Source organism: Tenrec ecaudatus, chromosome 1, assembly GCF_050624435.1.
Source record: "Tenrec ecaudatus isolate mTenEca1 chromosome 1, mTenEca1.hap1, whole genome shotgun sequence".
Classification (NCBI taxonomy): domain Eukaryota; kingdom Metazoa; phylum Chordata; class Mammalia; order Afrosoricida; family Tenrecidae; genus Tenrec; species Tenrec ecaudatus.
Genome location: NC_134530.1, coordinates 308,685,319 through 308,738,361, shown reverse-complemented (window position 1 = coordinate 308,738,361; position 53,043 = coordinate 308,685,319). Strand labels below are relative to the sequence as shown.

General features: G+C 44.8%; 2 protein-coding genes and 1 pseudogene across 4 annotated transcripts; 1 reads left to right on the top strand and 2 right to left on the bottom strand.

The window, feature by feature from the left end:
* The first annotated feature begins 1,734 nt into the window (after positions 1 to 1,734).
* Positions 1,735 to 16,991, top strand: LOC142427532 (uncharacterized). Of its 3 annotated transcripts, none has more exons than XM_075532769.1 (5): positions 1,735 to 1,939; positions 7,894 to 7,933; positions 8,808 to 8,934; positions 10,643 to 10,762; positions 13,606 to 16,991. In XM_075532769.1, exons 2-5 carry the CDS (start codon positions 7,901 to 7,903, stop codon positions 14,697 to 14,699), a joined length of 1,374 nt encoding a protein of 457 aa, XP_075388884.1. In that variant the 5' UTR covers positions 1,735 to 1,939; positions 7,894 to 7,900; the 3' UTR covers positions 14,700 to 16,991. The 3 variants fall into 3 exon arrangements, with proteins under 3 accessions (XP_075388884.1, XP_075388888.1, XP_075388879.1); XM_075532773.1 differs by lacking the exon at positions 1,735 to 1,939 and adding an exon at positions 6,781 to 7,248; XM_075532764.1 differs by lacking the exon at positions 1,735 to 1,939 and adding an exon at positions 6,781 to 7,282.
* A 17,363-nt stretch (positions 16,992 to 34,354) lies between these two features.
* On the bottom strand, positions 34,355 to 35,293 carry LOC142437587 (olfactory receptor 14J1-like). The gene has a single exon (XM_075540688.1). It carries the CDS (start codon positions 35,291 to 35,293, stop codon positions 34,355 to 34,357), a length of 939 nt encoding a protein of 312 aa, XP_075396803.1.
* A 1,554-nt stretch (positions 35,294 to 36,847) lies between these two features.
* Positions 36,848 to 37,331, bottom strand: LOC142437586 (transcription factor BTF3 homolog 4 pseudogene; annotated as a pseudogene).
* Positions 37,332 to 53,043: the final 15,712 nt, after the last annotated feature.

Sequence of the window (53,043 nt, the reverse complement as noted above, 5' to 3'; positions counted from 1 at the left end):
TGCAGTGCACGTAATACATAACGCTATTCAAAAAGCTGCTGATTTGTTGCCTGTAGATGTGGAAAATATTGTTATTAAAATATATTCATATTTCTATATATATACTGTGCGTGTTGAAATGCTTAAGGGATTTTGTGAAACTGCGGAAGTTGAATAGCAGAAAATACTTGAATACAGTAAAATGCGCTGGTTAGCTCTTTTGCCAGCTGTCGAAAGAATTTTGGAAATATACGATCCTTTAAAATCCTACTTTGTATCACAGGATAAATGTCCTAGAATTTTAGAAGAGTTTTTGAAAAAGAATCTTCAAAAATTTGGCTACAGTTTGTACACAATCAAGCAGCTCTTTTTCCAAATGCTATAAAACTTATTGAAGGTGACAAAATTTCAGTAATCTAAGTAGCAAATGAAGTTAATAATTTAAAATTTCAGTGTCAAGAGCAGTTAGAAAACTAGTTTCTTCCGTTAACTACCCGCAATAGTATAAGCCAGCTAGAAGAACAAGGTGCAATAAATCGTGCAGATATCATGAATCACGTTAAAAAGTTCAATAGTAACTGCATAGATTATTTAGAAGAGTGGACGGTATATTACAATGATATTGAACATTTTCATTGGGTTACATTAAAACAAGAACTTAATTGGAATGATGTGCAAAAATCATTCAATCATATTACTCAAAATTTCCCATATTGTAATATTTCCAAAAATGATCTTTTTAATGAGGTATCATTATTTTAAAAGTATACTGATAAGGAAAAGGCTAAATCTTGGGCATCAGCAAAAATCACAATAGAGAACAAATGGTTGGAAATATTTCATCATTTTGAAACAAACTATGTTCCATACAATAATACACTAAAAATTGTGGAATACGCGTTGTCCTTACCAGGAACTATGCTGCGACTGATCGCGTTTTTTCCTACGGTAAATAAAGTGTGGACATCAGAAAAATAAACAATGAAGTGTTGAGACTTTGAAAGGCATTTTATGTGTGAAATATAATTTAACAAATTCTTGTGAAAAAGTTCATCACCTTTTAAACGACAGCAATCTACTAAAAAAAGTCACGCTAATGCGAATTATGCCAAAGAATAAAATAATACTATACATAATGTTTTAATGTATTATATTTGTAAATTGTACTTATGTTGAAATTAAAAAAATATTACGATACTATTTTTGCGTTCTATGAAAATTTTTGTTGCTCCATATAGACCAAATTTTGAATCAAGCCACTCCCACCCCCCCAACCCCCAATCAATGGTGTCCTGCTTTACCAATGCTAAAATCTGGCCACCTTCCTGTAGATGAATCCATTGCTCTGAATCATTGACTCATCACGTGGACGACAGTGGAGAGGAGACAGAGCATTACACACAGAGGCTTTGTAATTTTTAGCGGGAGTCCAGAGCAGCCACAGAAGGAAAGCGTGCATCATCACCGCATCCCTGGCCTTCCGTTTTGGCCCCGCCCTCTCAGCGTTCATCTGGGTTGCGATTTTGACCCGCGCACTGACAACCCGCGGCGGCTCCTAAAAGGATAGTGGGAGAAAAGGGGTTAAGACCACCAAGGCTGGGACTCCTGCTGGTCCTAGAGCGGTCCTCGCCGCCGCCTGCAAACCGGAAGTGCGGAGGGAGGGGCGGGGTCTGGGCGTCTCCATGGCAGCGATGACGCATTCACGCCGGGCGCCGGCCCGCCCTTCACTTCCCCGCGCTAGGCGTTCTACTGGCCCCGAGGGTCCGAGCGTAGATTGGCGGGCCCTAGGAATGGGTGTGGTTTCTTGATTTTTATTAGCGACCTTTGTTGTTGTGCTTCATGGCTCTTCCCGGTGCTGTCACTTCCTGTGTTTTTGTGGCAGAAGAGCATGCTGCAGCAGCTCCGCTCTCTTGGCGAGAAAGCTGAGCCCCACAAGGCGCGCTTGCTTCCAGGGGCAGCGGTAAGGATGGGGGCTGTATTTCGTGCATGTGTGTGCATGTGCTGGAAAAGGACATCAAGGTGTGAGGAAATCAGAACGTAAGAAAAAAAAATCCACTGGGAGAGAAGGATACGTCCGTCCGTCCCCTCCCCCCGCCCCCCCTGGGTGATTTGAGTAATTTTTAAAGCATTTGACATTTTGGAATGCTTTATGTTGGGATTAGGGAATTTTGGTAATTCGGAGGGGAAGACGTGCAAGAATGTCCTTCAGTGTAGGGTTGTGGAGAGATACTTGCAAGTGTGTTAAGGAAGATGTAGGAGAGTAGGAATACTTCAAGGGGAGTTTGGCGTGGGAGTTGATTGGGTGATAGGGGAATTACAGGAGCAAAGGCGGTCATTAGAATATAGGACGGAAGCCATAGGAAGTAGGAGTCAACTGATTTCAGGCTTCAAAATATCTAGTATGACTTTGAGGAGGACCTTCCAATCTCGGTGTCCACGAGGAAGCGAGGCAAAGAAAAACTGGAAGCCCTGAAAAGAACAGACACATGTGAATTGTGGTGTTGGCGAAGAATGTGGACTGTACCATGGATGGCGTAGGGGTTACGTGTTGGGCCGCAAACCCCAAAGTCCATGCTTCAAAACCACCAGCTGCTCTTTGAGAGAAGGGTGAGGCTTTCTACTCCTAAGAATTATAGCCTTAGAGATCCACAGGGGGCCATTCTACTCTGCCCCATAAGGCTGCTTTGAGCCACAATTGAGTAGCTGGTAGTGAGTTTTGAGTTATCAGATGAACAGAAAATCAGTCTTGTAGGAAGTTTAGTCAGAATGTGCCTTAGAAGCAAGAATGGAGAGGCTTTGTTCTTGCCTACTTTGGACATGCCATTGGGAGGGACCAGTTGCTGGACAAGGACACCATACTTGGTACGGGAGAGAGGGGAACCCTGGTGGCAGAGTGGTTACGTGTTGTGCTGCTAACTGCAAGGTCAGTAGTTTGAAACCGCCAGCCTCCTCCAGGGACAAAGATGAGGCTTCCTATTCCTATACAGAGTACAGGTTTGGAAAGTTACAGGGGGAGTTCTACACTGTCCTGTAGGGGTTACTATGAGTCAGAATCGACTTGATGGTAGTGACGCCTTGAAGGAAAATCCGTCACCTTCCTTTTAGGCATCATCCTGCACGAGCGGGGATTTCTGAGTTCTGCCTTAAAAAAAAATATATCAACATGGGTGCTTCCCTTTGCTGAACTTCCTGGGCAAAAGGACAACCAGTGTGGCCCCACAGTTATCTCAGGAGAGTCGTACAGACAGTAGCAAAGGAGGGCATCTAAGACCCTAGTTAGCTCTTTCAGTCTTGATCTGGGTTTGCCACACCAACTCCTTTAAAAAAAATGTCATGTTGGCCACTTTTTGGTCTCTTTTGGGTGTCAACAGAATGAATGCTGCAGACTGGACAAAGAACAGAAAAGGGAATTGTGACTGATTCTCTTCCTGTAGAAAACAAGCGAGGGAAAGTCAGGCAATGCCAAGAAAATGAGTCCAATGTTGGGGAGGAATTGAGGAAGAGTCCCTGGGAAGACCCAGCCCCTCAGCCTGGAAGCAGGAAGACTAAAATCCTCACTGTATTTATAGCAAACGCCCGACTGCCTTTGTCTTAATATTTATTTCCTTGTTAGGTTCGATCTTTACAAAATACAGGAGGATAACCACAATGGCCCTGCTTTATTACCAGTTTAACTTAGTGGTGGTTCCCCCAAAGCTGGGGCCCGAGTCCCCATATACCCATTCAGGGTGAACCTTTGGATTGATCTTGAGCCCCCTTTAGTTAATCTCCACACCCTGACTGGCTCACGTTCTTAAAGTGGCTAGAGTCTGTCCCACGCTTTGGTGAGTGCAGCTTTCTGCTTGAGGTCCACAAAACAGAACTGTCCACGGAAACCCCGTGTTTTCAGACTGCTCCTTCCCAGGGAGCCGTGTAACATGAAAGCGGTCATGCCCCAGGTGCACATTACTGTTGGCCCCACTGCAAACATGCTGCGTATGATCGTCAGGGCACTGCTTTAGAACGGTTTCCGAACACGACAGGGCCATCTGTTGTGGTTCTGTACCATCAAGCGTTTCCATTTGAGATGAGACTGTGTAGGGTTTACAGGGTGATGGGCCACATGCCTGTATAAAGAGGGAGTTCATCCCAGGTAACGATGGACTAGACTAGACTAGACCCAGTTGAACCACCTTCTGAGACCAGGTAAGAAAACCACTCACAGGAATGGTATGAACTGAAAAACAACAAAGATGGGCAACATTGGTCTGGGTGCTAAGATCCAGCTGTGTGGTGGAAAGTGAGTACTTAGCTTATTCTTGGATTTTTTGTGTTTTGGGCTCCCAGCAACTAGCTGTTGCCTTGCTGTGTCGTGTTCTGATGAGGTTGGCTCTTGTTTTTGTGGATGGCCCCTTCGGAACGGAAAGGGGGTACAAAGCTTAGCTGGCATTAGGAGATGCCAGGCCACAGCTGCTGCTTCCTTAGGCCCAAGGCTATACGCAAGATAGCTCAGCCAGTGTCTGACCTGGCCCGCCTCCAAGGAGAGGCTTCACTTGGAGCTCTGCGCCTGGGCTCTTGCCTCTGGGCCTCTGAGGGAAGCCTCAAGATCTGTGGTTGAATAACATTCGTCTGTGGCTCCGGAGCTGCCTTCAGTGATGGTAAAAACAAATGGCTTTCCTCTCTGTACCACCATCAGGTGACATGGTGCCAGGCTACTGATGGGGGATGTAATTGATAGCCACAGGCCGCGGGACAGGGAAATGCACCTCAAATGCAAGTCAGCCACCTTATGGGGAGGGTTGATATGTGAAGCGAACAATCTCAAGGGCCCAGGACAGTGTGGGCACCCCCCTCCCCTAATGACCCCAGCTTGCAGTAGTGCCAGGCAGGCGGGCCCTGGCCATTGGGAGTGGGTGGGGGGAGGCAGGAAGTGCAGACAAGGAAAAGCTACTGCATATGGAAGTTGTACTCCTCCCCCTCCCTCCGACTGAAATCCACATAGTCTTCTGTTAAGATGGATGGGAGCGGGGAGCTCCTGGCTCCAGTTCAACTCCATGGTAGTGTTGAAAGCGCTCTGCTGTCCTGGGACTCTTGGTTTATGGAACTGAAGAATGGACTCATGCACCACAAATGGACAAGCAGAAAGCAGGGTTTATTTGGAAAGCAAAGACAAACACCTGACGCAGCAGGTGGGGACTACAGTGAGTTGCAGCTGAATGAACTGTGCCTGCAGGCTTTTATCAGGTGTTGGGTACTTGGCCTCTCTGTGTCTCTGGGTTATGAACAGACCCATCCCGGGTCTGGTCTTATTTCTTAGGTCCAGTCATAACCTGGTCATGCTCTCCCCATGGCTGGGTCTTGGACATGGGAGTAAGCAAGCAATGGGTCAGCAGAAAGTCTTGGGTTTGCTGACTTTGGAGTTTAGAATCAGCCTAGGGCAGGTGTCCTCAAACTACAGCCCACTGAGGACATTTATCCGGCCCGCCGGGTGTTTTGGCCCCATTTGTTTTTTTAACTTCAAAATAAGATATGTGCAGTGTGCATAGGAATTTGTTCATAGTTTTTTTTTTTTAAACTATAGTCCTGCCCTCCAATGGGTCTGAGGGACAGTGAACTGGCCCCCTGTATAAAAAGTTTGAGGACCCCTGGCCTAGGACTCTTAAGCCTATAGGCTTCAGATTTAAATTGTCCTCCAAAACAACCCAATCATCGCCATCAAGTCAATGTTGACTCATAATGAGCCCCTCCAAAGATTGTTAACAGTTCACAGGAGTAGAAAGCCCCGACTATGGAGGCTTTCTACTCCTGCAGCTCACAGCCCAACCAGTAAACTCCATTCCACCGGGGCTTCTCCGAATTGTCCCAGGCTGTTGAAACCATCCCTCCGGACAGCCTGCTGCTCTTCTTGCTTCCGCAGCCTGGCCTCTTCCCTCCTGCTGCCTGCAGCTCTCCATCTCTGTCTGTCAGCAGGGTCCCTGCTGGACCCAGGCCAGCAGAGGATGCTAAGTAAGGAACACCGGGAGTTCCAATTCCCAAACCACTTACTACGTCTCCCTTCTCCCACAGGTTGGAGGACGATAGAATGTACTAGATCGTGAGGGCAGTTTAGTGTAAGGTTGCTGTGGGGCATTTATAAAGATGAGTGTGAGTGAAAAATGATCGCTACAGAATAGAAACTTTCATTAAACCCAGTGATCAAAACATGAAGCCCTTGTTTCCGATGTAGCCTTTATCTGGACCTACCCAACTGGGGTGGTGTGGTGTGATGTGGTGTGGTGTGTGTGTGTGTGTGTGTGTGGTGTGTGGTGTGGTATGTGTGTGTGTGTGTGTGTGTTGTGTGTGTGTGTTAGTCCGTAACTGCTCCCTGGGGGGTTCTGTGAGCCTTTGTTTACACATGTCAGAATGGCCCATTCAATTTCCCAGTTTGGGGAACAGAGAGAAGCTGTAGGGTAGATGGGTTGAGGCTTCCCAACGAAATTCCCATGGGGTCAGCCCTTGCTGCCCTCCATGGATGTCGTGATGGGAAGAATTCCCAGACACAGCTTTGCTGGCCTCTTTCTAACTCACACAGTTTCCACTGTTCAGAACTCTTCTGGATGAGCCTGTGCCTCCCCAGAGAATCAGGCAAGGTCACCCCATTGGAATCCCCAGAAACAGTCATCACACCTTCTGGGCTTTCTGTCTGGATTGTACCTGGCCAATCAATCTTCCCTGAGACCACTGCTTTCATTGGGCTTCCCCCACCCCCACCCCCAGGCATGTTAATGAGCCTAGAAGTTGTCCCCAGCTATGGGCCCAGGGAGCTCAGAGACGTGCCCAAACGCATCTTGTTTGGAATCCACTGGTGCATGTAGGAACTGGAATCCTAGTTAGTGATGTGTCTGCCGAGCGGAGATTTGAAGAAGGGGTTGGGAGCTAGCCAGCAGAGAGGAGGTTGCAGAGGGGAGCAGCTCTGAGGCCTGAACTCTGCACAGAGACCCGGAGACCCCTACCATGTTTTGCTTCAGCCCTCTTCTCTTCCCCCGCTCCCCCCTCCCTGCCTTTCAGCAATCTTGTTTCTCGGCCAGGGTACCCCCTCCCCTTTCCCCCTTCCACCCAATCCAGACTGGGACGAGTTAAAACTAGTGAGAACACACCCCGCAGAGAGGCAGAGAGGCAGCCAAAGGGCCGGCAGCTGCCACTTCCGTTTCCTGGACCGAGTGTGAGTCTTTGTCTCCATTCAGCATCCACTCCCACGTCTCTGGCAAGATCTTCACTTGCTGGGCTGGACAGTCCCTTCCTGAGACACCAGTGGGTGAAGCCCTGGGTGCCCAGGGGAAGTGAGGTGAGGAGGGGGGACTCTGATGAGGGGATCATGGTGAGTGCAGCTTGGGGAAGCCCTTGTGTGTGGGCTGGCTGGCTGCCCCCAGCTCCAAAGAGAGGCTGGCCCAGGGAGCTCGCAATGTGATGTGTGCTCCTCTGGGGTTTTCTGTTCTCTGCCCAGAACCTCAACCTACCCCTGCCAACTGCTCCAACTTTCAGTCTTCCCTGTTCTCCTCCCCCAACTGCTTGGCTTTCTTAGGTTACCTTCTACTTCTGTTCTGCTCTGGGTGGGGGTGGGAGGGTGGCCTTTCTTAGGTTACCTTCTACTTCTGTTCTGCTCTGGGTGGGGGTGGGAGGGTGGCCTGTGAGGGCCTAGGAGGCCACCTCTGGGAGTAGATACTCTGAGGGGCACGCTGTAGAGAGCGGGTCCTCTGAGGGTGGGAGCAGTTAAGGGACTGAGGGTTAGCAGAGAGAAGGTGGAGAGGGAGGGGCGTATGGGGATTTAAGGAGCGGGAACCAGTGGGGTTTGCTGAGGGCCTTGGCTAGGAGACAGTTTGTGTCTATCAGGCTCAGGGGGGTAGAAATGGAGGGGAGGGCTTACCTCCTAACATGTCCTTGTGTTTTTGCCCACAGACTAGTCATGGCATCCGTGGGCTCGGGAGCAGGGGCTCAGGTGAGCACATGGACCCCGGCCCGACACTCTGTGCCTTTCCCTCTCTGGTGTGTGGGTGTGTTTCTTTGCCATTCTGCTCTTGGGCCTGTCCTTCCTCACCGCCTCGCCCAGGCTCAGCCCTTTTCTTTCTCATGCCGGGCACAGCATGCTGCACCTGAATCCTGGTGCTGGTGAAGACTATTGGCCGCACCAGGGTCTGCCAAAAGAACAAGTTGAGCTGCCTCAGAAGTGCCGCTGGAATGCTCCTGAGAAGCAAGGATGGCGAGACTTCATCTCATGACCTTTGGCGGACAATCTCCAGTCCCTGGAGAAGGACATCGTGCTTCCCATGGAGAAGGGCCACGTAGAGTGTCCATGGAAGAGAGGAGGACCCTCTGTAAGATGGATTGGTACAGTGGCAGCAATTGGGGACCAAGCGCAGCAGCAAACGTGCAGAACCGGGGGACTTCCTGTGTTTGTGCTTCGGGTCTCTGTGAGTCGGAGCTGGTTTCCGGGCACCAGCAGCACCAGAAGCACCAGTGATCCTAGCTCACGAGGAAGCTGCGTGTTCCTTCACCACGAGTGCAGTGGTCAGAGGACTTGGCTAGACCCCAGGAGACCCGAGTTCTCCTTCCAGCTCTGCCATGAAGTCGCCGTGTCGCCGTGCCCACCGTGGGCAGACTTTCAGTTCTTGTGGGTCTCTGGTTTTCTTCCTCAAGATGACGGCGCTGGACCAGAAGATGTGATACTTCTGTTTCTCTCTAGGTCATTTCTAACGCCACCTGCTCCTCACGCCACCCTCCTCTTCCTGTCCGAGTATCTGTCCGCCCCACCATGACAGTGTGTCCCTCTGTGCTTCCCAGTCCCTTGGGGTCTCACTCCCATGCCATTCCAGGGGCTGATGACATTTGAAGAGGTGGCGGTGAGCTTCTCTCAGGAAGAGTGGAGGCGCCTTGACTCTGCCCAGCGGGCGCTCTACAGGGACGTCATGTGGGAGAACTACAGAAACCTGGCTTCTGTGGGTGAGACTTCCTTCTGTTCCCCTCTCCAGAACCCCCACCCCGCGAGCACCCAGCTGCTCGCAGCCTCAGCTGCTGCTGTTGCTGCTCATGTTCACCCCCAGGTCCCCCATCGAGATACCCAGCAGGGGTTCATTGATGCTGAGGGTCTGAGAATGCAGTGAGTTTGGGGGTCACTGTCCTTCGCAAAGAACATTCTGGAAAGCGCAGGTATTTGTTTATCGAAGGCACAGTGAATTAGAGCTCCCTATGTTCTTCTAGCTGCCTCTACTCCTTTGAAACAGTTATGCTTCTGGATCTGCTGAGGGTGTGGAGAAAGCCCTGCCAGCAGGGTCCCTGTAGCAAAAGTCACGGAGAGACTTTCTCTGGTCTGTCCCTCAGACCAGAGCCCACAGACTCAGGAGCAGTTGCCAGCTGATGCGCTACCAGACAGGGCGCATTGATGTTCACTTGTATTTCCCTTTTTTAAAAGAAACCGCCTCTTTCATTCGTGTTGTGTCTCTGCTCTCCTCACTCTCACTGTTCGTTTCTTCCACCCTCTTTCTTCATTTCCACATTTTTAAAATTCCCCCCTGAGCCAGACGCCTTTCAAACTATATTCCCACCCGGCTGCTTGCACGCACGCCCACATTTTCCCTATCACATTTTTATTACGAAGACTAAACATTTTGTTTCCCGAGCAGTCCCATGAAATGTGATGGGGAACCCAGTCTTTTCTTTCTGCTAGCAGCATCAGGAGTGTATCAGAGGGGTGCAGTTAAGGTTCAGCACGCTTTCTTCACTTCGAAACCTAGACTTCTCCGATAGTCTTTAGCTCATGAAGCACACTACAGGTTTTTGGTGAGGTGGTCACAGATTAGTGAGACAAGGTCTCTCTCTGCCTGTCGGGAAGCTACCTTCTGGCTGACGAGACTAGAGGGCCATGCTGAAAAATGACCCACTACGCACAGGAGGCTGACCATGCTCCATGCCAGCTTGGTGTTTCAGAGCAGGGCAAAGGATGGTCTGTGGACCAAGTCCAGCAGCCTCAATGGTTTGTTACATTTGTGAAGAGATGACTCCTAGTGGGTTTGGAAAAAAATTACTCAACCTCCCCCTCCTCCCGGCGATTGAAAGACTTTTGTCCTAAGGCCAGTTATCCAGGCTGACGTGTGGCATCTGCTCTGCAGCCCTGTAGTCTTGCCCACTCTGGGCAGCGCTGGTCCAGGGAATGAGGGCTGTGGGAATTGAAGTGGCCACGGGTCACTGCTTAGACCTGTGGAACTGGAAAGATGGACAGAAGGAATTCCTGTCCTTGTGAGCATTCCATGTGAGCGTCCCAGGCAGGGAGAAAGGTGGGAGTGAAGGGTCAGAGGAAGAGGCATCACCAGACCAGCCTTTCTGATTCGGTCAGGGTGATATGAGAGGGTGGGGGTGGTTACAGAGATGGAGCTAGACGAGTCTAACGGACTATGTTTCTGGCTTCACCATCCATGACGCTGTTCTGTGGTGGCTTCGGGTGGCCATTCTGGAATGTCGGGTGTAAACTGGGCTGCTGCATGTGCAGGAAGTAGACACAAGACAGGCTGGTGGGAGGGGCAGTCATTGAGAATATGGAGCTAGACATTGGACTAAAGATGGCTGTCCAGATCTCATCTCTTGGAGTGTCAGAGGATAAAGGGGAATATACTCGTGGACCACTCAGACATTGTTGATCTGATTATCCCAACAGGATTCCTGTTTCCTAAGCCTGAACTGATCTTCCAACTAGAGCAAGGTGAGGAGCCGTGGGTTCCTGAAGGCCCGAGACCTCCTGATCCTGATCTCGGACTAATTTCCAACCTTTGTGCAGGTGAGAGGGTGGGGCTCCAGTTCAGTTCTTGGGGAAAGTAGTGAGCGGGGAGGGGGAAATACGATGTACTCTTTTAGTTTTCTTCTTTGGTCATGTGTCCTCTTACCAAGGTTCTCATCCAGCTGCTAATGTCGGAGCAATCCCACAGTGCCTATCCCCCGTCCCTACCTTCGTCTCTTGTTTTCTGTTACAAGTGTGTCCTTTCTCCAGAAGGCATTTGCCATGCATCCCTCCTCAGCCTGCAGTAGTGTCCTGCCTCGGTTCCCATGGCGCTGCACATGACTTCTCATCTGCAGGTCTCTTGTGCACCCCACACCTGCCCCTGAGCCCTCCAAAAGAGACCTCACACTGGGGGCAGCTACATCTCCTGTCTCCTGGTGTTCTGATCCCGTCTGTTTGTCCATTGAGCATGCATTATAGAAGGAACCCTGGCGGCATAGTGGTTACACCTTGGACCGCCATCCTCTAGGTCAGCAGTTTGAAACCATCAGCTGCTTTGTGGCAACAAGGCAGGGCTTTCCCTTCCTGGAGAACGACAGTATTGGAAACCTGCAGGGGCAGTTCCACCCTGCCTCATGGGGTTGCATGAGTCAGACTGACTGGTTGGCAAGGAGTTACAGAATGCTGAGGGCTGGAGCCAGGGGCTTCCTGCGCTCATCTTCCTGCTGCCCCGAGGAAGAACTGTGTCACTTGGGGTGAGAAACATACCTGGATTTGTTCCAGGGGTATTGTGGGGTGCAGAGTTTTCTGCTTTCCCTTCCTGGCAGCTTCAAAAATGTTTGAATGGGACACCTGTTCACAACAAATGCAGAAAGTGTAAAGAGAGGTGACAGGTGTCTACCACTGTCCTGCCCAGTTTCTCTCAGTGTGGGGTATCCCTCACTGCAGTCAGCGGGGAGGTGAGGAAGGCCGGGGCGGACCTGCTCTGACTGCCCTGCTGCTGTAAATCAGGGACCAGCCACGTCTCACACACCATCCTCCTTTACTTATTCTCACACTGCTTCAGCGCATCAGAGCGTATTTTACCTCAACATGTCTAGAATCAGAATTGTAGCTGTACAGGTTACTGTAGGCACTATAAACTACTACGTTCGAAGGCTGTCGGTAAAATTTTCATGTCACTTCTGTCCTTTTTAATTCCAGAGTTCCATTTGGTCTCTCGCTCTTTCTTCAATTGTAATTTTTATCTCTTTTTTGGTAATCTGTACTTGATGAGCCAACTCATTAGACGTAAAACGTTCCCCTTTATTCCCTCTTGTTTTGTGAAAGTATTCACAATAGCTGCTTTGAAGCCTGTGCGTGGTGCGTATCACATCGAACTCCCTGAGAGAAACCCACTATTAGAGTTTTTTTTCTTGTATTGGGGTCATACTTTCTTTTCTTATTAGTGGATATTTAGATAATGTAGCAAGCATGGATTTGGACCCTCTCCTGCCCTTGGCATCGTTGCTTCTGCTCTTGCTTGTTCTGACTGTGTGGTGTCTGTTTCCTCATCGTGAATGGCCACTGATGCTTCTGCTCAGTTAAAAAAAATCTAGTCCTCAGTTTTCATTTCCAGCTGTAACCTTGTGCCTCAACAGTGTGTTGATTGGCCTGTGCCTGGTCAGAAAGTATGTGTAACCACCTCGGGCCAGTCTTTACTACCCATCGTGTGCCCTCGAGATACGTGTGCCCTCGAGAATGGACCCCGAGGTCAGGCAGCTTGCCAGTTTGTCATGGCTTTTACTACTGGCGATGTCTGCGAGGCTCAGTCACCACGAGGCTAATGCTTGCCAGGATGGGAACGGAGCACATGCAGCCATCTGGACCAGCAAAGCAGGACCTCCCTATTTATGGATCAAGGGTCGTTTGGTGTGTCTTGTTCTCCCAGTCTTCCCGTTCTTCTCTGGCTGTATTATACTGTTGCCACCTTTTCCCATCCACTTGGAGATCTCAGGCCAGTGGGAGTTGCTGGGCTTTCCTGATTACTTGCCACTGAGCTCACGTTGTTTTTGACAACTGACCCAATTACAGAATGTGTCTGCAGGCAGAATGTTGGAATCCTTGAACTGAATGCTGATGCCCCCCCACCAAGTTAAAACACTGCAGGATTCTGGTCAAAGTCTAGAGCCCTTGCTTGGCTGATTTTGATAGTAACTGGCCTCCCCCTGACCCCCCCCCCATTGTAATTATGAGCCAAATAGAAATAGGGAAGTTTAAATCTGTTTAAACCGCATAGCTTGTTTGAGTTTCTGGTGAGGAGGCAGATCAAGGAGCTTGAATTCACCGTGGACACCTTGAAGGTGTGCATCTCTACTCTTTGAACGGTTCCATTTCGCAAACATTTATTAAAAAACAAACTCACTGCCAGTTCTAACACGTAGGTAGTGACCCTACAGGACAGGGTAGACCTGCCCGTATAGGTTTCTGGGACTAACTCTTTACAGGAGTAGACAGCCTGTCTTGAGCCTGTGGAGCAGCTGCTAGTTTCAAACAGCTGACCTTGTGTTCATAGAGTAATAGGTAGTGGTTAGTGTTGGGCTGGTCACTACAAGATCAGCAGTTCAAAACCACCCTCTGCTCTGAAGGAGAACTACCAGGCTGTCTAGACTTCCATCAAGAGTCACAGTCTCAGAAACTCAGTGGGCAATCCTGCCCTGCCCTGTTGGGTCACTGAATTGGATCAACTCCATGGCGGTGAGTTTTGTTTTTTTTAAGAACACACTTATTAAGTATTTCCTGTGCCCTTCAGTTTACTTAGGGACGAGGAAAGGGATTTAGAGATGCTGAGCTGGGCCAGCCTTGACAAAGAGCACCTGGTCAGTTCTTCCCCACTTCTAACCCTGGCCTCCTCTCCTCCGAAGGTGACACACCTGAAGCCCCGCGCGTGCTGAACGAGCGCCATGAGGCGGGTGCCGTCCCGAGACTCCTGCCCAGTGGGGCCGAGGCTGCCAGGGGGCCGCTGGACAAGGTTCTGTACTGGCGCACGTCAGAGGGCAAGGAGCTGATCCGCTGCCCGGCCGCCGCCTGCCCGTGGCCACCGCTTCCTGCCCCGGAGCCGCCCAAGCCGTACCAGTGTCCGCAGTGCGGCAAGGGCTTCAACCACAGCTCCAACTTCCACCGCCACCGGCGCAGCCACAGCGTGGAGAAGCCCTTCCAGTGCCCGCAGTGCAACCAGCGGCTGAGCTGGAGCTCCGACCTGGCGCGCCACCTGCGCACGCACAGCGGCGAGCGGCCCTTCCGCTGCGCGCTGTGTGGGAAGGGCTTCGGCCTGAGCTCCGACTACGCGCGCCACCAGCGCACGCACACGGGCGAGCGGCCCTTCGCGTGCCCCCAGTGCGCGCGCAGCTTCAGCCGCAGCTCGGACCTGGCCACGCACCAGCGCGTGCACACGGGCGAGCGGCCCTTCCGCTGTGCCGACTGCGGCCGCGGCTTCAGCCGCAGCTGGTCGCTGCTCACGCACCAGCGCGTGCACACGGGCGAGCGGCCCTACCGCTGCGGGGACTGCGGCAAGTGCTTCCGCATCGGGCAGGACCTGGTCAAGCACCGGCGCACCCACACCGGCGAGCGGCCCTACAAGTGCCTGGACTGCACCAAGTGCTTCAGCCACAGCGCCAACCTCATCACGCACCGGCGCGTGCACACCGGCGAGAAGCCCTACAAGTGCCCCGCGTGCGACAAGAGCTTCAGCCAGAGCTCCCACCTCATCATCCACCAGCGAGCGCACACGGGCGAGCGCCCCTACCACTGCGCCGACTGCAACAAGAGCTTCAGCAGCCGCTCCTACCTGCTGAAGCACTGCCGCGCCCACAACGGCGAGAAGCCCTACGGCTGCTCCGTGTGCGGGAAGCGCTTCAGCCACAAAAACAACCTCATGACGCACCAGAAAGTGCACCGGGCCGACCGGCAGCCGGGGGCCGCCCCGCGGGGCCTGGCTGAGCCTGGGCCGGGACCCTGAGTCTCTTCTCTGATGTAGGGGGAGAGCAGGGGCGGCCCCCTGCTAGGCGCTTGGGCTGGGACTTTAATCCCCCCTCCCCCACCATGGGACTTGTCAAGGCAAATTTGGAGGCCCGCAGTAGAAGGGGGTGGGGTTAGGGAGCTCAAATGGGGTTCCTCTAGTTGCCATTTCTGGGGCTCCACCTGCCCAGCTGTAGGTACCCTGGGTTGCATGGTGGCTAACTGGGCTCTCGGCCCCAGGGGGCTGCTGGTCTTGCCTCAGCATATTCTCAGCAGTGTGGGTTCCCTAGAGAGGACTAAGCAGGAAATCCTCAGGTGGTTGTGCCCCAGGGGATTATCAGGGTGCACAAGATAGGAACCAGAGGGTAGCAGGTTACATGCTGCAAAGACCAATTCTGAGGGTCTCTTCCCTTCTTGGATTTAGTCTCTGCCTGTTGTTTTCACCTGTCATGGCCATGCCATGGCCCTGGTCTACCGCATGAATGACGTATGGAGGGAGGAGGTGGTCTACCCTGGAGGCCTTTGATTTACACCCCCCCCCCTCCACCCCTTCTGAGCTGTGCGGCTCAGATGCCTTCCTCCGAATCAGTTATATCAACCTGCTCTCTCTGTCTACCCAAATCTTCAGCTCTCTCCCATTGGTGGTGCAGTGCAGGAGTTTCCATGCCAATTGCACCCCGTCCTTCCCCAGCTGGTGGGAGGAATTACCCGCCCAGGTTCCCGCCCAGGTTCCCCCTGGAGTGGGCACGGTCATTAGGAAAGAAAACAAAAGCCCCAAACCAAAGGGAATGGAGGGTCCAAGTCAGAGACAAGCAGTGTAGCCTTTCAGCCTTCTGTCAGCAAGCACTGTGATGTACCTAGTGGAAGAGTTACCGGAAGTGGGTGGAAAGTTCCTCCTCCACCTCCCACCCCCCACCCCCCTCACCCTCATCCTCACCCTCACCCTCACCCTCCTGCCTGCAGATTTTCCACTGGTGGAAGTTATACCCCAGTGCCACGGCCCACCTGGAGAGGGCTTGCCCACCGGTAACCACTCCCTGCATTGACAAGCTGCCTTTCTGCTGGAAGAGAACCAGTTTCAAGCGCGCGGGCATTCGGCTGAGGCCAGTGATTTTGGAAGTTAGTTGGATGCTATTGTTTACAGGTGATTTTATCTCGGTTTTCTGATTGTCCTGAACTCTCCAGGAGCTACCAATTAGGAGGCAGAACCCTTTTCCTTTTAGAGTGCTCAGAGTCGTCCTGCCATCGTGTGGCCAAAATGGGAAACTGCATGATCCTTGAAAGGAGCGGTGTCTCCTTGGATGAGGACTCATCCATTTGACTCAGTGGCAACAGGTTTGGTTTCTCCCCCCCCCCCCGCCCCCCTAATTCCCTATTCAAGAGGCTTGGCGTAGGGCTTGAGACGTTGTGCTTCTAAGTTCTCAGGCCGTTGGACTGCTTTGAAAATGCTGGCTAATAGTTTTGAGCTCCCAACTCCACCACCAGCAGTTCTCAACCACCCTTGGAATACACATTGGCCAAGCGGTTCCAGTCCGTGTAAGCTGTGGGCAAGAGGCCTAGTGGTGTGTGCCTTGTTTTCTAGCCGCCAGGGGCACACTGTAAAAGGGCCCGTTGCCTCCCCCACAGCAATTGGGGAAAGCTCAGAAAAGTGTAAGGAAACAAGTGGAGTGGAGGTCTTGCTTACCAATGAGGGAACATAGTTTTCATTGGGGCAAAGTGACATGGGCAAACTTGGCCTTGCCCTCGCTACCACCTGCTGGGATTCCATCTTCCACTGGGTGGCTTGCCTATTTTCTGCCCCATTCAGATCCAACTCCTGCATAAGCTTGTCCCTAGACCTCCGCTCCCAGCCTGCCTTAAGCTGAAAATCGCAAAAGATTCAAATAGCATGCCTTCTCAGAGATACCTGACATGAGAAAGGAACCTGCGGCTCAGGCAGGTTGCTGACAACTCTCCCTGAGGCGCTACAACTTTAGACAGGGTTTTTAGACTAGATACCGCCTGCATGGACTGCATACAGGTAGAGTGAGCGTTCTCCAGAAAGAAAGGTGGGCGTGGGGAACAGGTGTCGTCTAATCTCTTGGTCCTTCAACATTTGGGGAGGTAGGTCATGTCCCCCTCCCTGAGGTTCCATCAACAAGCTACTCTTCCACGTGTTTTCCTCTTCCCTGATGAGCACATGTCTGCCTTCTCTGCTGTGGATAACAAGCCTGTAGTTCTGGATCTAAAGCTTGGCTGCTTGTTCTGACTGCTGTTTCCTATGTCTACCAAATAAACGCCAGAGTTAATGCCATTCGGATGTTTTTGAGTGCTAGTGGTTCCGCCCACCAAGAGGTACCATGGAAGAATGACCTGGTGCCCCCTGAAAGGCCGTATGCTGTGGGGTGTGGCTCTCCTTTGCAACACTTGGAGTGGTCGTAGGTGGGAGTCGGCTGCACTGGGACTGGGATGCAGTTCAAGGGGTCTTTCTAGGGACCACAACAAAGGCACCATCCCCATGGTCTTCAGTTCTTTGTAAGAAAACCAGCCACAAAGAGCCCTTGGGGAGTCAGCACTGGATGGCAGAACTGGAAGCCGACACAGAGCTTACTCATTTGGTCCAGACCTTCTGTTTCCAGGTGATGAGGATGCAAGGGATTTGCTCTAGGTTGCATGAAGCCTGTACCCACAGAGCTGAGATGGGATGAGGCATCTTCCAGGGTGCTATAATCAACCTGGGGCTCTTGTCATTTACTGATGTGATTCATCCGCCCCCCCCCAAAAAAAACAAACATGGTTGATTCTTACTCCTTGTTCCTGGAAGACTTCAATGTGCCTTACATAAATGTACAAAAAAGAAGTGTAAGAGAAGCTGGATGAAGGACAATAGGTGAAACCAGAGGCTAAGAGATCATTGCTCCAAAACACTGAGAAAGCGCGCCTCTTGTGGAGGCTACTTACGGAGCTTTCTGTAACCTCCGCAACGGAGATGCTAAGAGGAACAAGAGGTCACTTAGCTTCTTAAAAATGTAATGGCTTTAAATACTATGTAGGTATTGACCATATTACAGTTTTTTGGAGTTTTTTTTGCATGTGTGTTTCTGTGTGTGTGTGGTGTCTTTGTTCTCTCACACTTTAGGAAGCTAGAATTCCAAGTTTAGGGCACCAGCATTGGGGGGATTCTTTCTCTGTTGGTTGTAGAGGAAGGACCTTGTCTTGACACCCTGAGAGGTCAGCATGCTTTGGAGGTTGCCAGCTTGTGCCTTGGTAGCAGTCTTTACCTGGGTCTAGGAGGTTCTCAGCAGGGATCCATACCTCACCCCGGCTTGTTTTTTCTTGGTGGAATCACAACCCTCCTGTTTGCTTCTCCTGCCTTTTACTGGCAAGATAAAGGGTGATGCCGGCCCTGCCTCCTGCCACTACCTCATCCCCCTGGGAAATTCATTAACTGCACACTGGATGAGGCATGTGAGCTGAGTAATGCCATCACATCCCACCCAATCCCCGATCTCCTTACTACTGTTGGTTGGTCATATCCGATCCCATCATGGGAATGGCTACATTACTACATAACTGCCAAACCACTGAGATTCATGGCTCAGCAAAGTTCACACACTTACACTTAGCCCTTGACCACGAGGAACCCTCAGGGGACCTGAAGCTGGTTCATAGGAAGAAACCAGCCCTCAAATCTGGCCTTGGAACTGCTGCCAACTAAGCCGCGATTTTTGCTCCAACCTGCTGCCCCTGATCAAGCCGAAGGCCTTGGAAAGTCTTTACAGGGCCTCGGCTTACTTGTTCGCAGGCTGTGGAGGCACCCAGATATGTGTTCAAAAGTGTTTATAGCTTTAATGAAAATGGAACATCCCAAACGCCCACTGGTCAATGGGTAAATCGTGTTACCCAATGGAATACCACTCAGAATGAATGAGTTCGTGATACACACTATGGATGGTGTTTCTACTCAGGCTGGATTAAAGACATCCCACCCAAAAGAGTACCCATCACAGTTTCATTTATGTAGAAATCAGAAACCAACTACAGCACTGGGGCAGAAAGAGGTAGTTGAGAATGGGGGTTCAGGGAGGGATGAAAGGGAAAGATTATCATGGGGTATAAGTATAATTTGGGGGCTATGGTCACGATTGTGATGGCTTCTGGATTTTATAAACATAGATTCAGCAAATTCCACACTTCATGTGGAATTTATTATGTGCCAATCATACATCCAGGAGCCTGTTAGACAAAGTTTTTGTTCATACGCTAGGAGACTATTTATTTTCAGTCACTTAGACGTGGGAGAAAATTTTCCTCAGAGGTTCATCCTGTTTCTTGTAATCTTCCTCAAAGTGAAACTGACAGACTGTCAAGACACCATTTGCTGAGAATAATTTCCTATGTGATGTTGGGGTGGATAGAGAAAAGGAGGTGGGAAATGCCTTGGGGATTTGCAGCTCTCTGCCGATCTGCTTTTAGCCTGGGGTCAAGTAAAAGGTTACAGTAAAAGCTGCATTTCAACACTTTGGGCAGTGCTGCTGCATTAAAAAAATCATGTTATTGGAGGCTCATACAACTTTTATCACAATCCATACATCCATCCATTGTGTCAAGCACATTTGTACATTCGTTGCCCTCATCATTCTCAAAACACTTGCTCTCCACTTAAGCCCCTGACATCAGCTCCTCATTTCCTCCTTCCCTCCCTGCTCACCCTTCCCTCATGAACCCTTTATAACTTATAAATTATTATTTTGTCATATCTTACACTATCCGATGTCTCCCTTCACCACTTTTCTGTTGTCCATCCCCCAGGGAGGAGGTTATATGTACATCCTTGTAATCGGTTCCCCCTTTCCACCCCACTCTCCCTCCACCCTCCTGGCATCGCCACCCTCACCACTGGTATTGAAGGGATCATCTGTCCTGGATTCCCTGTGTTTCCAGTTCCTATCTGTACCAGTGTCCATCCTCTGGTCTAGCCAGATTTGTAAGGTAGAATTGGGATCATGATAGTGGTGGGAGGAGGGGTGTGCATGGTGGGGAGGAAGCATTTAGGAACTAGAGGAAAGTTGTATGTTTCATCATTGCTACACAGGCAGTGCTTCTTAAATACTGTTCCTTCCCGTTGAGGTTTCAAAAGCACCGAGGAGCAGTGGTTTTTGAGATGTTACACACTGGTAAGCATATACATTGTAGGAATATGATAGGGACTGGACTGGATCCCCTTTTGGAAGATCTCGAAGCCTGCAAGTTCTCATGGCAGCCAGAAGGTCATGCTGTCTGCCACTCTGGGGAATGTTCAGAGGAGCTAATCTCTTGACTTCACTTTCCTGTACAACATTTGCTACTTTGCATTGCTTTCTGATAGTTGCATGAGAATTGCTGTCATCTTTTCAGAAATACGGCAAGTACTCCCTGGGAAGAACCCTCACCCGGCTGGCGCCACCGTGCCAGGCACAGCAGTCTTCTGTAAACAGTTTGGAAGTGAATGAGGATTGTGTTTCAGTTGTCAACACTGGCCTTTTGGGAGCATCCTTTCTGGTTAACTCTCCCAGCTCATCCAGGTACTCAACAGGTCTTTGAATGCCTTGGACTTCATGAGCGTCATTTGTGCTCTCCCCTGTCCGCATTGTTTTTGGTTTCCATCTGCTGGGTGGCAGTTTCCTGGAGCTGGGTCCTGTGGACTCTCATCTCTCCCAGTGCACTAACACTCCCTGGCACCCTTCCCTCCCAGTGTCACTAACACTCCACGGGCACTTTGTTACTTTGGGTAGACTAGAGAAACAAATCCAGGGAGACTTATATATGTATAAGAAAGAACTTATTGTGTATTAAGAAAACATCCCCCCTTTCAATAACACACAAAAAAGAAAACATCCCACCCCAGTCCAGATCAAGTATGTAAGTCCAATATTAGGCCATATGTCCAATACTAGTCCATAAATTGCTCTTTATACTCACACAGCACACGTAATGATGCAGAATGCAGGAAAATCACAGGCCTGTGGATGGAACGTCTTATGGATCCAGTGGTGGTCTAAGCATCTCCAGGACTGGCAGTCATCAGTGTGGGTCCATGTGGCTTGTCATCAGGAATGTGAAGCAGAGAAAGTGCGTGTCCCACCTCAAGGGAGGAAATCAGGAGTTCCCAGAATCCTCAGGAGGGATAAAGACCGGAGTTCCCACAATCCTCAGGAGGCCATGCCCACACAGAGGCATGATTGGCAGTGACCTGATTGACAGGTTAGACTCCCCTTCACTGTAATTGGCAGGAGATTATGTAACTGCCACAGGCATCCTTCCATCACAATGTCCCTGACACTCCATGACACTCCTCCCTCTCAGTGTCACAGACAAGCAACCGACACCGTTCCCTCCCAGTGTCACTGGCACTCCACTGACAAGCTTCCCACCTGGTGTCACAGACAATGTCTCCCATCCCAATGTTACTGACACAGGACAGTCTTCCAGTGTCACTGACACTCTGTGACACACTTCCTCCCATTGTCACTGAACGTACATGACACTTTACCCTTCCAGCATTACTGACACTCTACAGACACTCCCCAGTGTCACTGATATTCCATTAGACCCTTCCCTCTCACTGTAACTATCCACGGACAACCTTCCTTCCCACTGTGACTGACTTTGCATGGACATGCTTCTCTCCCAGTGTCACTGACAATCCACGGACAGCCCTCCTTCAAGTGTCACTGGCACTCCACAGACACTCTTCCTTCCCAAAGCCACTGCCGTTTCATGACACTCCTCCCTCCTTCCTAATGTCATTGACACTGCATGACACCTATCCCCCCCAGTTTCATTGACATTCACTGGAAAGGCATCCCTCCCAGTGTCACTGACACTCCACGGAAAACCCTCATTTCCATTGTTACATAAGCTCTTCCCTTTGAGTTTCACTGATATTACACAATCTTCCTTTCCACTGTCACTGACATTCCATTAAACCCTTCCCTCTCAGTGTCACTGTCTATCCACAGACACCCTTCCCTCCCAATGTCACTGAATCTCCATGTCCATGGACACTCTTCTTTCCCAGCATCAATGACACTCCATGACACCTTTCCCAGTATCACTGACACTCAATGACTCCCCTCCCAATATTACTGACATTCCATGACACCCTTCTGTATCAGTGTAACTGATACTCCATGGAAACCCACCCTCCCAGTGTTACAGACATTCCAAGGACACCCTTCCCTCCAATTATTATTGATACTTTACCGACACCCCACCCAGTGTTACTGACACTCATGACATCCCACACTTCCAGTGTCCTTGACACTCTAACACCATTCCCTCTCAGTGCGGACTCTCCTCGTACACCCTTCCCTCCCAGTGTCACTGACACTCTATGACACGCTCCAATATTACTGACACTCCATGACTCCCTTCCATCCCAGTGTCACTGACGCTCCATGACACCCCTCCTACCCAGTGTTCTTGACATTCCTATAGACCATTCCCTCCCAGTGACAATGAAACTCCATGACACCCCTCCCTCCCTAAATGACACTACACAATACCCATCCCAGGATCACTAACTCCATGACACCCCTCACTCCCATGGTCACTGTCACTCCACAGTGGCCCTTCCTGATAGTGTCATTGACATTCCACAAAACCCCCTCCTTGCCAGTGTCACTGATATACCACGGACACCCTTCTCTTTCTGTGTCACTGACACTTCACAACTCCCCTCTCAGGGTCACGGACAATTGAGTACACTTTTCCCAGTGTTACTGACACTCCATGCATACCCTTCTCTCCCAGTGTCACTGACACTCTATGACACCCTTCCCAGCATCACTGATGTTGTATGACACCCCTCCCTACCAGTGTTACACTCCACGAACACCCTTCCCTCCCAGTGTTAACGATACTTCACAGACACCCCACTTAGGTTATAGTGACACTCAATTAAATTCTTCTTTCCCAGTGTCACTGGTGCTACACAAACATCCTTCACTTCCAGTGTGAATGACACTCCAGTGGCATCTCCTTCAGTGTTACTGACACTCTTCTCTTCCAGCGTCATTATAACTGCATGACAACATTCCCTTCCAGTGTCATTGACACTCCACTTATACCCTCCCTTCTTAGTGTCACTGACACTACATGAGCTCCCCCACCCTCCAGTGTCACAATCTCTGTAGTCACCCTTCCCTCCCCATGTAACTGCCACTCCATGACATCCATACCAGGGTCACTGACACTCCATGGACAACCTTCCCTCCATGTGTTGCTGACAAGCCATGACACCCTTCCTTCCCCATGTCACTGACACACCATGGACACCCGTCCCTGACAGTGTCACTAGCACCCCACCGAAGCCCTTCCCTTGCAGCCAAATATCACTGACATTCCATGAACCACTCCTTCCCAATATCACTGACACTCTACACAACCCCTTCCAATGTGACTGAAACTCCACGGGCATCCCTCCCAGTGTTACTGACACTCCATGACACCCTGCTCTTCCATTGTTCTTCGTACTCCAGCACCATTTCCTCTTAATGCCATTGGCAGTCCTCATACACCCTTCCCTCCCATTGTCACTGTCACCTGACAAACACCCCACCCTCCCAGTGTCATTGTGTGGTAGTTACACAATCTGGTGTCAATTTGGGACCGGAGAGGATTAAGAATGAAAGGGTGGAGTTTAGTCTGTCAATTGGGTCATAGTCAATGCAGCCTTTGTGTGGGCATGGTTTTCTCCTGAGAATTTTGGAAACTCCTGTATTTCCTGCTTGGAGATCAGAGACACTCTCTCTCGACTCACTTCCTGAGAGCTGCTCTACCAATAGGACACATGGTGCTACACTGATAGAGCTCATGCCCTGGGAGCTGAAGAAGCCACGTGGAGACCTCTGACATCGCTGAGATTCTTCCACCGCCACTGGATCCACAAGACTTTGCACCCACTGGCCTGTGTCATTGCATATGTTTCATGCATCTGAAGAGGACTATATAGATTGGTATTAAACATATGGGCTAATATCAGACTTATGGACTTGATCTGGACTGGGTTGGGATGTTTTCTCAAGATTCAATTGAGAACACTATGTGTTCGCAATATAAATATAAATATAAAACTCTTTCTTATACACTTATGCGTGCTTATGAATTTGTTTCTCTAGACTTCCCGGACTAACACATATTGTCACTCCAAGAAACCCTCTCAGTGTCACTGGCACTTCATGGCACTCTTCCCAGGCTCACTGACACTCGATGACTCCCCTCCCAATGCTAGTGATACTCCATAGCACCCCTCCCTACCAGTGTCACTGACACTCCATGGACAGCCCTCCCAGTGTCGCTGACATACCACTGTACCCCTCCTTCCAAGTGTTATTACTCCATGACTCCCTTCCCTCACAGTGCCACTGAAATTCCTTGACACCCTACCTCCCAGTGTTAGTGAAACTCCGAGGACACCCTTCCATCCCAGTGTCACTGACATTCCATGACACCCTTCCCAGTGTCACTGACACGCAATGATTCCCCTCCCCAAATTACCCCATACCACCCCTCCCTACCATGGTTACTGACACTCCACAAACACCCTTCCCTTACAGTGTGAATGACACCCCACGGGCACTGCCTCCAGTGTTAGTGACACTCCATGCCACTCCTACCTCCCAGTGTCACTCCTACCTCCCAGCGACACTCCACTCACAATCCCTAAGATCCTTCCAAGTGTCACTGACACTCAATAACTCCCACCACCCACCCCAATATTACTGACAACCCATGACATCCCTCCCTACCAGTGTCACTGACACTCCATGGAAACCTCTCCCGCCCAGTCTTACTGACAATCTATGGACACCTTCACTCCCAATGTTAATGACACTACCCAGGCAGCCCTCCCTGTGTTACTGACACTCCATGACACACCTCCCTTCAAGTGTTACTGACACCACATGCAAACCTTTCCATCCCAGTGTCCCTGACAATCAACTGAAACCATTCCATCCCAGTGCCGCTGACACTCCAAAAATACCCCTTCTTCCCTGTACAGGATGCAGATGAGACTTTCTGCTCTGGTTAAGAGTTACAACCTCGGAGATCCTAGCAACAGATCTGTCTTGTTTCATAGGGTAACTATGAATCAGAAAAGATTTGATGTGCGCGTGTGTGTATGTGCGTTTGTAACCATTATTGATCTGAAAATTTCCTGTCTTTTACTCTTTCTCCTATTTTTCACTTCCATTATGCATAGGTATGCCTGTTTAGTGGCATCCTATCACTCTTTCAGGCTCTGATGATTTATTTTAATTATATATATATAATTAATAAATCTTTTTATTGGGGCTCATACAACTGTTATCACAATCTGTACATACATCAATTGAGCAAAGCACCCTTATACATTCATTGCACTCATCATTCTCATAATTCGCCTTCCACTTGGGTACCTGGAATCAGCTCGGTTTCCTTTTTTTCCCCACCCCCTCCCTCCCCGCTCTCCCCTTCCCCCTGGTCCCTTAATAGTTTATAAATAATTATTTTATCTTATCTTACACTGCCTGGCGTCTCCCCTCACCCACCTTCCCATTGCCCATCTCCCAGAGAGGAGGTTACACATAGATCTCCAAGATCGGTTCTCCCTTTCTACACCCACTTCCCTCCTGGTGTCGCCATTCCCACCGCGGGTGCTGAGGGGTTCGTCCGTCCTAGATTCCCTGTGTTTCCAGATCCCTACTGCACCGCTATACATCCTCTGGTATAACCAGGTCCGCAAGGCAGAATTAGGGTCATGATAATTGGGAGGGGAGGAAGTGTTCAGGAACTAGAGGAAGGTTTTGTATTTTTATTATATTTTATCCTAGAGAGTGAATTATCTTTATAAATTTATCTTCAGGTTTTTAAAGAATTGTGTTTTTTTCCCCATCAGCTTAAATCTGTTGTACCTCTCTTATACATTTTAAAAATATTTCAGTTTTTGTAGTTTTGTCCCTTGGAATACCCACTGGATTATTTAAAAAATAATTTCTGTGCTTTATTGGTATTGTCTACTTGATAAGACATTGTCATCATCCTGTTATGTGCTGTTGAATGGATTCAAACTCAAGTTTAAAGTGTTAAGAGGTGGTGTCTCTATGTGATGAAATTGACAACATCAACTCAAAAGATTAGACAGCATCTTTAGCGGACAGTGCCTTTCTGTTATTGGGGGAGAAAGAACTCATAACAGGATTATGAGATTGTGGGACTCAAAGAATATAATTAATGGCAATTAATAGGTGCCCTGGTGGCACAATAGTTAACTGCTGAGCTGCTCACCCAAGTGGGCAGCTTAAACCCACAATCCACTCCATGGATGGAAGATAGGGCGGTCTGTTTCTGAAAAGATTTACAGCTTTGGACCTTATGAGGCAGTTCTACTCTGTACTCTAGGGTCCCTATGAATCAGATTTGACTGGATAGTCCTGGGTTGGAATTTTGGCATGATGACAATCAGTCATAGGAGAGGAATGTCACCATAAAAAACCCATAAAACTCACTGTCATGAGTCAATGCTGACTCACAGTGACCCTACAGGACAGAGTAGAACTGCTCTAGTGGGTTTCTGGCACTGTTACTCTTTATAGGAGTAGAAAGTTCCATTTTTCACTGAAGAAGCAGCTGGTAGTTTTGAACTGCTGACCTTGCAGTACCCCAGTGTGTAGCACTGTGCCACCAGAATTCCTATCATCATTATACCACTTCTTAGATCTTCACCCTTAATTCTGCAAGCATTTTCCTTTGGTTCTTTGCATATCCTTTAATGGTTACTTTGAAGTTTTTGTCTTTAAGTCCAATATCTGAGCTCACTCACAGGCACTTGATTGGCCTTTGTGTTGGCTACAATTTCCTATATTCTTCTGTACCTCCAGTTTATTTTTCTGAAACTAGATTTCTTTGTTGTTGTCTAGTGCCATCCACTTCATTCTGACTTACAGTGATCCTATGTGCAACAGAACAAAAAAACTTTTCAGTCTTGAAATAAGCTCACAATTGTTCATTTTGAGCCCATTGCTGAAGCCTCTATGTCAATCCATCTCATCGAGGGTCTTCCTATCTTTTATTGCCCCTCCCTTTACCTGACATGATGTCCCAACAATATGTCCAAAGCATGTGAGACAAAGTCTCACCATCCTTGTCACTAAGGAGCATTCTGGCTGTATTTCTTCTAAGACAGAGCTGTTTGTTCTTTTGGAAATCTATGATAACATCAAGAATCTTCTCCAACACCATTATTCAGACGCAGAATTTCTTCTTCTGTCTTCTTTAGTCATGTACACGTTCACATGCATCTGAGGTGATTGAAAATTCTATGGCATAGATCAGCCATACCATCTTAGTTCTCAAAGTGACAGTTCCTTTTCAGCACTTTAAAGAGGTCTTATGCAGCAGGTACGCCCAATACAATATGCCATTTGATATTTTGACTGCTGTTTTTATGAGCATTGATTTTTGGTTCCAAACAAAATAAAATCCTTGACAACTTCAATCTTTTCTCCATTTATTATTCTGTTACCTATTGGTCTAGTTTTGAGGATCTGGGTCTTCTTGACATTGAGTTGTCATCCACATTGAAGGCTGCAACCCTGGATCTTCATCAGCAAGTGCTTCAAGTCCTCCTCACTTTCAGCAAGCAAGGTAGTGTCATCTGCAAAATGCAGGTTGTTAATAAGCCTTCCTCAATCCTGATGCCGCCTTCTTCTTCAGCTAGTCCAGCTTCTCAGATTATTTCCTCAGCATACTATTGACTAAGTATTGAGAGAAGATAAATCCCAACACATCTGTCTAAATTTTAATCCATTCCATAGTCCCTACCAGATATTTTAGGTAAAACACTCTAGCAACTCTGGGTGCTGGTTATCTCTCACCATAGAGCTTCTTGGTGTAGTCCTTTTTTTTAAATTTAATTTGGTTGCTTCTTGATTGGACTAATTTGGAATTTCTGATGTCTCTGCTCTCTCTCTCTCTCTCTCTCTCTCTCTCTCTCTCTCTCTCTCTCTCTCTCTCTGAGTTGCATTTAAATTTGGCTTTTTTTGGCGCTTTCCTGGTTCACCACTGTTTAATGGTCAGCCATAGATTAATGAGAGTGTATGATTTAGCCCCTGACCAAGAAAGGTTTTTGTCTACTTATGGTAATATATCTGAGACTGTTCATCTGAGTTTTCTCCCTGTTTCCTTATAGATGAATGACTTGGGAGTTCCTGCTAGGTGAGTACTAAGAGACCACAGCCTTTATGGACAACCAGTAATTAATTTAGCTTTACTAGGATTTCCTTGACTGTCTTCCTGATATTTTGTTGAGTTTGGATTGGTCTGCCTGTACCACAGACACATTTTAACCTACACTGTGTTGTGAACTGGGACCTATATGGTTTCCACACGGGACATTTATGCATATAAGTATTTTCTATGCTGTGGAAACACCAATAGTTTATATTCTCACTTATATTTAATAAAAGTCCTACAATAATTTTTAGACTCCAGATTAATATTACTTTAGTAATAAATTTATTTGACACAGTATAATAAAAAAGCTACTTGAGGTGGTTAGTTTATTGTGCCAACCTGGCCAATAAACACATGTGGGACTAATGGAAGGGGAGAGAGAGAAATGGCTCGGTGAGCCTTGCCTTTCTTGTCTCTGATCATCGGACCAGTGTGCGGCTGCCTTGATTGTTCTGTACCTCAATTTGCAAGCTACACTAAATGTGGGTCACCTACCCGTGGACTGTGTTACTGTAATTTGAGGTTCCTTCAAGACCTACTTTGCCACACCATTGGAATTTACATCTCTTGAGCTGGGGACTGTCAGACCCTGTCACCTGGCTGACTGTTGGTGACCTGCCTTGCTGTTTGCTGCTAGTGCCTGGATAGCCTGAATTTCTCTACAGAGGACTGTCCAGCAGCCCTCAAGTCTTGAAGGCCTGCCATTGTCTCACAACTCTCTCATGGGAGTGAGTTGCACTGAGCCATCTGTACTGCTTTATAATTTAATTAACTGTTTATTTCTTATGTTTTCTATCTAACTGTAAACATATATAAAATTATTAGCATTCTGGTTTCATTTGTCTAGAGAACACTGTCTAACACACTACTAAATAATAATCAAGGAGTTCTGGTGGCATACTGGTTATGGTTATGCATTGGGCTGGTAACCATAAGGTCAGCAGTTCAAAGCTATCAGCTCTCTGTAGAAGGAAAATGAGGCATTCCACTCCCATAAACAGATACAGTCTTGGAAACCCAAAGGGTATTTCTACCCTGGCCCTACTATGGGGTAGCTAAGAGTTGGAATTGACTTAAAGGCAGTGAATCTGGTTTCTGGTTCCATAAGAATCAACAACTTCATGCAATGTTAACTTTCCCTCCTAATCTAGCTCAGGTCTAATGCAGGCTGGAAGTCGTCAGCAAGTGTAGCTTTCTTACCACCACATTTTAAGTTTTAATCAGCCTCACACAGACACACATCTCCAGTACTCTGATTTCCTATTGTGGAAGTTGAAGACGAGAGTGGTAGCACTGATTACACTTAACTGACACAATGACTTGTTTTGGGATCTTTCTTCTGTCGCTGTCAGATACTTAAAATTATTTCTCATTTGGGTGCATTTATGAGTCCATTGAAATGACCCGATATTAGGAAACTCCATACTCACTGCCTTGATGTAATGAGTGATGTTCTCTAAAAGGTAAGAACAAAATAAGAAAATTGACCCTTACCATTTAGTCAAGATTGCCTTGTAGTTTTGTCAGCACACACACACAAAAAAAGCAAGCAAAAAGAAATAAAAGGTAAAAAAAATTGAAGGGTGGTGTGCAAAGTGGGAACAGATTACAAGTATCTACATATGACCTCATCCCTGGGGGATGGATAACAGAAAAGTGGATGAAGGGAAATGTCAGATAGTGTAATATATGACAAAATAATAATTTATAAATTATCAAGGTTTCATGAGGGATGGTGTGGCGGGAAGGGAGGGGGAAAATAAGGAGCTGATATCAGGGACTTAAGTGGAGAGCAAATGTTTTAAGAATGATGAGGACAATGAATGTACAAATATGCTTTACACAATTGATGTATATATGGATTGTGATAAGTGTTGTATGAGGCCCTAATAAAATGCTTTTAAAAAAGTTAAAATTTGGAAAGAAAGAAACACACAGCTCTGTATTCACAGGTAGCAAAGTGTAGTAGAAATACCAAAGAATCCATAAAAATCCATTTAAATGTTAAAATATGTTTAGGAAGAGCACACATATAAGGTCAATATACAAAAATCAATAGTCTTTCTAAATATGGTCACAATTGTAGTCAATGGAACTTAACATTAGCATTAAATATGTAAAGATAAATTTAATAGAAATGTACAAAGCCACCACACTGAAAATATATATAAATTTTGAGAAGATTTTTAAAGACCAAAAAACTACAGTATAATTCTCTGTCATGGATGAGAAGACAGAATCTCTGAAAGAAGACAATTATTCAACCTTTGCTTTATCACTTAAATATAATTCCAATCAATATCTCAGCATGCATTTTAAAAAGTGAAAAAAGGGTTTTAAAAGTATATTGTTATAGGACATCCCTCACTGACCCATGGCCCTACGGGGACATCCCTGGAGACACTAAAGGCATGCAACAGAACAGCAAGGGGAGCAGAGCAACAAAGTCCCCAGGGAATACCAAAAATAGACTTTGGGTCCAGGCCATGGCACCCCATCAGGCTCGACCAGAAAACAACCCTAAACGTCAACAAACAGACCTTGAACTATTTACAGGGTTTTCTTTTATTTTGTCAATGGTTTGTTGTTGTTTTATTTTCTTTTGTTGCTTTGTTTTTCTCTATCTTGCTTTTGTGCATATTATTATCTCTGCACCTCTATCTAGATAACATAGATAGAATAAACAATCTGGAGGAGAAAACAATGGAACAGGTGGACATGGAAGAAAGGGAGGCTGGGGAAAGGAAGTAGGTGTTACCAAATACAGGGACAAGGGAACAACAAATGATCCAAAATCAGTGGTGAGGTGAGTATAGGAGGTCTGGTAGGACTTGATCAAGGGCAATGCAACTGAGAGGAATTACTGAAACCCAAATGAAAGCTAAGCATGATAGTGGGACAAGAACAAATTAAAAGAAAATAGAGGAAAGAACTATGAGGCAAAGGACATTTACAGAGGTTTAAATACAGGCATGTACATTTATCAATATATTTATATATGATGGGGAAATAGATCTATGTGCATATATTTATAGGTGTAGTATGAAGGTAGCAGATGGACATTGGGCCTCCACTCAAGTACTCCCTCAGTGCAAGAACATTTTGTTCTATTAAACTTGCATTCCATGATGCTTACCTTCCTGACACGATCACTGACAAAGACGAAGCAGGTGCATAAGCAAATGTGGTGAAGAAAGCTGATGGTGTCTGGCTATCAAAAGATATAGCATATGGGGTCTTAACGGCTTGAAGATAAACAAGCGGGCATGTAGCTGAGAAGCAATAAAGCCCACATGGAAGAAGCACATCAGTCTGTGATCATGAATTGTTGGTGGGATCAGATATCAGGCATCACAGAACAAAAAATGATATCATTGTGAATGAGGGGGAGTACAGAGTGGGGACCCAAAGCCCATCTGTAGGCAACTGGACATCCCCTTACAGAAGGGTCACAGGGAGGAGATGAGTCAGGCAGGGTGCAGTGTAGCAATGAGGAAACACAACTTTCCTTTAGTTCTTTAATGAGTCTTCCCCTCCACTATCATGATCCCAATTCCAGCTTACAAATCTGGCTAGACCAGAGGATGTACAATGGTACAGACAGGAATTGGAAACACAGGGAATCCAGGATAGATGAACCTCTCAGGACCAGTGGTTAGAGTGATGATACTGAGAGGGAGGAGGGAAGGTAGGGAAGAAAGGGGGAACCCCTCACAAAGATTTCCATATAACCCCCTGTCGAGGGATGGACAACCAAAAAGTGGGAGAAAGAAGACATTGGACAGTGTAAGACATGACAAAATAATAATAACTTATAAATTATCAAGTGTTCGTGAGGGAGGAGGGATGGGAGAGAGGGGGAAAAATGAAGAGCTGATCCCACGGGCGCAAGTAGAAAGAAAATGTTTTGAGAATGACTATGGCCATAAATGTGCTTGACACAATGGATGTAGGTATGGATTGTGATAAGATTTGTATGAGTCCACAATAAAATGATTAGAAAAAATTCTATAGTTATAAAACAGATTTAGAGTAGCTCAGAAAACCTGCGAAACAGAGCAAAATTATATTAGGACATTGAGACTACCATATACAAAATGGTTATAAATTTAAAGTAATTATAAAGTTTTCTATCATAAACCTGATCAATTCAACATGAACACATAAAAGTAGAAAAAATCAAAAGAGTCATTTGATTTATGATAAAATGAAAAACTTTCATTTTTCACTTAATTGGATAGGGCTAATTTGATATCTATTTGAATAAGGTGAATAATGCAATCCACCTCTTGCTATATACAAATGCTATTTTCTATGGCTTATACAATAAACCTTCTAGAATAAAATCACTATTATTTTAATAATTTTTGTCTTATAATGAGTTTTAAATATTTTCAGCCTGGAGTATTCTATTATATAGTTATTGTATAGCTACTTGTGAATTCATTTTACCTCTACTGGCTAATTTTATTTATTATTATTATTTTTTTAAAATCATTTTATTGGGGGCTCATACAACTCTCAACACAATTCGTACATACATCAATTGTGTAAAGCACATTTGTACATTCGTTGCCCTCATCATTCTCAAACTATTTGCTTTCCACTTTAGCCCTTCACATCAGCTCCTCATTTTTATCCCTCACTTCTCTCTTCCCCCTCCCTCATGAACCCTTGATAATTTATAAATTATTATTTTGTCATATCTTACAGTGTCCGACATCTCCCTTCACGTACTTTCCTGCTGTCCGACCCCCAGGGAGGAGGTCACATGTAGGTCCCTGTAATCACTGCCCCTTTCTATCCCACCTTCCCTCCACCCTTGTCCCTAGATTTGTTTACATCATTTCCTTTCCCCCCACCACACCCTCTCCCACGTTCCCCAGGAACTGTCAGTGGCATAGTTTTCTCCTCCGGATTGTTCTTTCAGTGTACTTTATTTAGACAGACCTGAGGAGATTATGACATGCACAAAAACAAGACAGAGCAAAACCAAGCAACAAAAGAAAACAAAGCAAAACCATAACAACAACAACAAAAAGCCAATGACAAAGCAAACATACAAAAGACACAACAACAACAACAAAGGAAAGCTTGAAGTTAGTTCAAGGACTGCTTTTGGCCTTTAGGAATATTTTCTGGTTCAGTTTGATGGGGTGCCAAGTCCTGATCCCAAAGTCTATTTTTGGTATTCCCTGGAGACTTCATTGCTCTGTTCCCCTTGCTGTTCTGTGCATGCCCTTAGTGTTTTGCTTCGGTTTCTTTGGATCAGATTGGGCAGTATTCCCACATGGTGTCTTTTGTATTGTCCCTTGTAGGGCTATGGGTCAGTGAGGGATGTCATGTCTCATTGTAGGGTTGCTAGTGGCTAATTTTTGTTTTGCCTCTCAAACCCGAAGACTTATGTATTCTTTAATCCTGGAAATACTCTTAGAAGTTATTTCTCTGGATATTGTTCATAAATCATCCCCTTAAAAAATGGCCAAGTAGATTAATATATTTTCCAAGAACTATTATTGGATGTAATATATATCGTCTTTTTTGGGGACCTAAATAATTTTCCATGCTATAAAAAGTAAAGTATTTCCTTTTTCATTTTTTTTAACCTGTGGCAGTGGGAAAACCTTGGATATCTCTTTCATTGTGTTATTTCTGGGGTTTTAGGATTTTTCTTTTTCATTTTATCTGCTGCTTTATTTATTTTTGTAATTTTGAATTTTAATAATCACATACATATATATGATATTTTGCTTAATTTTCAAAGGCACCCTTTTACCCATGCATGTTATTCTTTCAGTATTATTTGTTTTTCTCTTTCATTCATTTAATAGTAGAACAATATGTCTTTGAGTCTGCATGAGATTGTTACGTTATTAAAAAATAGTTGCAGATGATTAATAGAATACAAATCTTTGCATCTGATGATGTAATGAAACATTTCAAAGGGTCATCTTTGTGTGTTACAGACAGAAGCACTGTTTCCCTTGCAGATGCCATCTTAACAGGATCTTAGTGGACTCATCAATTGTCAGAGGACATTGATCCTCAGTGTTTGCATACAATGTAGTACAGAAAACTGCAGTGTAAGCTGGAAAAAATTAGGAAGGACTCTCAAATTGACGAAGTATTCTGATGACCTGATTAAAAGGCACAGGAAAGAGAGATTGAGTCAGAGTCTATAAAATTCATTCTCATTTTTCTACACCAGGCTTTGTAGGCAGATATTTAGACCTACAATATTAATGTGAGTTGTTGATATGTAACTGTGTATTTCAAGGATTTTTGTTGTTCAATGATGTTTAATTAGTACAATTTTCTCTATTATCAGTTTTTAATTTAGCTTTTATTTCTTGATTTAGTTTGTTGTGTCCATTCCAATATGTTTTGGTTTGTTTCCCAAATTGGAATTGAAATCTTGTCTCAGCAAAACAGGCAGGGTTTTCTTTCTTTGAACACCTTTCTTAGAGCAGTCTTCATGGCTTTGTTCCTTAGGCTGTAAATCATTGGATTGAATGTTGGGGGCACAACTGTATAAAGAACAGTAAGTAAAAAGTCTTGCACAGTTGGAGAATCAGAAGGTGGCCTTAGAAACTCAAAGAGCCCAGTAGCAATAAATAATATGACCACACACAGATGGGGTAGGCAAGTTGAAAAGGCTTTTGCTCTACTCTCAGCAGATGGCATTCTGAGCACAGTAGAGAATATGTGTGTGTAGGAAAGTCCAATAGAGATGAAACAAAGAAATGCCACCATGGCCAGGAAGGCAGAGACCCCAAGCTCCTTCATGTAGTCATGGGAACAAGAGAGTTTCAGGAGTTGGGGGATATCGCAGAAGAACTGGTGAAGGACATGGGGACCACAGAAGTGGATGGAGAAAGTAGCAGCTGTATGCATGACCCCAGAGATGAGCCCACCGGTCCAGGCAGCTAAGACTCCGTGAATACAGGTGCTAGTGTCCATGATGATTTCATAGCGCAGTGGAAAGCAGATGGCCACGTAGCGGTCATAGGACATCATTGTGAGCATGGCTAATTCAGTAGAACAACAGACTGTGAATGCTAAACACTGCAGTATGCACTCCCAGAGAGAAATAGTGCCACTGTGCATGAAAGAATGACAAATGGATCTCGGTACAGTTGTAGTAATGTAGCACAGGTCCAAAAAGGAGAGGTGCTTCAGGAAGAAATACATAGGTGAGTGGAGAGTATGATCTATGGAAGTCACAGTGATAATGAGCATATTGCCTGTTAAAGCCACCAAGTAGAAGACTAAAAAAATAGAAGCCTGTAAGATTTCTATCTCAGGATTGCCAGAAAAAGTGACGAGAAGAAATCCACTCATTGTAGTCAAATTCGTCATACTCTTTCTGTCCTTCCCAGGGCAATGCTGACTGCAAGAGAGGATGGACATGCATAGGAAGAACGTGCCATTTATCAGTTGAATCCACTTGTTCCGTGATGTTAAGATACAAAGTACTAATTACTGGTCTATCATTGTATGTACCAAATAGCTTTAAATATTAATAGTTATGCTGAACCATTTTAGATGACATTGACTCATTCTTATGTCATCATTTAAGTAAAGGCAAGGAAATAGATAAAGTTTTATTAATGGGATAGCTCTCACTCTCTCACTACCATCAAGTCAATGCCAACTCATGGTGACTCTAGAATACAGGGTAAAACTCCCCTACTATTTCTGAGACTGTAACTAACTTTTTACAGGAACAGAAATTCCCATTTTTGTCCTGTGGAGCATCTGGTGTTTTTGAACTGCAGACCTTGTGGAATGGAGCCCAATGTGTAACCACTCTGCCATCAGGGCTCTAATGAGACATGTAGACCATAAATCATTTGTAGACACTCAGTGTTCCATTCAGCTCACACTCATAGATGTTTATTAAGTAGTGCCTGTGGTATTATTTTCTCATAATCTCACTGCAATTTATATAACTCACCACACTCTGGCATTGCAATTTTATAATTCAGTTTCATGTATGAGAAAGTACTTCTTAATTTAGGTATATCTCTAAACACACATTGGCAACAATAATGACATTATATATTGATAATGTGCCCAAAATCACTACCCTTAACCTATTATATCATATAAAGTGATCTGCAGATTTCTAAGTTTCTCTCAGAAAAATGACAGGCCATATATTTTCTAGTACATTGAATTATATTCTAGTAAATAGAATATGGCACATTTTAGTAAAAAATAAGTTGAGTAATAAGCCTGCCAATCCATGTGTGACATTACTTGATTAAATAAAATTTAAAGCAAAAATTCGATAATATTTGAGTGGCTCAAATTTGTAGAGATTCAAAAATTGAATACTTAGAGTTATTTAAAATGAGGCAAGATTAAAAAGAACATGCAGCTAGAGTGGTCACATGGGTGCACATTTTAAAAACACAGCCTGTACTTTAAACCAGTGACGTTTATGCTGCATATTTTATTTTTTATACTACATATTTTAACTAAAGCATATGAGCAAAATGGGTGAAGAAAATATTTGTTTAGAACAATTACAGTACAGCAAGTGGGGAGGATAAATAAAAATGTTTCCAATTTGCTTTCCACTGTACACACACACCCATACCCACACACAAACATACACACATTCAGACACAAAATTACCAAACCAAACAAAATCAAGAATCAAAACCCCAAGAACCCTCAAACTGCACCGAGACTTTGCAGTTTGACCAAAATATTAGATCTTGGGGGGGAAGTGCAAAATGCAAATCAAACGACCAAAAATGCTGAATAAGCAGCATCATTAATATACAAAATATTTATATGAATGAGCTGAAAGAGGTGATGTTCTCTATGTCTGTAAAACTTTGGAACCACATAGCGGAGCTGTTAAATCTAGTCCATGGCAACTTCCAAAGAGCAGAAAGGAATTTAGTTAGCCTCATTCTTCGATGTCCCATTAAATTTTTCTATGAGATCTGGAACATCATTTTCCTCATCAATGTTTTCTGTCTTTGGGGTTTTGCTATCCAACACTTGCCTTGGGAACTTTTCAGCTCATTTCCTAAGATTTGTGAAGCTGTCAGCAACAAGCTGACTTACTATTTCAGGAAACATTTATGTGAATGGTTTGGCTTCTGCATGACCAGTAAGAGCAAATGTGTTAGCAGAGAGGGGAGCTTGTACCTTGGGATAGTTGAAATGAAATGAATGGTGTTCCATCCCCTTTCCTCATGTTTATCTCTTCAATGCCAGCTGTATTATTCACAGCCAATTTTTAAAGAGCTCTCTGAAGCTATTTGTCATCAACTGTAGCTGTTCTATGTACCACCTTCATATTTCTGTGAGCTGTACCCTTGTTCCCTATCTGGACCTGAGGCTGAAGTTCGGCTAACTGTTCTTGATTCATGCTGATGGTAAATCTGAAGCAGGGAGCGTCCCTCAAACACTGGCATGCACCATGAACAAGAGGGCTGCCTTAGTGGAGACAGAGAAGACCGAAATGGGGCATTAAAAAATAATTTTATTGGGGGCTCATACAACTCTTATCACAATCCATACATGCATCCATTGCATCAAGCACATTTGTACATTTGTTGCCATCACCATTTTCAAAACACTTTCTTCCTATTTAAGCACTTGGTATCAACTCCTCATTCCCCCCACCCCACCATCCCCAATCCTCCCTCACTCATTAACCACGAGAATTAAGAAATTATTTTTTTCCATGTGTTACTCTGACCACTGTCCCCCTTTACCCATTTTTCTGTTGTCTGCCTTATGCATTGGGTCATGGGAGATTTTTAATGTTTACTTTATGAAAAGTGTTTTTTTCTGACATTACAATGTCTTGATCTAACTTTTCCTTCAACTATTTTCAATCATGTTTAAGCAATCTATCTGTGATATATAGTGCAGCAAGGACCTGATATATTTTATAAGTCGCTCTTAAGGTCAGTCAACCATAAGAATAGAAGAAATATTAAATGATGCCATCCCATTGTTCATTCATCCAACTTGTGCTCTTTGATCACCACACAAAGAAAAATATTGCTGGGGACATGAGATTTGAACTCCACACAAGGTTTCTGTAATGTAAACAGTTTATAACTTTTTTGTGTGGATTCCTAATTTTTATTTAAACATTTTACATCTTCTGCTAACTTTTAAATTTCAGTTTTTATGAATCAAATTACAATGGGCTTTATTATATCCCCTCAAGCTGTGTAATTTATTGGTTTTCCATGATTCAGAAAATTTCCCTTCTGCAGTCCAAAAAAACTCACCAGAGCACATCCAGGAACCTCACCACCCTAAGCTTAGGTAGACCTTGTCAGTGTGAGGAGCCAGTAAGCAGGAGGCTCCATGATGTCTGTGAGTCACGCATGCTCTGTAAAGCCTGGTCTGTGGAGAGAAGAAAATAAGGTCCTATTAATCTTCCTTTGGCCACAGGAGGTGAGGCGACGGTGTACCTCTGGCACGAGCAGTGGGATCCCAGGGTGCTTTGGGCATTCAGGACTCTTTGTAAATACCTTGGGGTCAAAACGATCAATTACATTGAGTTTCCTGTGCAATATATTTCTGTTGAGCTGAACTAATGATCACGTCTCATTATTTGGAATTGTAGCTTATTGGTGTTCACCCTCAAAATTACTGAGAAGTATTATAATCTGTCATTTAGATTTAGGAACACCCAATACATCATGGTAATCTCTATAGGTCAATATATTCATTGCAAAGTAAATGCATGTTTAGGTTAATAGTGTCTATCTTTTTGCTTCAGTACAAAGCCAAGATAACCTGCATTGAGTGATTCTTGGGTTTATAATTTAGTTAAGTCAAAGAATCTCATAGAATTAGATTCATAGAATCTTAGAATTGGAAGACTTTTAAGAAATCATATTGGTTAATATCTACTCAAATTAAAAGCTCGTTTTTCCACCTCTGTGTTGGTAGATTATCATCGATTTTCTGTTTGAATTCTTAGTTAAAGATTCTTGGTAGAAAGATGAAAAAGATACAAGAGCCACTTTTCATAGCATGTCATCTGATTAAGATCAAGGCTCTTGGACACTCCATGCCAGACTAGAAGGACCCCAAGAATCTTAAAGATTTGCTTCATAGATTGTTTCAAGGAAAATATTTAAAAGATTTCAAAGACCAGAAGTGTGTCTATGAATGCAGTTTATGTAAAGCACTCAAGTTGTGCCCTTGTCCAAACATCAGACATCTATCATTAAAAAATTTCACCATAAAATCAATTAAAGATATAAAGCAACTGTGGCAGTTACATATTTTCATGTCAACTTGAAGATATATAAAAGTCTAGGGGGTGGTATTCAACCTGTCAATCAGGTCACAGACTGATGGTGCCTCCTTGTGGACGTGGCAGTCTCATAAGCAGGGTTCTGGCAATGTCTCCCCTTTTCCCCTGTCTTCACCTTCCTGTTAGTGAGTCACACTGGGACTTGCCAGAGCCTTGTGATGTGACCACTGCCTTTGGATCCACAAGACTTTGCACCCACCAACGGGTGATCTTCCTGCGTTCTGCATCATTGCATGTGGCTGCTTGAGTCTGAAGAGAGACTTATGGGCTAGTGTAGGATTTCTGGACTTGAGTTGGACTGGGCTGGGAGGTTTTCTTAATATTTAATTATGTTTTGATGTACAGATCTCTCTTATGCATATATGAGTGTCTCAGGATTTGTTTCACTTGTAATACAATTTTATTATTTAATAACTTATTTTATTTCTCCTAAAATGCTTTTAAAAATCATTTAATTAGGGGCTCATAAAACTCGTATAACAATCCATACATACATCAATTGTGTAGAGCACATTTGAACATTCATTGCCCTCATCATTCTCAGAACATTTGCTCTCCACGTAAGCCCTTGGAATCAGCTCCTCATTTCCTTCCCTCCCTGTTCCCCCCTCCCTCATGAAACCTTGATAATTTATAAATTATGATTTTGTCATATCTTACACTGTCCAACGTCTCCCTACACCCACTCTTTTGTTGTCCGTCCCCCAGGGAGGAGGTCACATGTAGATCCTTGTATTGAGTTCCCCCTTTCCAACCCACCCTCTCTCTACCCTCCCAGTATCGCCACTCACACCAATGGTCCTGAAGGGATCATCCACCTTGGATTCACTGTATTTTCATTTCCTGTTTGTCCCAGTGTACATTCTCTGGTCTAGCCAGACTTTCAAGGAAAAATTGGGATCATGATAGTGTGTGTGTGTGGGGGGGGGGCGAGGAGAGGAAGTATCTAGGGACTAGAGGAAAGCTGTATTTTGCAACGTTGCTACATCGCACCCTGATTGACTTGTCTCCTCCTCTATGTTCTTCTGTAAGGGGATGTCCAGTGGCCTACAAATGGACTCTGGGTCTCCACTCTGCACTTCCCCCATCATTCACTATGATAACTTTTTGGTTCTGATGATGCCTGATACCTGATTCCTTTGACACCTCCTCATTACACAGGCTGGTGTACTTCTTCCATGTGGGTTTTGTTGTTCCAGAGCTAGATGGCCGCTTGTTTACCTTCAAGCCTTTAAGACCCCAGACTCTATCTTTTGATAGCCCGGCACCATCAACTTTCTTCGTCACATTTGCTTATGCACCCATTTGTCTTCAGTGATCGTTTCATGGAGGTGAGCACACAACGATATGATTTTTTGTTCTTTAATGCCTGATAACTTATCCTTTTGGCACCTAGTGGTCACACAAGTTTGTGTGCTTCTTCTATATGGGCTTTGTTGCTTCTAAGCTAGATGGCCACTTTTTAACCTTCAAGCCTTTAATACCCCAGACACTATAACTTTTGATAGCCGGGCACTATCAGCTTTCCTCACCACATTTTCTTATTTACCCCATTTGTCTGCAGTGGTTGTGTTTGGAATGTGAGCATCATAGAATGCCAAGTTAATAGAAGAAATTATTCTTCCATTGAGGGAGCACTTGAGTGGAGGCCCAATGTCCTTCTGCTACCTTACTACTAAACCTATAAATATTTGCACATAGATCTATTTCCCCATCCTCATATATAAATATATTTGCACATGTACATGCCTTTATCTAGACCTCTATAAATACCCTTTGCCTCCCAGCTCTTTCCTTGATTTCCTTTGACTTTCCTCCTGTCCCACTATCATGCTCAGTCCTCACGTGGATTTCAGCAATTCCTCTTTGTTACATTACCCTTGATCATGCCCTACCAGACCTCCCACACCTTCCCCTCCACCAATTTGGATCACTTGTTGCTCCCTTGTCCCTGGGTTTGTTAACACCACTACCTTTCCTCCCACTTCCCCCTCTCCCATGTCCCCCCGGAATTGTCGGTCCCGTTGTTTTCTCCTACATATTTTTCTCCTCCAGTTTATCTTATTTAGACAGACCTGCGGAGATAATAACATGCACAAAAGCAAGACAGCAAAACCAAGCAACAATATACAAAACAACAACAACAACAAACCAATGACAAAAAATAAAGGAAAACACAAAAAGAAAAGCTTGTGGTTAGTTCAAGGATTGTCTGTTGGCCTTTAGGAGAGTTTTCCAGTCCAGTCTGTTTGGGCACCAAGCCCTGCCCCCAAAGTCCACCTTCAGCATTCCCTGGGGACCTCGCCACTCCATTCCCTTGCTGTTCTGTTGCACCCCCTTAGTGTTTTGTCTCGGTGTGATGGGATCTGATTGGGTACAATTCCCACACTGTGTCTCTGGTGTTGTCCCCTGTAGGGCTATGGGCCAGTGAGGGACATCATGTCTTATAGTTGGGCTGGCCATTTTGTCCTCTCTGTGGACTGGCTGCTCTAATTGGGAACATCGTCCTCAAGGCCTGGTGGGCCCAGATGTACTTCACTCTCTCCTCCTCCCCCTTCATCTGCTCTAATGTGCTCTGATCTGATATGTCCCTCTCCCAGAGCTGCAGCTTCAATGCCGTCCTTTGAAATAAGTTCTTCTGTGGGGAGGGGCAGATGTTCACTTAGTAGTTGGGATTGGGGCCGTCCCCTCAGACTTCTCCACTGGTTCCCTACTCCATGCTGGCATGTTGCATTCACATCTTGGAGCACTGGGTTGAAGTCTAGTCCCTTTTTCCCTGTGATGATATAAACATTACCCTCCCCTTGGGTGGGTTATTGCCCTGAGCTCCCGGTGCCCACTTCTTTATTATTATTATTTTTTTCCTTTCCTCACCTCCTTTTTAGTTGTCTACCATGTGTATCCCTTTATTTGGTCGGGTCCCTGCATTATTACCTGGTCCTCACCCCAGGAATGTTTGTATAGAATAGCTTTTTTCCTATGCCCCATTTGCATTTTTTTAAAGCTTACCTCAGGCCCTCATAAGTTTTAAGGAGAATTTTACCATCATTTTTCTTTCTATGAGACTGACTGTAAAGGACAGAATTAGACAACGGTTTCCAACTAGATTTAAGACAGTTGCTTTCTGACTGTTCTATGTCTTCTGTTTTCTTCTTCTTTTTTTTCTGTTTTATTCTTTAGCAATGGGATTGTGTATTGTGGTTGTGCTCTGTTTACCTATTTATGTTTTGTGTGTAATGAAGAGACAATTTGATGGCTTAGCAGCTAAAAGGCCTACAGCTCTTAAAGGAACCATACTTGCAGGAAATCCATCTGCACCTTGACATGATTAAAAGACTTAGACCTTGAACTGTTGCTGTAATATGATGAAGTTTTAGGAATACTAGCAGGAGAAATTAGTGTCTTTTATTTGAGGGGACAGTGTAAACTATTTGAGGCAGGAGGTGGAACTGTGCTGGAATAAGAAGATTGATCTTCTCTTCTCCCTGAGAGAAAACCACTTGTTTTTGAGCTGACTCCAAGGCTTAGTGATTCTCTGTGTGTGAGATCAGCCTCATCCTCCATAGGATCTCCAATGGCTGATTCTTCTGAATTTGATCGCCAAGCGTTTCTTCCAAAGCACTTCACAGTGGATTCAAACTCTGATCTCCCACTTAGGGAGTGCAAACTATTTAGTCCATTCAGTGAGTCAGGATAGGGCCTATTTTCTGTTCACCTGAAGCACGAAAGTCATGTCAGTGTGCTGATTTATACAGGATGGGAGAGATTGTGGGAAATAATCATATGTCATTCCATCAGATTCTCCCCCAACAGCTATGCTGCCTTAAAGTGAGCACATGGTTGATTCTGTCTCCCTGTAGAAGTTGCTATTCCCTGATTATCTCCTCCTACTGAGCTATCCATTCCTCCTCACTGCCTACCCCCTATGCAGGTATTTGGTTTCCTCCCCTGTGAGTTTAGGTACTTTATTTTGATTACCACCCACCTTGTGACCCATGTAACTACTGAAAATGCATGTCTTATAGCTACGTACAAATAGCCCCCAAACAATAAAGATGCTCTCTCTCCAGTCCCCTCTCCTCTGGTCCTCTCTTCCCTGGTCACTCTCTCCCCTGGCACCTCTCTCCCATGGTCACTCTCTCCCCACTCCCCTCTCCTCCTATCCTCCTTCCCAGCTGCCTCTCTCCTGCCATTCCCACCTTCCACAACCCCGTATGGACCACCAAGCGGGCTGAGCGGGCTGAGGTGAGCATGCTACCATGAAATGTGTCTGACTCCTTTATTTCACTCTCTCTTCTATGTCTCTTATTCTCTATGACTTTTCTAATCTTCACATATTATCACTGTACAATTGTACCTGCCTGGCCTGTGAAGATTTGTTAGGGGCTGGCTCCCCTGACAAGAGAGAATGTTTTTAATGAAAAAAAATCATTTTATTGAAGGCTCATACAACTTATCACAATCTATACATCCATCCATTGTTTCAAGCACATTTGTGCATTTGTTGCTATCGTCATTCTCAAAACATTTTCTTTCTATTTTGGCTCTTGGTATCAACTCCTCAATTTTCCCCTGCCCCCTTGAACCCTTGATAATTTATAAATTATTATTTTTTCATGTCTCACCCTGTCCGATATCTCCCTTCACCCAATTTTCTATTGATTGTTTCCCAGGTAAGGTGTTATATGGAGATCTTTGTGATTGGCTCCTTCTTTCTACCTCACTTTCCCCTTGACCCTCCTGAGGGATTCATCTGTCCTGGATTCCCTGAGTTACCAATTCCTATCTGTACCTGTGTACATCCTCTGGTCTAGCCAGATTTGTAAGGTAGAATAGGCATCATGATAGTGGAAGGCGGGAAGTATTAAAGGCCGAGAGGAAAGTTTTACGTGTCATCATTGCTACACTGAACTCTGACTGGCTCGTCTCCTCCCTATGATCCTTCTGTAAGGGGATGTCCAGTTCCTACAGATGGGCTTTGGGTCCCCACTCGGCACTGCCCCTCATTCACAATGATAAGATTTTTTGTTCTTTGATGCCTGATACCTGATCCCATAGACATCTCATGATCACACAGGCTGGTGTGCTTCTGCTCTGTAGCTTTGTTGCTTCTGAGTTAGATGGCCACTTGTTAACCGTCAAGACTTTAAGACCCCAGAAGGGATACCTTTTGATAGCTGGCAATCATCAGCTTTCTTTACCACATTTGCTTATGCACCTGCTTTGTCTCTGTCAGCCATCCTGTTGGCAAGGTGCGCATCACGGAATGCCAGTTTAATAGAACAAAGTGTTCTTGAATTGGAATACTTAAGTGGAGACCCAATGTCCATCTGCTCCCTTAATACTAAACCTGTAAATATATGCACATAGATCCATGTCCCCATCATCATATAGAAATACATTTACTTATGTACATGCATTTATTTAGACCTCTATAAATTCCCTTTACCTCCTAGTTCTTTCCTATCTTTTCTTTCACTTTACGATTGTCCCACTATCATGCTCAGTCTCCAGTAATTCCTCTTGGTCCCATTGACCTTGATCAAGACCTACCAGGCTTCTTACACCTTGGGAGAGATAATGTTAATGTCATATTTGGGCCTAGATTCAAAAGCAGAAAAAAACACCATAGAAGTTTTTACCTTGGTCTGTTCGTCTCTCTATCTTCATATAAATAATTATGCTGAGATGTCTCTGTTGAAGAAGCATATGCTAACGACATTGAGAACATAGGGATATGGAAAGTGCTAGAGCAAAGAGCGACTCTGTTAAGTTTCACCCATTCAATGCCAAGTCATTCAAGCCATGTCAGCAGAGGGCGTGGACCTAGTAAATACAGTCATTGGTGTTTCCTGGGTGTACTCTTCCCTCAGACCCAGGCAGTTTAACTACATAAAGGGTGTAAGCCACTGAACCTTGAACTACCCATTTTTTAATGCAGCAACAGATGATCAGAACCCTTTGAGAGTCTCTATAGTTCACAGTGTTTATGCAGATTGTACCCTGTGACGAATTCTCACCAACAAAAATGTGAGAGGAAATGAACTATGACTGCTACTTTGAGATAGTTCAGACTTCAAGCTACTTTATCCACAATTCTCTCTCTGAGCAACAAAACCTGAATCAGAGTAACAAAAAAGGGCAGAAATCGAGAAAGAACAGCAAGGACAGTGATCAGAATAATTTTTAGGAGGGGGGTTTGCAAAAGTGAATGATGAGATTTTTAATAGTCAGTTCAGCAGTTCACATCTTTTTCATATTATTATTATTCAGGTTGTCCTTCTAAAAGGTGTACATGTTGGCAGGCCTCATCCTTTTAGGGAGTACTGGCACATCCTTTAGAAGAGCCCTAGTTGGATATTGGGTCAGGAGCTGGGCTGCTAACCACAAGGTCAGCAGTTCAAAACCCCCAGCAGCTCCACAGGAGAAATAAAAGGCTTTGTACTGCAGTAAATATTTGTGGACTTGGAAACCCACAGGGCAGTTCTATGCTGCCCTATAGGGGCACTGTGAATCAGAACTGACTAGATGGCAGTGACTGGTTTGATCTAGGTACTTTAAGTGAAAAACAAAACAAAACAGTCTACACCCACTGCTATCTATTGGATTCAGACTTGTAGCAATCTTACATCGATTTTCTGAGGCTGTGAATCCTTACAGGGCAAATAGCCATATCTTTCTCAGATGGGTGGCTGGTGGATTTGCACTGCCCACCTTGTGGCCTAGTGCTTCTCCCGCAGTGCCAGCAGGGCTCCTGAAATAAAATGCCATTTTAAATTACAGTAATTGATTTTCTTCATCTGAGGATATACATTTGGTCGAAGTGTCAACTTTCTGATCCCTTTCTGAGCTGCATCCATGGGAGTGTAATGCAGTTTTAACATGTATTGTAAAGGAATTCAAGTTTATCAGACATTATTCCAAGAATTAAATAAAATTAATTGCCATTGATTTGATTTGGACTCACTTTGGCAGCACAGAGTTCAAATGCCCTATTGAGTGGATATCCAAGGTGACTGCCACCGTGCCAGGGGGAGGCGGCACCTCATTGTGGTTCTGATTTGCATCTCTTTAATGACCAATAGTCTCAAGCATCTCTTCATTTGTTTCTATCTCCCGAATGTCTTCTTTGGAGAAATATCTGTTTGTGTCTTTGTCATTCTCATTGTTGCTGAGCTGTGTAATTTTTCTATAAAATTTAGAGATGAGTTTGTTAGGTTTCTGGGGTGGTTTACCTTGGTTCTTGCTTTTCAACATTGAAAGAATTCACATGGCAGAAGAACTTTTGTAAATCCAAATGAGTTTGATAACAACAATAAGTTACTGCTTTTAACTTTAGCATCCAAATCTCACAGAAAATTGACTAAAGGCTCATTCTAATCCTAACAGGATTGATTGCATTGTGAGCCCTTTCATTTTGGGGGATACAGATCAACCTATGTTTTAATTAATGTAACCTTATTGTAGATTTAATGTCTTGGCAGGGTGAGTTCGATCTTGTCTTTTGTAAAGATGCCTTGAAGAGTTTTGACTGTTCATTTCAAAGAGTGTCAGTGTTCAAGAGAAGTTTAAGTAAAGAAGAAAGTCAGCACCAAGGAGCAGGTTGAAGTCGAGAGGCTTTGGATAAAGCCAGGGCACTTTACAATATGTGTTGTCAGGGGTCCTTCAGGTCAGTTCTGACTCCTGGTGATCCCATGCACAGCAGAACTGAAGGTGGCCTTGTCCTGTGCCAGCCTCACAATTATTGCTAAGATTGAACATGATGTAGAAGCTCCCATGCCAATTCCTCTCAACTAGAGTTTTTCTCCTTTTGGATAACCAAGCATGATGTTCTTCTCTAGGCACTGGGTCTTCTGTGAGAAATATGTCACCATACTGGTCCATCTTCAGCAAACAGAGAGCAAAGACTAGGTAGTTCCTAAATAACCAGGACACCAATTGATAGCCGCTAGGCTAATCACTATGGGTCCGTGGTGGTTTAGTGGTTATGCGTGGGGCTGCGATCTTCATGGATGAAGTTCAAAATCAGCAGCAGCTCCACAAGAGAAAGACAGGGCATTTGTACTCTTGTAAACCATTACAGTCTCAGAAACCCACAGGGGATCACTATGAATCAGCGCTCACTTGATGGCAGTGAGTGAGTTTAGGCACCTGCAGTATGGAATGTGGGAACCCAGTTAATTAAGAAAGTGGTGGTGATGTGTGTGTGGGGGGCTTGTAGTGGAGGGAGGGTAGGCATAGAGGCTGCTGGGCGCAGGGGCAGGATACTCTTAGTTGAGACTCAGGAAAGATAGTTAACCCCACAGTACTCAGCCAAAGGGGAATGAGGCTTGCAAACTAGGAGACAAAGTAATATTTTCTTTATTCTATGGGGTCATCTTTTTTGAAATGGGAAAAGTCTATAATAGGTTAAATCTGTAATGGAAATAATTTATGCACAAATTAGGGGGGGTACTTCCTTTGCTTTAACTTATGCTTTGAGTTTATAAAAAGAGAGAGATAAATAAAAATTACCTCTTGAGAAAACGTAATTATAGTCCTTGTGTTAGTCTGGTTTGACTAAAGAAACATATTCATATGTATATGAGAGGGATCTATATCAAAGAGTATTTAAATATCAAGAAAACATCAGAGCCCAGTTAAGATCCAGTCTGTTTCTTGAGCATGTAAAAAGGACTAAGGCCTGAGCCATGTCATGATGCTGAATTCACACGTGTATTCATTAAAGGGATAACACATTTTATAATCAGTATATATTCTCACTTAAAATTTGGCACACACAGTCACACATCAGGCAATGCATCATAGACTTACCTTACCAGTGGGGAGCTCAGAGGGGCGTGGTGTCCTCTCTGCACTGAAGAAGCTCTGAAGCTCTTCTGTCACTGGTGGGGTTTTTATACATTAAGGTAAACAACTCTGCTTAGTCACATATCACGTCAATGCCCTATCTTGTAGTTTTGATACATTCTACCAGTGGGCACCTGGAGTTTGTTTACTTTTACAAATAGCATTACTCTGAGTTCCTAACCTTGTACTTGTTTTTCACCGCACGCGCTCATTTTCTAAACAAAGTTTAAAACAAAAATATTTAACAGTTTAAAATAAAACAAAATGCAGTTTTCTTGCTTATGTCAGTCCATAATTCCAGTATAAGCCCATATGTCCAATATCAGCCATATCACTTGAGACCTGTATGAAAACTCATGATATTTAGCCTAATAAATATGTCAGGGTGATTTTATCTGTAGACTGCATGCTGAAGAAAACACTTACACTAGAATTCACTTGCTGGTCAGAGAGACTTTTTGTTGTTATAGTGAAATAATTGTTATATATGAGGGGGTACCCAAATCTGTGATTCCATTCTTGGAAACATTTAAAAAACATATCTGTTAGATGGCTGACAGCCCCTCCCTCATTTTTTTCTTCACCTCTTCTATGTCATCAAATTGCTGTCCTTTCAGGCCCTTCTTCATTTGCAGAAACAAAAAGAAGTTGCAGCGAGGTCAGGTGAGTCAGGTGCATGGGGCAAATGGGTATTCTGTTTTTTGCCCCAAACTGACATACTGAGAAGGCTATGTGAGCAGGTGCATTGTGGTAGTAGCAATACCAGTCCCAAGTCTGCCACAAATCAGGCATTTTCTGGTGCACACTACTACACAATTTTTTCAGATTCCTTAATTAATGAGCTTGATTAATAGTCTGACTTGCTGGAACAAATTACAAATGTACTATTACCCTCAGAGCAAAAAAACCCCCCAAAAACAAAAAACCTAAATGAGCAGCATCATGATCTTGGATTGTACTTTATGAGGTATTTTTGGACAATGTGACCATGGGATCTTCCACTGCCTTGATTGATGGATGCTTTGGAGTCCCTAGAATTGCACCACGTCTTGCCATCAGTAATGACCTTGGGGGAAAAAAGTCTGGGTTGCTTTAGAGCTGTATTTTGAAAGCATGGCAGGTTTCCACTAAATGTTATTTTTCCTGGCCAGTTAGAAGCCAAGACACAAATTTGGAAGTGACTCTTCTCATTTCAAAGTCTTCCAAAAATTCGCTGAACCAAGCTCTAAAATGGTTCAGATAACTCCGCCTTCTCTTCAATTGTCCATCGTCTATCTTGTAACACAAGTGCATGCATTGTAGATATTTTTGGCCATTTGGGAATTTGATGGATGTCAAGATGGGTTTCCCACCTGGCATTTAACCTTTTTCAAATGAGAAAACCACTGTACACTTAAGTTTTTCCCATAGTACTGTCCTTGTGAGTCGTACTCAGCATCACAACAGTTTCTGCACTATTTTCCCTGAGCAGGAAACAAAATTTCACAGCCACATGCTGTACTCTTACATCAGTCGTCACAAAAAATGAAGTTTGAGTGAAACTGATTTTACAAAAAAAATTCATTGTGACCAGAGAAACCTTCTCAAGGCACGCCACTGGTGCACTAACTCAGAATGAATTGCTGGATGTTCGCCTAGCTAGAGAAAAACTTGGAGCCCAGGCCGGTCCAGGGAGGGCAGTCTCCCTCTCAGGAACTTGCTTGGTTGTGCCCTTGATGAAAATTTTTTGTCCTAGGGCTGCATGCCTGGGAGTCATACTCAGACCAATTGATGAGAAGGCCCCAAATTGTTATTGTAAACTTTTCTAATCTTCCCGTGTTCATGTCCTGATCATGGTCTCTTTCCTGCTCTGGGATCTCACCTGTGACTGTGGTGAGTTGATCTGATGTCATCGTGATTTTGTGAAGATTCCCTTTGTGGTCCACATTCCATGTGAGTAGCTGAGAGGGCTGTGGACCCTGTGGACCCCACTCTGGCCTCATGCTGAGCCTTCCTCATCCAAATGAAGTGTTTCCATCTTTGTCTTGTCTTTTTCTTGCATAACTCCTAATAAAGGGGTCTTTGTAAGACATAGTTGAAGTCAGAGTTCTTTTAGATTTATTAAATATTATATCTTTTTTATTGATTTTTTAAAATTATTTTTTTAACATTTTAAAAAATCTTTTTATTGGGGCTCATAAGGCTCTTATCACAATCTGTACATACATCAATTGAGCAAAGCACCCTTATACATTCGTTGCACTCATCACTCTCATAATTCACCTTTAAATATTATATCTTATAGTGTAAATTTTTTGAGATTTTGATACCAGTGTAATTGAAGAAGTCACAAAATAAGTGAAATGCTTCATGTAATTAATTTACTTAATTTGTGTTTACTTTTTGTGTATTTGTAATCCTCAAGGCTTTGTAAACTCATTTGTGCAGTTTCAGAACTAAATAACAATGAATACAAGTGAATTTCCACTCATCAAACACTAACAGAACACTAAGGGTGGTCATGATTCCTCCTTCGTGAGTAGTGCTATGGAAAGTTTTGCCCTATCACCCCATTGTTTATGCAAACACTGTCCAATCACCTAAGATTTCAATCTGCACAAGTCAACACTTTATGTATTTCAGTCTGAAGCCAGTCTGTATGTGTAGAATTTTTTTATTAACAGGGTTATAAGCCCTATACCATTGACTAATTTAATGACACTATCAGTAGAATTACCTATGGCCCAGGAGGATGAGTTATAATGTCCTCTATTATAAAATGATAATGATGTATCTACAGTGAACCAGACACATACATAAACCTCAGGTCTGGAATGAATTTGCAGCTGACACTTAATTCTAGCCTCACTATAAGAGTAATTAGTTCTTATGGCGTGGCCCTGCCTGATGCTCACCTGCATGTAGCGTCACTGAAGATCACCTCATTATAATCAATGGTACTTTGAGAAGGTATAGTGTATATTTTGGGTGTCTTCTATCTTCTGACCTAAGGGACTCATCTTTTCCCATGGTGCCTGGCAATATTCTGCTTCTATTCGTTAGGCCTTTGGTATACGACAATGTTTTTTTTTTTAAATTATAATCATTTTATTAGGGGCTCATACAACTCTTTTCACAATCCATACATACATCATTTGTGTCTAGCACATTCGTACATATGTTGCCATCATCATTCTCAAAACACCTGCTTTCTACTTGAGCCCTTGGTATCAGCTCATTTTTCCCCTCCCTCCCCACGCTTCCCTCCCCCTCCCCCTTGATAATTTATAAATAATTATTACTTGATCATATCTTACACCATCCGACATCTCTTTCACCAAGTTCTCTGCTGTCCGTTCTCCAGGGAGGAGGTTATATGTAGACCTAGTCATCTGTTCCCCCTTTCTCCCTCACCCTCCCTCTACCCTCCCAATATCGCCACTCTCACCACTGATCCTGAGGGGTTCATCTGTCCTGGATTCCCTGTATTTCCAGTTCCTAGCTATGCCAGTGTGTCTCTAGTGTTGTCCCCAATGGTTCTATGGGTCAATGAGGAACACTGTGTCCCATGGTGGGGCTGGCCCTGTGGTCATCTCTGCGCATTGCTGTTCTGAGCAGGAACATTGTCCTCAGGGCTTGGTGAGCCAGGTTGTGAGTCACTCTTTTCTTTTTTTCCCTCCTATGCCCCCTCGTTGGATCCTGTGTGCTCTGACTAGACCAGTCCCTCTTCCCCTCTTCTTGAGCTGTAGCATCAGTGCTGTCCTCTAAAGTGAATTCTTCTTGTGGGGAGGGTGGTGCTGTCCACTTAGTTGGTAATGGGGCTGACCCCTCATACCTCTTTACCGGTTCGCTGCTTCATATCAGTATGTTGCGTTCTTGTCTTGGAGCTCTGGATTGAAATCTTGTCACTCTGTTCCCATGGAAGCACAATCAACACCCTCCCCCTTTATGGGTTAGTGCCCCGTTATCCCGGCTACCCATACCTTTTCCCATCCTCCCTTTTAATGGGCTACCACATGTATCCCTGAATTTAGTTTGGCCCCTATCATATTACCTGGGCCTCACGCCAGAGACGTATGTATACAGCATCTTCTTCCCTATGCCCCTTTTGAATTTTTCTTTTTGAGCTTACCTCAGTGAACTCATGTAGTAGTTGTCCTTTTGTGTTTGGCTTACTTCACTTAGCATAATTTCCTCCAGTTCTTCCCATGCGGTGATGTGCTTCATGCGTACATCATTGCTTTTTAGGGATACGTAGAACTCCATCGTATGTATGTACCAGAGTTTTCTTTAATAAATTCGTCTGTTGATGGGAATTTGGACTGTTTTCAACTCCTTGCAATTGCGAACGATGCAGCGATTAACATTAGGGCACAGATGTCTGGCTGTGGTTTGTTTTCTGTCACTTCTGGGTATATGCCCAGTAGGGGGAGTGCTGGATCATAAGGTAGCTCAATTTCCAACTGTTTTAGATATCGCCAAATTGATTTCCATTATGGTTGTACATACCTACCGGTCCACCAGCAGTGGACAAGAATTCCTATCTCTCCACATCCCCTCCAACACTTGTTACTTTCTAATTTCTTGAATTGGGCTATATTTGAGGGTGTTAGGTGGTATCTCATGGTTGTTTTCATTTGCATTTATCTTATGGCTAGAGATCTGGAACATTTTCTCATATAGTTATTGGCCATTTGGATTTCTGCTCTTGAGAAAGTCCTGCTCAGGTCCTTTTCCCACCTCCTGAGTGGACAATTGGTTTTTTTTTTCCTTTTGGTAGTTTAGCAGTGTATTGTATATTTTAGTAATAAGGCCTTTGTCTGATTTTCATTGCTAAATATGTTTTCCCTTTCTATAGTCTCTCTTATTACTCTCTTGGTGAATTCTTTCGATGTACATAAGTGTTTTATTTTTAGTATGTCCCATTGGTCAATTTCTGCCTCCTCTGTGTTTATGTCCTTCCCAATTTCTG

Bases quoted from the DNA above. Each gene is read 5' to 3' on its own strand.
- LOC142427532 (XM_075532769.1), top strand. From the start codon at position 7,901: ATGGCATCCGTGGGCTCGGGAGCAGGGGCTCAG. The intron at 7,934-8,807 runs GTGAGCACATGG...ATGCCATTCCAG, and splicing joins GCTCGGGAGCAGGGGCTCAG to GGGCTGATGACATTTGAAGA. The intron at 8,935-10,642 runs GTGAGACTTCCT...TTATCCCAACAG, and splicing joins CAGAAACCTGGCTTCTGTGG to GATTCCTGTTTCCTAAGCCT.
- LOC142437587 (XM_075540688.1), bottom strand. From the start codon at position 35,293: ATGACGAATTTGACTACAATGAGTGGATTTCTTCTCGTCACTTTTTCT.